The following is a 60,948-nucleotide window of genomic DNA, read 5'->3' as shown; positions in this document are numbered from 1 at the left end:
AAGGGAACGGCTATCTCCTCTGTCTTTCCTTCGCTCTCTTTAGCTCTCTCCGACTTCCTCTGCCTCCTTCTCCCTTTCTCCCTGTCCTCTATACATGTATGTGAAATATAGGTTGATATCGCGATAAATAATGAGGTGGCCTTCGTGGTGATGCCCGGGGCTGCCGCTACTGTGCTTCCACGATGTGCTCCCCCTCGCCTTGTCGAGCAAAACGCTCGCCTTGCGCTTGGTACGCCTCGATATAGCCGGCTCGGTTTTCCTCCGAACATCCCACGTAGAGCTGGTGCGCCTACACGCCGAAGATACATTTAGGCTCCAACGACGGGATAATCTCGCGAGTCGAGTGGCACCAAGTCGTTCCGTTTAGCGAGTATATTTCTTCTGACATCGCACATGTCGAAGATCAAGTTTTTTTATGAAATTGCAAAGCAATCGATTTTCTATTCGCTTCTCGCGATGGAATATCTTGCGGGACCCAAGTTCCTGCGCGCCCAGTCGGAGCCGCCGACTTATACACGCGATTACGCGCTCGACTTTATACCACCATCCTGGCTCGCTGTCGGACCGGAGGTCGAGGCGCGTGAGTTATATCATCGAATCGCATGTCGTTACACGCGCGCGTACCACAGCCGGTCTCACGCGGACCGTGCCTAATTATCGGCGGGCGGTCGAGTGTGAGCGCGCACCGCACACGACGCGGCCGTAATGGAACGGGACGATCTATTTGTTGAAGAGGCGCGCACCGGTGTCCGGGGAGATCCGTGATCCACGTCCCTCTCGGGGATGTTCTTTCTCCTCTATACGGGGGATCTCCCCCATTTCTCGACCCGGGGCCCGGCCACGAGAGCGGTGATGCGAGTCGTCGCGACTCGCGTATACGAACGACGTTTTTCTGGAGGCGAACGGTTTCGCCGTTTGCGACTTGATTAGTGGTGCCCGACTTTGATGTCCGTCGGCCGGTTCCGTCCGGATTCCGGTTAATAATGCACGAGATTCGCCGTCGGGTTATTTCCCGGAAATCAATTATGCGGGGCAAGTTTATACGGCGCGGCGGAGAGCGATCCTCGGGAGATGCGTCCGTCCTCGATTTCTTAACACCGAAATTTTTTTTACTCAAGACGCAATTAGTAAATCAGAGTCCCCGTTTATTAACAAGAATGAAATGCCTGGGAGAACATAAGTCCTCCAAATAAAATAATATGCCCCCGAATGAATTAAGCGTCATGAAACCTTTAGAAGAATGGTAGGTATAGCGAATTTACAATACGCATTCCTAATTGATTTAATTGTCATCAGTAATGTTTCGTCACTCTCAATTTAAATAACACGCTTAATTTCCTGACGCCCAATTAGGGCATAATTGCGCGTAGCGCCGCGCGATTTTGCTGATTGCTACCCACGATCGTCGGTAGATTAATGTGACTGGCGTTTAGCGGTGGGAAACCGTGGCACTTGCGTGCCGCACCGCGCGCGATCTCAACGTCCGTCTCCGTTCTGAAAATGACAATTTTTCACTCGGTAGGTGCGATCGGATCATTACCTCGAACTAATAGAACATTTTAATAACAAGTGCGAGAGAAAGAGAGAAAAAGAGGGGAAAGTACTCGGATTACGTATTGCGCGTACAATCGCTACACTCGTATCACCGCGCACGCAAGTACATACATACGCGCACCACCAAGAGAATAATGCACAATATCTAATTATGGGCGACGGTATAGAAGGATCGCACGCGCTTTTACGACTAATGGAGCGAAACGACCTATTCGCTGCAGCCACAGCGAGGCAAGTACGTAACTCGTATCCGCGCGCAGTTAATCAAGACGTGGGACGTGTGTCTTTCTCTCTCTCGTCCCGATCTTTCCTCTCTTCTTATTATTTTCACCTACCGATGTGTCCCGCGAGAACGGCACGGCGGTATCCGACAACGCGGCGATAACAAAAATGAGACGCCACTAATTTATTCAGCCGGACAGGCTCTCCGAAAGTATTCGACCGGCAACGTTATCCGTCTCATTACGGATGCTCGCTTATTCACGCGTTGAAATCTATCGATAGTCGGTGCGACGCAACGCGACGCGGCGCATTGGAGATTAATTTCGATATATCACTCCGGAATCCCGCTTGCGAATTCTGTGTACGAGCGTGTCTAATGGAGCGAAACGATCTATTGTTAGACATCGGACTGTTACGTTACCAGATACTTGTCTACGTCACCTTTCACCGGTAATGTCTGAGGTACTCGAGATCCGCATCACGTTGCGTCTCTCTCTCTCTCTCTCTCTCTCTCTTTCTCTCTCTTCGTTCAACAAGCAGTTTATATGTGTATACGATAACTACATGTTGAAATAATCATCGCTCATTGTCAAGAATGATGCAGTATCGCGCGTGACGATTGTTTCTCAGCAGGAATTTCTTCACGATATCGAAATAACAAATTCATCGAGCAAAATATTCCGCATTATGATCCAATCGTCGAGTATACGGAGCCTACATCTTACATCTTGACTTGTATGAAGATGCCACAGTACATTACATTTCATTCCGATATCCCGTCCTTTTCTTCCTCAATTAAAATTACTTCGTATTCATGTGAGCATCAATCTTTTTTAAAACGGAGTATTTCAAGTTTTCCCACGTTTTAAACAACCGCATTACAAACGCGCTTCGTGGATTCTTCGGTGATTAAACGCCGTCCGTAAAGTGATTAACATCATTTTAGTCGGTCATTACTCGCTACACGACGACAGCATCTTTTTTTCTTTGCCCATGGCAAATATCCGCGAATGATTAAATCTACGCTTCTGCGGCAGGTATACACGGTAACGAAGTCGGCGGTCGGAGAGGTGTCGCGGACACTGTTAGATTTATAGCGCTTTTGGATTCCAACCGCGCATTCAAATGTAATTATACCGACAGCAGCCGAGCGGGGTAACACGCGCGACGCGATGCGACGCGCCGCGCTGCGCCGCGCGTTCATAAATTGACAGGGCGGTCGCACGTTCCTGTTCCGAACCTGTTCCGCGCTTATTTTACGCGCGAACGAGAGGAACACACCGCGCGTGTCCTCCGAGGAAGCGGTATCGCGGGAGAAGCGCGGCTTTGATTTCTTCGTCGCATGAGAAGTCAGAAGCACGCCGGACACTTAGATGGCTTCGCGGGAAACGCGCGAAACGTTGTTGCAGCGAGTTTCTTTTAATAAACTTGCCTTATAGTGTGTGATATACATTTACACATCAATTTAAATCAATGTTGCGCCAATAAAACGGAAACCGCAGCAGGCTGATCCGATTCATTTATATGAGGACCAAGGATCGCTATCGTCCAGCTGGTCTAGCACTATCGGCGATTTTATATCAAATGACATTCCGGTCACCGTAACTTTGCGACTTCGATTCAATCTATAACTTTTACATTCAGGATTAAACGGTTCGGTTTCCTCCTCGATATCTTGATCTCTCGTTCTGGATAATCTCAACTTGTATACATTATTCGCCAATGGAATTAGAATACTATCGAGGAATCTATCACACATATATAGATTTAATCTGCGATATGCAATAATAAACCGCATTTGCAACTTGTTTAATATTAATTAATACGCCCCTTAAATAACTAAATTTCTGTAGCATCGAGTTTTAAATACAGTTTAAATACTGGGTATTTTAATTCAAGCGTCGATTTGAAATCGACGTTGTTTATTTCGAGCGTGGTCTGCGACCTGCGTAGGTAGACAGACGATGCGCATCCAGCTTGAGTAAAACGACACCGCGGACACGCTAATGCGTCCGATTTGAATTTATGGTTTCTTCCCGTCCGCCCCTGTATATCGCGTCTGCACTCCACCGGCGCGAGAGTGATTAGATTCATGCGTTTCCAATTAACACGTAGCGTCCCGGGATCATCGACACCTCGGCGAAGACGCCGGGAACGCGGCGCAGCTCTCGTTGCTTCTTTTCTTTTCGTTCCCTTCGTGCCTTTTCACTCGCAATTCCAGAAACGAGACAGTTGCGGAAACAGAATTACGACTTGCGACACTTGACACTCAACATTTCCATAACAAAAAAAAATCTTGACTCCGCGACTTAAATACTTATTATGAAAACTTAATGCAATGAAAGTAAAGTATGTAGTTATTAATAAAAAAAAAGTATAGAGCTTTCTTGTGAATATATGTCGTTACTAAATTGCGCGTGATCGTTCTTAGCAAGGTGGTTAGTCTATTGTCATCAACGAAACGCGTTTTTTCCGCGTGCATATGGAAATAGAAAGCTATTCCATAAGGATATTCAAACACGATGAGATGCACCACTCATGTACACAAGTACGTGAGCGGCATGGAAGTCGATCGGAGCAGCACTCAAAACAACACTCGCGATTTTCACTTGGCAAGCGAGAATCACTCTTCGTGCTACAGCAATACTTCTTCCTAAAAAAAAATCTAAGCGCGTGGAAAAATTCAAGAGGCAATGCATCATACATAATGCTCGGGTTATATAGCGCGGCGAACTTTTACAAGCGGTTCTTCGTAATAGATGCGTCATAATCGGTCGTAAGCTCCGCAACGCGCATACAGACGCGCAGTCGATGAAAAACGGGAGTCTATTGACTCCCATGGCATTAATCACCGAGAAGAAGAGCGCCCGTCGAGCCTAAGGAGGGCACTTAAAGCGCACTTTGGATCTCCGGCCGTGCGCGCGCCTTTATCCGCGCGGGACATTAAAAAATTAGCGGTTAAGACACGAGCGAGGGTTTTATAAGCCGATAGCAAAGAACAGAGACAACTCGTGCGGGCTTTCGCGTAATTAAATGCAAAATTAACGGAGTCGAATCGGTGATTGGACGTAATGACGATCTTTTGAGACAGAGAGAGATCGCGCGTGTTCCTTCTCTTCTCCCCTGTGCTCGCCGATGCATACGCGCCATAATTTGATTGCGATTTATGAGTAATTAATTCGCGATCTCTCCGTCCGTTATATCGCCGTTTCAACCTTTCTCTTCCGTTCGTTATTTCGCTCTCTCTTTCTTTCAATATCGACCCCCATTTCTTTCGGGTTTACGAGGTACGATCGTTGCATTTGAGCGTAATCCTCGAGAGGATCCGAAGATAACAGTTGTACTAACAAGTTATCGCAATTATCATGCGCTCACGTACACAGCCGAAAGTTTAAGAGTAGGCACTCGTAACTTTAATATTTTTTAATTGCAGAGTCGTGGATATGTACACCGATCATCGCGTTTTTTACTTTCTCCGTGCCACTTAACACCATTGCATGTACCAACATCCACCGTCATCGACGTTCCAGACTTAACGATCCGATTTCAAGATGCAAGATTGCGAAAATCAACAATTTCACTTTATATCGCAGTATTTCCTCATATCAATGATTTAAAATTCGCGTTGAATTAATCGCAAGAACGGAATAAATATCGAAAGTGCGTGTGCAATAATTTCAATATCCTAAAAATATCAACAATTTCAGCATCGAATTTATCATCGAGGATTTATGGACGTTCCATTGATCGATCAGTGATACGCACACACATTTAAACTAATCAATGAGCCGTTTAGGCGCTTTTATCTGTCGAGAAGATAGATAAAGTCGAAATTCTTTTCTGCTGAGTGTGATTTGCGATAGATACGAGAAACCAAATTCTTATTTCGGTGCTCATTTATCTTGCGGCTTCTCAATTGCGCAATACCACCGAGTATCCTTCGATCGTGAGGAAGTAATGTGCAGAAAGGCGGACGAGTAAAAACAAACGCACGTTGGAATTTCAATCCTAATCTCGCGCATTATCCCGCATTCTTCTAAACGCTAAAATGTTTCTACTCGAAGTCGGGAATCGCTGAAGGCCGGTGCATTGACCGATTTATATATTTCACGAGCGCTCGATTCCTCTCGCTCGCCCTCGTCCAACCTTGCCATAAGAATTTTTCTTTATCTCGCTCGCACCCGGGCTGTTATTGATGCCTCCATTTATGTATCAGAGACGTCGAGCGAAATGAGTAATGTCGCTATTAACCCCGGCCGGAAATCTTACATCTCAATGTATCCCGAATCTCGTTATACATTGCCGCCTCTTCGATTTCGTCCACCGTGACCGATACTACGATCGATCGCGCTGTGACACGCTTCGATATCTTTTTTCTTTTTTTTTACCGGAGATATTTTCCTCAGTAAAAACCATGCGCAAGAGAATCTCATAATCTCCTTAATGTTAAAACTTGCAATTGTAATCTAAAATATTGCTAACTAATCTCCCTTTGATTTACTTAATCTAAATATGTTACTATTTTAAGACACTATTACTTCGTGCGTTAAGGAATTCTATTTTTATTGAATACTTCAGTGCCAATAAAACAAAATCGTTTACAACATGAAAAGTAAGAAAAGCATCTGAAAGATCCCTAAAAGCACTTTTTATATTTTATATGTTTTACATTTTGTGATAATCTATTATTTTTCTCCTGACTTTAGAGGCATTAGAGATAATGTTCAGCGTGGTTTTTGAAGTTGAGATACACTGTAGAAATTAGTTCAATGATGATAATTCCTTTGTGATTAGTGAACGCCCATTTCTCTCGATATTCGTTATGACAAGCGATATGTCGCTCGAGGTGGAGCTAATGCTTCGTGACATTAATCTAACGCGTCTCGACAGATCGTGATATCTAGGATGGTGATGTATCTTGTTAGGAGAAGAAGTGTGTTGCTATATATCTACTTTATTCATAAATAACATTATAGTTACAAAAACGCGATCCAATTCTTAGCCCTTTGTCGAATCTCATCGCAAAAAAAAACAAAATTTCTTTAATATGCATAGCAAATAAATGAAGACTAATTAGATCGTTTAAAAAACTTCGAAATTTCTCTAATAATATTTCTAGCAATATAACACAGTTATACCATCTTTCCGATGAAGAATATATACAGTATATTCTGAAAAATCCTGTGTATATACTGGATAATTGCGAATTTCGTGCTGCGAAGAGAAAAGATGGTGAAAAAGATAACCTTGTATCAAAATTCATAAGAAAAAACAAACTTGATGAGGTAGACGAGGGAAAAGGGGTATAGAGTAAAAAAGATAGAGAATAGAGACAGAGAACGGCATCAGGATATTGCCAGGAGTTACGAACGCATTACCGCGAGCTGGCGAAGTGTCGAGCATGTTTATGCCCCGGATCGCCGGACTCCCGATAGTCTCTAATGGGCCACGACCATGCGCTGCGGTAAACTCCGTCCCTCTTCTCCGCCAGCTTCGCACGGAAAAGCTTCCCGTCAAGCCTACCCTTTGTCGTTTCTACACCCATCCACGGCTGCGATCTACGTACATATTTCGTTCCCCCGGGAGAGGTAGGACCGGAACCTTAATTGGTAATGGTACACAGGGCGGACGTCGAGCGGGGCCTTAATTGGGGATAATATAAGGCAAATGCAGAGATACGATTGCAGATGAAATTACGGAGGCCCCCGCGCGCGGAAAGGACGCGCTCGGGGGCCGCCTCTTTTTTTATAATTCGTATAAAGGGTTTCAATTACGGCGTTAATTGCCGCCGACTGTTCTCGGTTTTGTGTGCGCGAGAAACGAGGCGTAAAACGAAAGAGGGAACGCAAAAACGATAAAAACGACAAAAACAAAACAGATCGAGCAACAAATCCAGAATCAATTTCAAGAATCAAAGACAAAAATATGGAAGAACAGATTGCTTTCTTGTCCGGCGGAGGAAGGACGCGCGTGCCTGAGGATTCCCGAGAAGAGAGTTCAATGTTACCTAAAAATTCCAGCAACGATCGAACATGGTAAGAGAGTCATGCGTGTAGAGAGCCCGGTGTTGCGTGCACATCGCAGCCTATTTGAATTAAAAAGGGTAGAGAGCGCCCCCGATAATGCCAGCGACTGTCGGCGGGGCCCCGAATTGCCGGGGCCCACGAAGTGAGATGAGTTTAGCGCTACGGAATAATCATTCCATGCCGATCCCGGCATAATTCCCGGAGCGATTGCTACCGGACGTGATTCGTGGTTGCATTTGCATAAACAGCATCCACCGCGCTGCAGCAGCGGCGAAGGAGGGGAAGGGGCGGGGGGATAAACTCTCCTCGTCTCATTACCCGCCAGGAGTGTTAGTGCGCGGCTAGGGACCTTCTATTTTTATTTTCCCCTCTTCGTCTGCCTCTCCGCGGCTCTCGTCAATTTCGCTTCTCGTCCTCTTTCAGACTTCGCTCGGAGATATCTCGCTCGGACTTGGCTGGCCAGTCGCGCTGAATACAGGAAAGCGATCGGCTTAAGACAGGGGGGCAATATTACGTCGTGCGGGAGATCGGATGAAAATGAATGAGGCGATGCATTTCTGCGGTGAATATATTACGCGGCGCGCGAAGAGTGCACTTAATAATGAAGCTGATAAATACATACGGGGAAGCGCTTTCGAGTTATCGATTAAGCCTCTTAATTTTTGCATACGTACTAATAAACAATCCGCTTTTGAAGAGAGAGAGAAATTCGCGGGGGGAACTGAAATAATGCTAAAGGCTAAATGAAACGTACATATACCGCGTTGAGTGAAACGTCTCGACGTATATGCGAATTAATAACGATTCCGTTTCGAGACACCCCCGGGGATAAGACGACGCGACGCGGGATCGTCGCGTCGCGTCGCGAGAGCTAATTACGAATGCACGCGGGTTCCACTCGTGCCATCGTACAAATTAGGGTAAAGGTAAAAATCGAGTGCGCGGTGAACGGGCTCGTGGAGGCGGAGGGGGGTAGGGGTTCCAGGCGAAATTCGCGGTGAGCGAATACCGCGGAACGAAAGAACGAGAGGGAATGATAAAGAGACGCGCGACGGAAGGTCCTCCTTCGCGGGAAAAGAGGGAGGAGGGGGAGGAGAGAGAAGAAAACAACGAGGCGAGTAGATGCATGCGTATATGTGAGCGAGAAGGAAGGAGCGAGGGGCGCGGTTATCGGCAGGTAAGTGCCCTCCCGTGTCGAGATAACACCGACACCATGGGCGACAACATCATCCACGCCGGCGAATCGTACAAACGTAATCCCCGGCGCGTCACTAGATAACAACCGGTAGATAGATCCGTCCCGCTTCCACTCAACGCGGCTTCCTCTCTTTCGCTCTCTTTCCGCGCGTCCGCGTTCTCTCTCTCTCTCTCTCTCTCTCTCTCTCTCTCTCTCTCTCTCTCGTTCTCGCCGTCTGTGTATTGGCGCCGAGAGGGGAGATTCACCGAAAGCGATGGGAGTAAAGAGGGAGAACGAAGAGCAAATTGACACGTCATCTCTCTTGAGTAGCAAGCGCCCGATTGCCGACAAAAGAAAGCGGGGCTCGATCCGTGGCGATACGGGCGATACACCCTCGGTAATACCTCTACGCGGTAGGAAGGGAAAAAAGGGAGGGGTAAGACCGAGGGCGATGTTAAGCCAAAAGTCAAATATTTCACGATTTCTGATATTACATGCACATCCGGGAAAGAGAGTTAACTCCATTTATTTCGCTGCTCCAGCTTCGTTAGCGCGTATAAGTGTAGATTCTTAAATAAACCCACATATTTGGCAAACATTTCTGAATGAATAATACAGTACGCAGTCGGAAAGTCGTTTAAACTCGGATAATGCGATCACACCTCGTTATCGCAATCAAACAGCTACATGCACGTTCTCTAACGAACCAGGTATGAGGGTATCGCGCGGTATACCGCAGATATCTCCGTTAGAAAGAGATCCATCATCATTCAGACAGATCCCGTCCCGATAACTACCGGATAATATATTAATTTACTCTCGGAGCAACACTTCACGGCTGAAAAAGCGCCGAAGAGGGAGAAGCCCTCGAGCGATTCCGATCCGAAGCGGCGGCGACACGCGCTGTCCCGATTCGAAAGAGAAGAAGAGTATCGGACTCGGAGGCGCGCAGAGTTCTCTTCCTTTATCCGTCGAAGTTTCTTTCTAATCGTCAAATCACCGACACGCGTGCGTGTGACACGCATGTGCGTAGATCCGCCGTGTCGGGGCGTCAACGACGCGCGGGCGACGCGCGTGTGAGTGCATCGGATTCGAGAGAGTCAGGACTCTCTCGAGTGCATCCTCTCTCCTTGGACTCCTATCGTACGGACCCATCGCTTTCCGTTCGCGCCGGGCCTTGTCCCGTGTCGGTCATTATCGGCACTCATTATATTGGAACCGATCAATCACCTCACGTCCGAACCTCCGCCGGCAACCACCTCTCTCTTTTTCTCTCTTTCGCTCGCGGAGAGAGTCGCCAAGGTATCCGGATCCACGTGAAGGCACCGGGGCACACCCGCGTGCATCGTCGGGACGAGACCTATCGTCTCTCGGAGATACGCCATCGAAAAAAGCCCGGGGAGTTGCGGGCTAATTACAATGTTTCGTAATAATGTTCTGTGCCACGCGGTAGATTGCAAATTATTTGGATACAAAAAAGGCGTACACCTCCGATCCCCGCCCGGCGTAATGGTCCGCTCGCCGAGCTTATGGCAGTAAAAAACGCTTTGCGAATACGCTTTCTCAGTCGGCCGAGTCCGAGCACGATGATTCCCCCGATGATCTTCATGCCGATCTCCGTTCAAACTTAATAACGCGGCACGGCGACAGTGATCGGTAGATTGTCGTATTTATTAACCTTCTTATTGTCAAGTTTTTTTTCTCCTAGCATAATATTACGCAGCTCTCGTTTAATATAGAAAGTTGAAATAAAGTTCTGTTGTACAGATTTGGTAACCTCTTCCTGCGCTCTTAAAAGAGCCGCTGTACACATGCCACAATTTATAGTCAACAAATAGCCGCATAACACTTCAGTTCAAGTATTTCTAGCAAGTAATGCTATACGCGCTGGAAGTAGAAGTATTATGTACGTATCATAATATCCGCCAACTATTAATTTCAAATCAAGTACTGTTTCGCTCGTTTAGTGCTACTTAATGCAAGTGGATAACGTCCGGTTTGCGTCGTGGAACTCGCTAACGTGAACTTCATTCGAGGCAAGGCAAGAAGCGCATCGTACGGGTTTTGCCACGCTACGGCACTGTCGGCGAGCGCACAACCGACGGTATAATGACCGCGGTATAAATTCATAACGGTGTATCGCACACAGCGGCAACATAATTAGAAATTTTTCAATTCTCCCGCTCGCAGCAGCGGCTTGCGGCAGAATCGCGCTGGCGAACAACGATAAATCGAACGTTTCGTAATTGCCGTCTCTATTAATGCCGTTGTCGTACATGAGAAGTACAGAAGAGACTTCTGTGTTCTCTTTCGCGTAAATGTACGTGGTAACGTATAACAGAATATGACAATCCCGATCAGCAACGATCGGCTAACGCCGTTTTATGTTAACCAGGCGAAACAGCGAGGGAACATTCGTGACGCATTCACCTGTGAAAATTTATAGCTGACATTTCAGCAACGCTCGCGACGAGAAAAAGAAAACGAGAGAGAGAGGGAGAGGGAGATCGATGAAGCCTTCCACATAGGATCTCGCAACGGAATAGTTCGCGGAATCGCGGAGATTTCTTTCGCAGATTCGAGAAATAAGGAAAATGACGTTTCGAAAGGTGCCGAGGGTGCGGCGAGTGTGTGCATAGATCTTATCCGATTATCGTACCAATACTTGGAGAAGACGATCACGCGCGTGAAGGCGAAACGAAGAACGCCGCCTTATCTCGTAAGAGCGATCAATGGCAGTTTAAACCGAAGTAATTCGAATGGGATATTAAATCAAACAAGGATTAATAAATCAAGCGCGTCCATATTAAACGGCTCGGTCGACGAGCGCGTGTTGCATGGCGAATGCAGAAATAAAGGAATGTCGAATATCTATTCAGCATGGGCGTATATAGGTGTCGGCGAGGAAATGGGGCGTCGGGGGAGGGGGAGGGAGGAGGGAGGATGGGGCACCGCGGCATAACGAGTCCGGGACTGCCCCCGATGGCCGAGCGGTTGATTAGCAATTTTAAAAGCAATAAAAACGATTCATAATTCGTTGGCAGAAAAAGCGGCCGCGCTAATGAGAAACTGCCGCACTCGTATAGTGTGTATATATATACATATACATATACATATACATATACATATATATATATATATATATATATATATATATACAATATACACATATATCTATACATGTATATATACCTAACATAGATATATAATATATATATGTGTATAACATGTAGCCGTAGCTGATTACCTGCGCGTTATGGGGTGCACCACGCTTCGAAGAAATCTGGACGATTCCTTCCTTTCCTCCGCGCGTTATGAGAGAAGAGAGAGGCTCCTGCCGAAAACCTTCAAAACGTTCCACCGGAACTTGACGATGAGATTTCAGTATAATGGATATAACGCATGGGGTAAACCACGGGGCGGTGATTCCGGGGCGAGCCGCTAAATTGCGAGGAAATACTTTGTTACTAGACAGTGATGTACCGCGGACGTTTAATTAACTCTCGGCTTAATAACGATGTTACGATGCGATCGCGCACCGCGAGAAACGATCACCTGCGTGTGATCGCACGCGTATACTCGAGCGTATACTTGTGTGGGGCGCGCGCAAGCCCCCTTTTGCATTCGGGTAAATTGATATTTTTAATAAACGCAAGATGCTAATTAGCTTAATTACGCGTTACTACCGTTGTGCACTCTATCCCGACGCGCGGTACGCGTATACATGTGTGTACGCACGGGATTTGAAGACGAGATGATCGGACTTGGCCACTTACCGACGCACTCAGGGAGTGCTTCGGTGCCGCGATCGATCCCATTTCACGCCTACTCTCTCTTTCTCTTTTTCTCTCTTTTCTCTCATATACGTATCTCGAAAAAATATAATAACCATACCCCATACCCCAACGTTATCACGGGACATTAGAGTGTACTCAGGAAAGGGGAGTGGCGGGACCGAAACCGAAGTATCCGTGGCGGAGTATCGAAAAATAAAAATAAAAAAAGGTTGAAAACGGCGCGAAAGGCGGACAGAGCGCGACCGGGGCCCCTCTCGTATCTCGAGTGCTCCCCCTTTTCTGCGCTGCCGCAGCGTTATCTGCATAATTAGTTACTCCGAGTGTATATACACGCCGGAGAAACAGAAGCGACTCAATCCGTATTCTCTGCTCTTTTCAGGCCACGGAAGTTCGCCGAAGAGCCGAGAAAAAATAGGAGGAAAGGAAAAGAATCATCGGAGAACGAGGGGTCGCCCCCCGCAGGTCCGCCGTGTTGCCGCTCTAAACGTGCCCCGCCAGATATTGCGTCTCGATCAGGCAATATTTTTTCGCGGTAGATAGCCGGGAGATAGCAGCGAAAAAGAGCGAGATTGAGATGAGGAGAAACTGGAAGATGCAGGGAAAATGGCGAGAGCGATACGTACACATTACGCAGCTATGTAAATGTAGGTATGTGTATATTTTACACTATCGTCCGTCTCTCGGTACGTTTTTTAATTCAGAAGTTGTCTGCTTGTTCGCTAAAACGTGCCGCAATTTCTGATGCCACTGATCCCGTGTACCTGACTCCAAAATGAACGTAAACTACGCTCGCGTTCTTTCCGACCGACATGGAAATGCGCGAAAGTGGGAAAACCCCGGCGAGTGAACGCCGTTTACATAATTTAACATTCGTATTGAAATCTCTCGAGAATCTCAAAACTTGGCCTCTGCCGATTTTATCACGCCTCCGGCTGCACAATCGGTCACAACTAATTTGGCACGGACGCGTAAAACCCGTAAAATCAGATTTTTTAGAAATTTTTCTAAAAAATATTGAAAGAGGAAGAAATGTATTTTCTTTCCCCTTTTTGCTGTCAATCACCGGAGAGTCTTGAAAAAAGAAATCTGGGCGCGTCACAATGTGTCACAAGGCAGACTTGCGCTGGTCGAGGAGCATACGCCGAGCTAATTATTCAAGGTTGTCATCGATCTTCTCATCAGGTGGGCCGATAAGCGTTTCCACTGTGAAACGTCGGCAAAAGTCACCCGGTCGCGACCGTTACGTGAAACGATTTGCATCGCGCCAGATTTAATTGGACTCAGTCGGCTTCTCTCTCCGTCGGGTATACAGAAGGTTAATTATTTATATATAATTGAAGGTATACGACACGTGCGCGCGCGCGCGCGTAGCATGGTGGTAGATCGCGCCGATTGCGTATTTCGTCATCAATAAAGTTTTGCAAAGGTAGGGTCCTCGTGCGGTATCGCCTCTCATCTACGAAAACATCCCGAGGCCCCGGGTCCCTTCTTTTTTCTTTTTCCTCTTTCTTCTTTATACGTATCCACACACATGCACGCGTCATCTTTTCCGCTCTCTCTCTATCTTCCGTTGTCTCCCTTTCACCACGGACGAGCCCTATACAAACTTGAGCCGTACGTATAAGCGCGTGCACCGATTCTGGCAAAAGTGACCTGCAGTCGCATTAATATCACCCGAGATGATAAATTACACTCGAAACGCGGTTTTGGCTTATTTTTATTTCCGTGGCAGCGTCTATCGCGCGTCTCCATTACACACGGATATACGTACACATATACATATGTGTAACTCTGTCGCCCTTATCGCGTACACGCATTGAATCGACCGTGCAACGTATGCGGACGAATCGTAGCACCCTTGCAATTACAGAAATGAACGATGTACTAAAGAGATGGTATCGCTCCATCAAAAGCCGATATACTCTGCCGTTCCTTCCGTTCGATATTCCGGCAACGCGCTCGATCCGTCGAAAATATTCTAATTAATACAATCGATCGTTCGCGTTGATAAAGCGTCATCGAAAAGTGTCGCGCGAGTGCCTTTAAATTATTAAAAAGAAGTTAATGATACCTCGGGAAGAAATTAATATTCCATCAAATTTTTTCTCGTGGCATCTGTCCTCCTCGCGCTTTTATCGCGTCTCGCGCGTCTCCGCGTGCCTGAGACGCGCGGATTCAATTAATTCGCGAATTTGCACTCCTTTCGCGCGAGGGTCCGCGTCAACGCTTGCGACGTGTGATTTATCGCGCCGCGACTATATTATATAATATAATACACGTACAGCTGACATACACGGCCGTGTGTCTCGACGTATCGCGGAAATGTTTTACCATATGACTCCCGCGTCGAATACCTAGGCTACAGCAGATTCCAGATTTCCGACATACGTATGTCGACAGACGCGCACGAATCCATGCGAGGGAGAGATTTATATTCCCTCGCGAGATCTTCGCGAGTAGTTCGCCCGGCGCTGACATTTACGGCGTACGTGTGCATATGCACACATACGTTTAGGACGTTTAACATTTCGCCGGCGTGTTCGATTTCCCTTATTTATGTTGCGCGGGCTCTCGCCTACCTCCTCGGCCGATTTGTTAGGTAAGTTGCCCGGTGCCATATACGCGAGATTAGTAGATGCTAGATACACCCGGTGGAATTGGTCAATCCCGCGGCGCGGCGGCTGGATCTCCTCTCTTCTGCATTGCCCGCGGCGAACGCTGGCCGTCTCTCACGTTCCGATTGCTGTACACTCTTTTATCGCGACGACGTCTCTCGCAAAGTTCATCATCTCGCGCGTTGCGTTGAAGACAGTATTATATCTATCGCGTGGTATTATATGCGGGCGTTGTTAAACAATTCTTTGTCGATTATCCATTGCGAAATCACATGCCGGTGTAGCCGGACGATCGCCGATGGAGTGCCAGGTGAAGCGCACAACTTAAATCAAACGGATAATAATTATCATCTAAACCGAACGACATAGTAATAACGTACTTAGAATCTCTTCTGATTTTTCTTTTCAAATATAAATGCATGAATATGAATACGTGGAACAATATTTTTAAGTACCGTTCTGCGGCACGAAGGATTAAAATACAACAGTCGGATTAAAGTAAGCTTGCAGTAATCTATCGCTTGTTATTTTACTCTAATCGTTCTTGAGACAGAAAGTTCCCCTTTCATTTTAGAAAAACGCGAGGATGAAAAACAGAGAAAACAAATATATTTCTCAAATAAACTTATTATAAGTAGGATTTCGCTAGAACGGCAGAAGAAGACGAGAACGTGACGCAAAAGGGAGAAGCGGAATCGATCGAATGGATTACGGAAAGGTTTACGAGGACGACCTAATCAGTATCGCTAATGCACCGATCCATCATGCGCGGGACGACCGCGCCGAGATAAAGCCCGTGTGAGACGCGTACACACGTCCCCGGCTCCCGCGACCAAAGGTGGACCGGGTCCTCGGTAGACGAGGGATCGCCGATACGGGTGGTGGCCGATCCTTTTGGCGACAGGTGCTCGACGGGAGAGCGCCTCCTCCCCGTGCGACCTTACGGAGGTGCCCAGCCGCATACCTGCCGGCACGGCATGGCACGCACGTGGGGTCCCGGCACGACGCACACGCGTAAACACTCCGCGTCGCGCCGCGGCCGGTCGGTCTCGCTCGCGGCGAGAATGTACGCGTGTGAAAACGAATCCCGGGTGGCGCGCCGTGCCGCGTTGCGCATCGCGAGCCATCGAAAGTACAAGCGGCGAGAGTCGATTTTATTCCGAGGTGCCAGCTCCGATGCAATCGAAAGCTTCTCGTCACTCTCTCATCGGGAAGTGATATTATCATTTTTATCCGCGTGATGGTTCTCGAATCTACAGTTTAGGGATATGTGGAACGTTCGCCAAAAAGAGATTGGACCATAATTCATTCTTACGCGACACGTAATTTATCCATTGATTTACGCGTGAGTCTTGAGAGTTGAGAGCAAAATAAAATTATGGAAACGCCATCTCCTGATGCAATCCGAGACGACGTAAAGCGATGTAATTATATCGAATAACGAGTAATAATGATTTATAACTCAATCCCGAAGTTCTAAGGATCCACAGCCTCTGACATAATCACAATCGTGGAACCTCCCGGCGACAGGTGCTGGATGGGGAGTGTATATTTCCCTTGGATACACGCGTATATACACGCGTATGCGCGTACGACGCATATACTAATACACAAATAAAGCGTGCCTTAAGACCTAATTAAAATTCATTATCTGACGCTTTTCAGTTCACAATGCCGACCTAGGTTTGAATTTCAGGTGGAAATCGCGGGGCATAATAACGGAAGATTAATCAACGGTGTTGGCGCAAAAGCCGGCGCAGGCCCGTTTTGCAAGGTGGAATCCAAAGAACTGACGAGGGGCACCGACGAGGGTTCTCTCTCTCTCGCGATATACTGCGCCTGCAGCGGCATTGCGCAGTGCCTTCCAAGAAGAAATCGTTAATGAGCCAGCGCACGCGCGCTTTTAAACGGCGCGACGCTTCCACCTGACGTCCTCGCGATAAATAAGCGACGCGATTATAATCGCGGCGTGTCCGCAATTATGCAAAAATCCGCGATGAGCGCGCGTTATAACATCAAATCATCAAGCGACGCGACAGTCCCCGGCGGACTAATTAACCCCGTCTTAAAATATTGCCGGTCAGATCGGCGCGCCGTAACTTCACGGCGACTACGTCCGGCTCCGTGACATTTCGCGAAAGAGGAGAGATGTCGACTCCGCTCCGAGTCATCGTATCTATATTAGTCCGCAATTAAGACTCGGAGACTCGCGCGTCTTTAAAAGGGTGTTATCGCCGCCCGCGCGGACACGACTCTCTTTAATAACATTATTTCGCCGTCAAGAATTTCGACGACTCTGCACCGGTGCACTCGAGGACGCACCGAGGACGAAATCTCCAAATTGGTATATATGCCGACCGGTTTTCCACGAAGCGCGATAACGCCGTAAACCCGACAGATGTTTCTCGACACCGGGACAGATTACGACTTGTTCCCCGCGATCTCGTAACTAAGGGGGAAAATGAGAATGACGGAACAAAGAAGATGAAGAAACGAAGCCGGAAAATGATGAGAAAACTCGCTCTCAGTCTTCTTTTCCTTCTTATTGTTTTCCTTTCACTTTCACGTGCTTCCAGATTTCAAAAAATTGCGTTGCTACAACGATTTGAGAACATCCGGTTCCGACGTTAATGACGCAATTACCGATGCGGCTGCGAGATAATTTCCTTTTCGTTCGTACGACTGATCCGAATTAACGATACGACGCGACTCTGGCGGGAATCGAAGTGCACGATTGCGAGAGAAAAAGAAGAAAAGAAAGGACGACTTTGCGGTCCAGTGGCACGGAATGCGTCAGGCCCCGGACTAGGATAAGACCAGCTTAGAGATTGCTGCGTTTACGGCCAATAAAGTCGGCTTCTTGTCAGCCGTTAACATGTCAGCCCCAGTTTTTCATCGACGCAATCTCTTTATCTCGCGTTTACCCTCTCCTTCGCCCTTTATCCTCTCAGCGTCTTCACCATCGCATCTCACCCTGTCACTTCTTATTCCTCCATTTCTGATTGTCTGCACACACGCGTGCCACATTTCAGACACGATTCACGATTTCTAAAAGACGCAAGAAGAATCAAGGAGGTTGCAACGCGAGAGAGAAAGAGACGTAGAGAAGTAATCTGACATCGATCTACTTAATATATCGCATCTCTAGACATCTATTTATATACTCGTCGTATTTTCTGCCCGGCCTATTTCAATTTTATTTTATCGCGACGTTAACATTTGAATAACAGTGATCAAGAAGCGTATAAACGTTGCAATAAAGAGATCCCGACAAATCACACGGTTGTACGCAAACTGTCAGTTTAATTAAGCATATGGTCGAAGAATCATTACGAGTTAATCGCGAAATGAAAAATGCCACATTGTCGTTAGAGATTGTAAGAAAATTGCATGAATCCCGTTAGATAGGGGAAGGTGTAGTGTCTTAGCGCAGCGGAAGGAGACGCGAGAAATGCAATCTCGCGCCCACGTTCGGGATCCTCTTCCGGTACGTCCCTCTCTCACGATCCCTTCGATCCGCGCCGATCTGTTTTCGCGGATACGCCAGATCGGCCAATCGGTCGATCGCGCGCGGCTATTCCGGCGTAAACGGCGCCCGGCGCCAATTCCATCGCTAGAAATCGCCGATTATTGCGGACGATCGGCCGATCTACGATCTTGACCTCGCTACGTGCCGGCAATTCCGCTCGCTCTCTCCACGGCGCGGCGCCGACGTGGCGAAAAATCTTGACCGCGACTGTATCTTAACGGAGAGTAAACTGCGCGAAATCATTCTGCCCATCCCGTTAAGATTATGATAATAATATTCCCCCGCGGAGACGAAATATCGTCGTGATAGACATTCGATATTTCTCGCTCGGGACTTGCTTAATCCCACCGGATTTTTTCTCCCGCCATATGAAACTCAGCAAGACGAATAATTAGCCGGGCGAGGAGAACGAAAAGTATCCTCTCCTCTCTTCTCCTCTCCCGCGCGCGCGCGGTTTCTCTTCTTCCCGTCGAAGCAGCGGCGAGGACAGGTTTAAACGATCGTCATAAACGATAAACTCGCTAAATTATTGGACGAGGGGCTCCGGCGCGATCGGCCCCCTCAGCAGAATCGCTCGCCGCGCGCGAGTCTGCGTGTCCCTCGCAAATCCACCGGCATGCCGTGTAGCATCGTCGTCGCGTGAATCCCGGTCTACGACGCTCTCGAATTAATCGGGCTATGAGAATCGGAGAAAGACGTACGCTCTTGTGTATCCTCGCGCCGTGTCCGTTTTGTACGCGCGAATACCGCAACTGCATGGCGGCCAGGAGAAAGAAAGTGAGTGAGAAGCTTTCGCCTCTCAAACGCGGAGAGGACAGGTTTAAACGATCGTGGCGGGCGATAAAGTCATTAAATTATGGACAATGTCGAGGCGCTAACGCAGTCGCGTGCGCGCACATGCGTTCGAGCGTACGGCCGCGTACGCGGTATTGCCGCGACGCGTACGACAACTACGACACGACGCGTCGCGTTAATGCAAACATTTCTCCCACTTCCGCGACACTGAACGGATGGATGGACCGCAAAGCCCCTTTCGCTCCGCTTTTACGCGTCAATCTTCGCGCCTCGCGCACATACATTCCTTCCTCTCGCATTCCTTCCGCGTCGTGTCGCCGTACGTCTGCAATTTCGACACGCTATTGCACGCGTTTAAATCTCACATTATTGACGCGTCTCATTTCCGTGTGTACTCAGCCTAGTGTGTTCTTGGAAAAAAAGTTGAGGCATACAGGAAACGCGTTTCTATATATATATGTATATATATATATACATATATATTATGTACATATAATTTCTTTTCTTTTAGTTTTCATTCGCGTCGAGGATCGTCACGAGCGACTGCCGCCGCAGGCGTACACGCGTGCAGTGCGAGAGGGGACGTACGTGGGTGGGCACACGAGTGGTCCGAGCCGGTGTGCGGTTTTGACGTTTCGACTTTACAATCCACTTCGGCCGGGACCGGACAACCCGCGGAATTAAGGATGTAGATTGCTATCGCCGCACGGACGCGAGCAGCACGTATGCCCGGACCCTCGTGAATCCCGCGAGGTTGGTATCCCCGAAAATCTCCAAGCAGCGCGCGAGTTCGTGAGAGACCCCGGAGACGCGGGATTTCGGGGCGGATCGAGCCGGCCGATAAGCGACGCGGCTGTCAATTTGAATTTGAAATTATTGTCCTTAATCCGTGGGGGATCCGCGCCGCCCGGCGCGGGCCGTTCTAGCCGGCAAGCTCCAAAGAGCGTTAACGTTCGCTTTAATGTTCCACGCCCGGGGTTTACAATCTCGACAACGTTTACATCGTTTTAATATCGTGAATCATTTTGTTTGCGCGGAGAATCGCGCCACGCAGCGTCACGCTGTGTACATCGCCGCGCCGATCGGAAAGAAGCACGAAATAATTCGTACCGCGCTATCTGCGCGAACAATCTCCTCGATGGCCTCTGAATAAATAAAAGTAATCATCGCGAAAATCATCAGCAAACACACCGGATCGGCGAAAATAATTTCCTATTAACGTGTCACATCACTGAGTTATCGTCGACTTTGCGAAAAATAATCGTAATATTTATTTTTATATTTAATTGGTGCCATCAGGTCAAATACTAATATGCGACTAATATTAAACGGTGTTTATATTTTTCTCTCATCATCGCTTCGCGCGTTATTGGCATCATTCCGTATCTGCGCTCGTTGACAGGCGTTTGATAAGCTTGAATGAACTATCCGTTTTCGATAGGAGCGAACCGATCGCAAAATCGATCTTGCTTCGTGGACAATTCTCCTCTTATTGCCTTCTCACGGCTGACCGATAGAACGATCTGAAAATTGCGATTCTTCGGGGTCGACCGGCCGGTCTGTGGTAGCCGACTCGACGAGCGCGGCGCGACTTACGATCACTAAATTCCAATTAACCGTACGGGCTGTGGCACATAACCGCCGGTGGATTCTAACTCATCTTAGACGCGTCCGCCTTGCGTCGTGACCGCGCTTCCTCCTTCGTATTTAATCATACCGCGTGTCTGGGGAGGGGAGGGAGAGATGAGGGAGGGTCGGGAGGAAGGACCGACCGAGCGTACTTCTCGCGTATATCTTCCCCGTGTTTTCTTCTGCGTTCCTCCTCGGCGGGGTTAACCACGAAGAGAAGATAACGCGCTCGGGCTATGTCCGAGCCGGATGAGCTAACCGTAACGTCAGAACCGGCGCGTTAGATCTTCGCTATGCTTTATATAGCGGCGTCATTCCTCTCGCCCGAAGAATACCGGACGCAAAGAAGTCTCGTCATGGATTTCGAACAACGATGTCCGTCTTACCGCAAGACTTGCATAAAGCTTCTAATTATATTACTTATAGCGACACGTATCTATATGTGTGAAGAAATATTTGATTACAGTTGGGTGATAAATGTTCTAGTAGCTGGACACGAGCGCGATATATGTATGTTCTTATTAAAACGGCACGCAGACTCCAGTTACTCGGTCGAAAAAAGAAATTCCAGGCGGAACCAAGGATCGTCTAGCGCGTTCGTGCATGGACGACACGGTTATGCGGGTTTAATTAATGCCCCCAAAGCGTACGGGCGCGAACGCAATCTCTTCGAGAATTTACAGCGCGTTTGCGGAATATCCCGCGGCTTTCTTTCTTTTTTCATCCCTCCCTCCCTCCCTTTCGGCGAGAGAAAGAGTGAAAGAGGTCCCGGAGGGATAGAGCGCACTATGCGGCCTTAGCGTTATATCGAGGCCCGCTACGCGCGAGGCGGGCCCCATCAGGGCGGCTTAGGTTAGTTTCGAAGTCTCATCTTACTCTCACGTGGGGCGGCGTAATGAACCAACATGACTTGCGGTTTGCCGGGCCCGTGTTCTTGCCTTATTGAAACCAGTGTCGCTCATCCGCTCGGTCCCCACGACTTCCTCTCGCATCCCGGCTCTATTTTAGTCTCTAGGAGACTCTTAGTAATTATTTTCATCAATGTTCTCTCGCGTATCTACAGGTGCAATCAATTAGCTAATTATTTCCTTTGCTGTGCAGCACGATATGATAGCTTCAATCCTGACGTTTCATCAATGTTCCTATAATTCTATTTAAAAAAGTAGACCGCTAGTCTAGTCTTCAATGATACTAATCTTTCTATTGCGTTTATGTTCTAAGTATAAATTACCTACACACATATTGCTTCCTTAAACGTTCTTCTCCTATTATATCTTCTATCCAAGTATTCGTTAAAATATATCCATTGACCTATACCGTATCGATCGACCAATCTGTAAAGATATGGCGTTATTACCCTTCATCTTTGAAAGCATCGTCACTTATATCGATGACTATTACGCCATCACGTAACGCGTATTCCGACATCACGATATCTCGTTGCGATAACTGCAACTTGGCGCGACTTTCGGTGACCTGATCCTCCTCTTTATGCACGGCGTTCGTAGAGAGGTAATGGACCTCGGCACCCCCTCGACAGTCGGAGACGTGAAATACGCGCGGCGTAAATTTCGGTGCGAGTCACCTCGGCGAATTTTCTCCGGCGTTTAAATCGCTTAAACCGATGCGCTCCGATCGCGAGATGATGTATCGCGAGATGGAGGATGCTGAACTCTCTCTCTCTCTCTCTCTCTCTCTCTCTCTCTCTTTCTCTCTCCCCCCCTTCGAGTTTAGAGGCCTGAGAACCTGAAAACACACTCGCGTTGCCATTTACACGACGCGAGAAAATTGCACGTCTCGCAGATTATCGAGTACCCGATGTGTAAGGTGTTCCCGATGCGAGATTATTCGACGGTTCATCTCGAACGCTTCATGATCCGCAACGCCGCTTAATTGGATCGCACAGCCGACCGTTTTGCGGCAATCTATGCCACGCAGCTTTGCGCTTACCCACACATTTTTGCGGGTAATCGCGCGAAAGACGCGTTTCTTCGCGACGCGGGCAAAGACAATGCGCAAAGAAACGAATGGGCTGCAAAATTCCAGAACGAACACGCGCGCGCGTGCGCGCGTCGTTCCACCGGTTCTGAATTCCAGGGTGTCCGAGTGTCCTTGAGCTCGTACGCAGTGGAACGTCGTCCGACAAGAGGGACCGCCGTCGTTTCCTTCGACGGTCAATCACAATCTCGACTCGTTACAGATTGATATCTTCCTCGATCTTTCCTTACGAGGATATATTTCGATTATAAGTCACACTTTTAATTCCGCGTGAATCGAATCCGTGGTATAACTGGCTGATAATATTATGTCTTTTATCAGCCGTTTCTCATATTTGATTGCCACGATATGCAAGACTAATTAATACTTCTTAATTAACGCTACGGAGCTCGATACAATTGAAAGATAACGCGGATCAACGTTACGTATTTGAGGGAACAAATATTCCCAGAGTACGCGAGGCGTGCGTTCACTTCACTTTTATGCCAGTTTTGAAGAATAATAGGCGTGACACGTGCGACCGACTTTCTTTTTCCGAATTGTGGGATTATTAGCCGTACGTTATACCAAACGAGATACTTGTTTTTTTTTACACGTCGCGCCGTACCTGTGCAGATTGATCAATATAGCTTTAAAATTAATTTGCTATTTGTTACTTTTTATTTTGTGTTGCTTCTTTACAAACTGCAAGAGTTGAGTCAATTGTAACAATATCCTATTAACATCGATACTAACGCTTTCCATAAAAGAGATAAATCGGTTTTATTTCGTTTTTTGATATTTAAACGTTTTCATTAATAATCAATTAAATAATTGAATCTGCCCTTTTTGATGAAAGTACAATTTATTTTAAAAATAAGCAAATTCTTTATACCTTATAAAATCGATCGATACTAATAAAAAATCTTTTAAAAAATCTTACTCTAGAAACAGATATAGATTATAATATAGAACAATTATAATGTTACTGCAGCTATAATGTCACATAATGTCACGGCTGTATGCGACGTGTGCATATTTTTCGGTGCACCCACGTTAGCTTGATCGTGATACAGGTGCAAAGACCGATTCGACTCGCTCGTCATTGGTACGGATGACTATTACGGCCATTAAGGGCCGAATTTGAATCGGAAAGGCATTAAAGATATTTTATGGCCTCCCGTGGTGCGGGACCGTCGACGTACGCGCGTGTACGCGTGTTCGTACATACGCATATACACGCGGCTACGGCCATGACTCTGCACTCAATTATCGATATAAATAATATTAACGCCCATTTCGTCGCTTTGCTCAGCACGCGACCGGATGGTGTCGCGTTGTATTTCTGTCAGTTATTCTCTCTCCCTCTCTCTCCCCCTCTCTCTCTCTCTCTCCCTCTCCCTCTCTCTATCAACATCTGTCCTCGAAATTTAGGATATACCAGGCAAAGATATCCGAATACATCGTTTCGTTATTCGTCGTCATTGACTAACAATTTATAAAACATTTATTCGACGCCAATAGTTGAAAAACGCTAATGTCCTATATTTGAAAATCCAAATATAACGAGATCCAAAAGGCCAATAAAAACGGTCATTGTCACTTCCTATATAATGGAGTATGTATTGTTATCGAAATCCGCACGACCTACGATGTAATAATGCATCCCTAAGTAAAATTAATTCCACGCCTCGTTACACTTGGCCATCTCGCTGCCCCGCGAGAGAGCGACGCGCGTGTAAAGCGCACGCGATGGTGCGGTACCGACTTGTCCCTATACGTCTCCACTCATCCACTCGCTCTTCCTCCCTCTTTTTCCCCGCCGCGCTGTTTCTATTAGTGCGCGGCCCGGCGCTCCGAGAGAAGAGTCTGTATAAATTAATTAGTAGATATGTCCTGAGATACGCGGCCTCCCACCGTACGACGTGCCGCTATCTCGTTCTCCATCGAACGTCCGACCGCCGTGGGTAACGCATTACGATCCGAGCATAGCGCGCGGTGCGTGTGCGTATCGTATGTGCGCGCGCGCGCACGCTTGTACGCGGTGATGTACATACACGTGCACGTACATATAGGTACACGTGCGCGACACCGCGATCGCGCTCGCACGCGTACTCGTACTCGTGTGCAGAGGTGTCGGCTGAAGGAAAACCTCCGCGCGAGGGGGCTACCAGAGAAGGGCGGCGGGGAGGGGATACTAACGGATCACTGAACAGTACAACAAGGTCCGCACAAGAGCTGACCGGAGCATTGCGATCCTCCTCGGGGATCATCTCGCAATTTCAACTTGAGCTTCGACGTAATCGCTTGACGCACGCATTACGAACATTACGCGTGCGGTACGTCGCACTCGGGCTCGAACGATCGCACGTGAACAACAATGTTGCTGTGTGTAAGTATCGTGATCGGAATATCGAGACGAGATGTAAAAGAAATATGGAATTAAAAGCTGCACGAAATTATTTCGACAGAGGAGAACATGATTTAGACGGACTGTAAACCACCAATAACGGCAAAGCAATTTGAAAGATTAGTTTCTAAAATCATATATGAACTACAGATATACAGCCTTGGCCAAAATTATTAGACACCTCCTATTAAAATAAAGTTTTTTTCAAAATAACATTTATTTTTGAGAGAAATAAAAAATAAACGTATAAACGCGTTTATAATAATGAATACTCTAGTAAATAACTTTCAAACGATAGAAGTCTTTCCTGGTATTAGATTCGGTACAGCATAATGATTACGAGGGTGTTTAATAATTTTGACATCAAGGCTATATAATTTTCATATCGCGTAATTTAAGAAGGAAATGAATCACACCGCTAAAGCATTCATTGTCCAACTTCGCTCGACGGCAACGACAACCGGATTTCAATCGAACTTCAAGGAACGATCTCGTGAAGGCATCGAAGTTCAACTTCAACTTCTGGTTTCGCCTCGTGAGTTATCAGTTATAAAATTGTTATAGAGCCTAATTAAACTTAAGGAAGAACTTTCACATGCGGTAATAGGCCTCGACGGTGGCCGTTGTAGATTACCGGGCCGCTAATTAATTCCAAGAGAGATCGTAAACGTATCTCGCGTAGTTCCCAGGAGAGTTTTGTCGAGCGAGATAGACCGCAATTTATCTTATTTATTACAACTTGTGGAATTGTTGCATGCATTTTATCTCTATGTGCACACAGGATTGAATTCCATGGATTCTGGGAGGATCGTATGTGGCTGTGTCGGCGTGAATTGTAGTCGGAGTAATGAAACCGGTTGTATTTTATATAGAAATTTCCGTAATACGCGTAAAGCTACATCTCCACATTGAAAACTAACAAAATTGAGAGAGATTGTCGCAAGAGATAAATCTAGACGTAGGATTTACTTCGCTAACCAAACGTGAAAGTTTTATAGTCAATATTGTACAGTCAAGATGTGTGAATATGTCACTCAACAATAAACAAATGTGCTGCGATATCAATAAGCGTATATCACTTATGCCCGTTCTAGACTGGAGGATGAGCCGACTCTCGGCTCATCCGAGTGAGTGGTGTAGACGGATAAAAGTCATACTAAAGACTTCTGAAGTTAGCTTTCAATCGTACCAATTGAAAGTGTTTGAAGTAATATTTACAAATGGAATCCAAAAATAAGAAACTGTCAACGAGAGAAATGGTAAAAGCAAGGAAAAAAAAGATTTTGGTATGTAAAAAAACTACTTTTTTTTCTTGTTCTACAGAGTCAGCATTATCAATAAAATGTGTACATTTTTTATGTGTTTAGTAGGAAGTAAAAACAAGATGTGTTTCATTTGACGAAGAAGAAATTTTTAATTTAATATCAATATATTATCTGCCAGCAATACAAAATGAGTTTAAAAAAAGTAAAAGGCATTCATTGATATACGAAAAAATCGCTACTCTCCATAACATGTCAGAAGAGTATTGCAGAAATGCAAAAGATATTCAAACTAAAATAAAAAATTTAAGATCTGAATATATAAAAAAAAAACCCAAATCAGGTAATAAATCAGCTGTACTACTTATTAAACAACTCATTTATAATATTTATATAATAATTTATATAATATTTATAATATTTATTTACTATAACTGTTTAATGTTATTATGTATAGGAGGTACACCACCTGATGATTTTCCATTTTATGATGTTTTACATAAGCTGTGGAGTGAAAAAGATATATTTAATGATGAACTTCTTGATGATTCAATGGTTGATGATAATTCTAAATAATAAATTCATTAAATATTTAGAAAAAATTATTTTAGTTGTGAGATGTTATAAATAAAATTTAAAAAGGCAAAAGTAGTCTACAAAACTTATAATAGTAATAAAAAATTTAATGTATAGTTTAAACATACATTACAACAATTATTAATAAAATTGAGAATTTTTTTAGTTTTGATATCATGTTACATTATTTATAAAAATTTTTTAATAAACATTTAAAGAAACTTACATTCTTTTTACTTTGAGTTGACGAATTTTTTCATTACTTTTTGTAGGATTTTGATTTTGATTTGTGTCTCCTCTTTAAGCACATAGAACATGAAAAGAATGTATGAAATTAAAATCAATATAAATTTCAGTCAATGTATTTGTCATACAGGGTACATTTGTTTACGCATTGGCTGCCACAGATGTCGTTCATTTATTGTTGTTTAACATTTGGTGTCACCGAATGTTAAACAAGGATAAATGAACGACATCTGCGGCAGCCAATGCGTAAACGAATGTACTCACAATTTCAAAAAAGATCATTATACCTAGAATGTCCGCTATTATTTTCAGGCGAGTAATCAAATTCTACATCTTTTAATAATTCTTCACCTTCGGGATCTTCATTGCTGCTGTTATCTAAAATATTGTATTTTATTAGAAATAATGTCATCCTTATTTATTGTAATACAGAAAAATTATTACACAAGGTAAAAATCCTTAAAAAATTATTATTAATATACCATCAGAATTATCATCAACCATTGAATCATCAAGAAGTTCATCATTAAATATATCTTTTTCACTCCACAGCTTATGTAAAACATCATAAAATGGAAAATCATCAGGTGGTGTACCTCCTATACATAATAACATTAAACAGTTATAGTAAATAAATATTATAAATATTATATAAATTATTATATAAATATTATAAATGAGTTGTTTAATAAGTAGTACAGCTGATTTATTACCCGATTTGGGTTTCTTTTTTATATATTCAGATCTTAAATTTCTTATTTTAGTTTGAATATCTTTTGCATTTTTGCAATACTCTTCTGACATGTTATGGAGAGTAGCGATTTTTTCGTATATCAATGAATGCCTTTTACTTTTTTTAAACTCATTTTGTATTGCTGGCAGAGAATATATTGATATTAAATTAAAAATTTCTTCTTCGTCAAATGAAACACATCTTGTTTTTACTTCCTAAACACATAAAAAATGTACACATTTTATTGATAATGCTGACTCTGTAGAACAAGAAAAAAAAGTAGTTTTTTTACATACCAAAATCTTTTTTTTCCTTGCTTTTACCATTTCTCTCGTTGACAGTTTCTTATTTTTGGATTCCATTTGTAAATATTACATCAAACACTTTCAATTGGTACGATTGAAAGCTAACTTCAGAAGTCTTTAGTATGACTTTTATCCGTCTACACCACTCACTCGGATGAGCCGAGAGTCGGCTCATCCTCCAGTCTAGAACGGGCATTACGTTAACTTTCTAATTTATATAAGCATCGCCTTCTTATGGCATTTATACACGCAATGAATAATTATTCCTTTTTTTGTCAAATGAAGAAGTTACAGCGCAAATTATCATGTTGCTCAGAGAGAATCGCAATTTGACGTTTATAGGTAGTAAATTATCAGGAAGGCATGAGACAATTGAATTTTACCTCGAATCTTGATAACGTATGGATCGCTTATCGTCGAACGCTGGGATTACGTCATTGCCGTAACTTGGTTAACGGCTGGCTAGCGCCTTCGCGCACCGACGTGTGAGGTCTATTAACGGGCCATTCAATCGTAAAACCTCGACTACATAAAAGCCCTCGTTGTGTCGGCTTGTTTGCAGGCGTCTTTTTTCAGTCGAATCGATTTTCCGGCACCGCGTCGCACCCAAATACACGAAGAAGGATTCCTGTGATTGTTCCGACTGGTGGGGGGAAGAAACGTATGACCGTACCGTTATGTCGTATTAAATTTTTACGTTACACGTGTGCCCTCCTCGTAAGAAGTTTAAGCGTGAACCGTATTCTACTCAGCAGTTACTATCTATATTTAGCGTCTATAAAGAAGAATTTTTTCTTGCATGACAATGATCCAGATTGGCTAAAGACAATCACGCGAGAATCAGCCTGCGATACTTCCGGTACGCGGTACCGTCTGGAAGCGCAAAGCCGAGTAGAAGGAAGTGAGCGATGAGCCGAAGTTTACGCGCGGGGAGGCGCGCGACGGGCCTGAAGAGAAGAGAGCTGGACTGAAGAGCGGGTAGAAGAAGAGAAAGGTGGTCCAGGGCGGTCGAAACATTCTCGGCTCAGGGCGTGCATTAAATATGATATATGCTTATTGAATTTGTAAGTAAAACGGCCGACGGTAGGGCTGCAGCGGCTCGTGGTAATCGGGGATGCGCGTACCGGGAAGGCGAACGAGCCTTGAAGAAGAAAAGGAGGAGAGGCGGGTGACGTGTACTACCTTCCTCTCACTTGGCCCTTTCCGTGTCTCCGTCCTTCCTCCCTCTCGGCATTTCTTTCTCCCTGTCCTGCAGCTCGCCGATTTCTCTCGTTCTATCTTTCGCTCTCGCCACGTCTCTTATATGCTTTCTACTAACCGCTCTTATCTCTCTCTCGTTCTCTCCTCTCGGCTTGGTAGCCGTGGTGGTAAAGCGTGCATAATTAGGAGGAATTCAACAGGGATTAACCCTCGTACGGATCCCATGCAGTCATCCCGCTTCTGCCCCTCTTTGTCGAGCAACTAATTTATTTAATCATTCCACTGTCGAGCGGCAAGCGGCGCCTTTGCTCGTCTGCGATCCCTAAGTTGTTTAATCGTCCAAAGAGTCTGTCTCTCTTCTTCCCGCGCCACCGTCTTGCCCGCCGTAGTCTTGTCCGCACGCTACCACTTCTCTTCATTGCGAATCTCGCACGACGTCTCCGTTTCCTCGCGCCCGTCCTCGAGGTCGTCGTTGTCGTCGCCGCCGTTTAAATCCTCGAGGACTGAAGACCGGTAACCACTTATTCACACAATTATCGCGACTAATTTTTTTTATTAGGGGAACTATACCTAATATCGCACTCCATTTTTGAAAAATCAAAATTTTGACTGAAATAAGAATATAACTAAACTGCATTACTTTAGTCTGGGATTATAATCTTTGTGATATGATCTTTGTGGCATGAATGTGTTCAAAGTTTATTTTAACTATCTTTTTTGAAGAAAAACAAAAAAAGTAGCATTTGATGACATCGAAAAAAAGTGTTCCTAATATCGCACCCTAAAATATTTTTATTAAAAATACAATTATGATACGCAATATATGCTGAAAATAGAAACAACTTAAAATAGGACACGTAAATAGAATAAAGTAAGAAAGTCGATTTTGATATCCAAGAATTTTTACATCGAAAGGAGGATTTGTTTTGCTGAAGTATTTAAAAATTTAGCTAGATACACAAATCTGAAAATAATTATGTTGGACTATCGGAATAATTATGTAAGACGCTCAAAGTGGTAGAATGTCGAAACTTTTTGCATCATTATCATTATGCTTGAGCATCCTACTTCCTTGAGCATTCTTTTTTTTATATGTATACAATATATATATATATATATATATATATATATATATATACACATATATATTGTATACATGTATATATACAGCTGATTGATAAATGTGAGAATAGAAAAATATCTAGTCAATGCTACATCTTCGAAGCAAATACAAATATCATTTATTGCTGATTCTGAACTAAATATTCATAATTTTCATATTATCTCACGCTATCCCTCAATTTGATTTAAAGTAATCGATCTCTTCGATCTCTACGGTTATAGATTGTGAATCCGATCGTGCGATAATCCGATATAGCAAGATATCATGTGGACCAATTCGGTACCAGCAAGAAGAGTCAATGAGAGCGAGAGGCAGAGAGCAGACACCGAGAAAAAGATGAAGAGGGAGTGCGAAGGAAAAAAGGTAGACTAAGCTCACGTGGACTTGAGGCCAATAATCGGGCGAGCGTGCCAAGGCGGGTGTCTGCTCGAGCAGTGTTTTGCCCGGTCGCGCGTACATCGAAATGGAATCCGGTCCATGGAACAAAACCACGCATCCTCGTTGACAAATTGAGTCTCGGAGAGAACGGAATACGCGTTCGCGCGCGCGTATGTCACCGCCTCCGTGCTGCTGTCCTGCGATCCGTATATCACTTTTTCGTTTCTTCACCATGCATCACCGGCTGCCTGACGAAGTCGCAAGGTCAAGTCGCGAATTGGTGAATCGAGGTTAACCTATTTCCGCCGATTACCTAATAAACTGAATTACATTAAACAAGAATTGACAAGCGAATATTATTGCTCTTGCGTACAACGACGACACGAAACACGAAACAATGACTGACAACGAGTGGGTACAACGATTGAGAAACGTCTTACCAAAAGATAACTAATAAATTATCGGACACGTGGAGTGCCCGAGCAACCTCGTATTCACGGAAGATATCTATCGCCTTCGTTCAGCGGGACTTTCACTCTGCCTGTTCCTTTTCTTCTCACGGTATTCTTCCTCTCCGTCCGAGGATTAATCAAAACGCATCTCACGGTAATTTAGAATCCATCACTCCGAACAGGTCATCGATCCTGCGTGGTGAACGACGTCCTCTCAATCGCCGCGGATGAAGAACAACGAACGAAAGCGAGAGGGACGCGAAAGAGGCAGCCTAAGTATCCGCACGAAAAGATGAAGACGGAAAAGAAAAAGAGGAAAAAAGAGGCGAAAGGCGCGAGAGAACTGTGCGCTCAAATCGAACGCGTATAATTTTATATATAAGCGCAAGTTCTTTCGACTCGAAAGTTAATCGGCCTGGTATTTGCCTGCCTAAATTATCGTTGACCTCCAACACGGTCTTACAAGACGCTCTTCTCTCGGCTACGGGATTTCTCTCGGCGCTCCTATCCTCGGGTACCTTCCTCCCGACATCGGGATGAGGAAGGCGCGCGTTCCGACAATGTTGCACCGCATAAATTGATACCTGCGGCTCCGGAGTTCCTGTGTTGCCGTCGAGCATCGACATGGGGCCGTACACCGTCGCAACGAACGAATGCACGAAGACACGAGACCAACACGCATCGCACGCTTATACTTCTTCTTCGTCTTCTTCTTTCTTCTTGCCGCGAGAACCCATCGAATTCGAGGATTGCCCGATGAACTCCGGGACCTTTATATATTTTTGCGCGCTGACGTTAACGCGTTGTCTTCGATCTCTTCCCCGCAATTTCCACATTTCTTAATAGTACGTACGACATCAAATACGATACACAAAGATATTTATTATGCGAAATATATTTACTCCGTACTGCTGCAAATTTGATTAATTATGGAAAATGATGTGTAAAGTAACAAATTGTACAGAATAAACCCCGTTTTCCAAAACATTTCTGCTTTCCAATTTATGCAGCCCTTTAGACAAGAAGAGGCTTGAAAATCAAAATCACGCCTGGGGCTTCTATCTCGAGGCGCCTTATATTTCGTGAGTCGGGCAATCGAGGTAACCATCTATCACCGTGCCGATCCTATCATCAAAAGCACAATGTAAAACTGCGAGCTTTCGGCGAACACGATCGCCTCGCGATTGCAGGGGCTGCCACGGAAAAAAGGAGACGAACACGTGTACGTACATCGCAATGAGATTCAGATCTCAAGGTCCGCGCGTTCGTGGTCCGGGATCCGGGTAAGAATCGAAACCACACATCGTCGAGTCGGAGTGAAATCGCGCGATCATGAGGCGGGGGCGGTGCGCGGTTAAATGCTGCATCGGCGGTGTCTCCCAATCAACGAGCGAAATCGAGTACCGCGGACCGTGTGCCAGATCACACAGAAGTGTACCGGGATCGGTATGCGCTTTCCGTACATGGTTTCCGCGGTACGGTCGATTTGCATAAGCGTATCGGTGTGTCGCCGCTTGCGACGAGCTGTGCAGCGCTGCGCCGCGGTGTGCTCGTCGTGTCCCATGCCGTTAATCGATTTTACCGAGCGAAAGCGTGCCTCCGCACTACGTCTAATTGGTAATTAAGGTTACGTTTACGGCTCTCGAAAGGAGTAGGCTACCGTCGAACCGGAGAGCGAACGGAAGAAAAAGAATGTGGAAGAGCGAAGTCGGGAGCGAGCGAAAGAAAGAAAGACTTCGGGTGAAGAGAAGGTGCGGAGAGAGAAAGATGGAGAGAATGGAGAAAGATGAGGACCAGAGAGAAAAGTACCGAAGAAGAGAACAGTGGACCAGTCAATATCTGTAAAAAAGAGATGTTTCCTATGAGATAAGTGGCAGATAATATCATTTAATTGTATAAAATGCTGCGGCATTCTGTCCGCAAAAATGGTCAATAATGCTCTATGGTCCATGGTCAACGATGAAAGAAATAATGTAATAAATAATGAAGGAAATAAAAGTTACTGAGCGGAAAAAAACTAGAGATTTTTGCAATGCTATTATCTAAAATGGGACAAATAATACAATACGTAATAATACACTACAATTAATACGTAATAACAATACAATACAATACAATACAATGCGTCTTTCTGGATAATAACAATGGAAAACTTGGGAGAAAAATTGAGAAGAAAATCTGTCGATACATTTAAATGATTATACTAGGTAACATATTTCAATCTTCTGGAGAAATAATACAAATAGTAATTCTAAACTCCTATGTAGGTATCCCATTTTATTTAAAGATGATAATTATAAAAAGAAACTATAGATGTAGGCAATTCGCATAATAATTTTTAAAATCTGAATATGAAAAAACGAGAATCTGCATTGTTATAATTCTTACAAAATTTGTGTTGGATATTGATATTGATAGTGATGTTAGTTTTCGTTCATTCACGAACAACTATCAACTATCATCTTCAACATCGAGATATTGAAACACGATTAAAAGAACGGTTGCGTTTATCGATCGAGATACGCGCAGGTATAATTATCTCTTTACGCTCGTACGATGCTGCTCGCGCTCTTCGTGGCATATTGATAGTCATTGATGTCAGTTCATTGAAGAAACCTCGAGCGGCGAGCTTTGCGCTCGGCTCGAGGCGCAAGTGCAAACAGGGCCGTTTTGTTAGTTCAGCCCAAGAGAGTGCTTTTCTTGCCTTCCCTCTACCGGCTCCATTGTCCGCGTGGACGTGGCTACAGTGTTTGTGTTTACGTTAATTTGCCGAGGATAATTCATCGGGGATACTCGGCCGTCCTGTTCTCGTTGTTGTTCTCTCTTCAGGTTCTTCGTCCGGCCGGTTCTTCTCTTTTCTTCCCGAGCGAGATACTTGTATATTAGCTCTATAAACGGGGATCTCTTCACGGCATCGCGGCTTCTGCTTTAATAGAAGAGGCCGCATTACATAAGCAATCGTGGATGATATTCGAAACGCCGATCACTCGTCATCGGTTTCATAATGCGATCGTTATCCGGAAACACCGCACACATTCGCCTAATCCCCGATAAACAACGTTCCCTAATCGGATTGGCTCTCTCTCAGCTCGTTTTCACTCTCGATTCATCCCGTCAAAACAGACACCACCTGTCGTGGCCGTGCCATGCCGCAGGGAAGTCATCTTTCGATCAACACTCGTTCCCGGCATCCTAATCCCCATCGTTTTTACCATCGGCCGGTTTTTAAATCCCGACCCGTATTACGCAACGAAAACGGAGCTAAGTGGATAACGGAAGTGATAAAATCTCGCGACATATATTATATCAGACGCTTCACAGCGCCTACACATTTTTGGAAACAGTAGCGCGGAAATGAGATCTCTCTCTACGAGCACAATCAGGAAGTCTTTTGAATTCACACGTATCATCGATGCAAGGGAAGTCATTACGCGGTTTTGCACGGCAACAAAATACGAGATGTTTTTGTCGGAGTCTTCGTCGCTTTGAGATTGGATTGTCTTCGTGTCACGCGCGCGCTCGCGATGCAATGACGCACGGATAAAAGGCTCGCGTTATAGGAAATCGCAATTGTCGGATGCAATTCAAGAAGGGACGCGAGGCGTAACGAGAGGAGCCACGGTAAAAAGATCGCCGCCTCGTAGGCATCGTCTGGCGCATAGGCCGATGCAAACCGAGACTATATCGTGGACGATCCACGTCGACCTCTACGAGGCACAAGTCATCTCGATTCCAGAGCTGGCCTCACTGGTTCTACCTTTCCCTTTTTCCTCCGACCAACCTTTCCGCCGCGCGTCCGCGTCCGTTTCGTTCCCTTCCCGTATCCATCTTCTTGCGTTTCGAGATGGAAGGAAAGGAGCGGCGCGTATACTTCTTCTCTACTGACTATCGTCAGGATCGCGGCCACAGAGAATTCCCCGAAATAATACGAAAAATCTTCCCCGGTTCCTACGTACGTGCGTGCGTTTCTTCATGGTGCTTCACTTCTTCACTATCACCACGCATGTGTAATATAACGCACGCGCGTATACAGAATGTAGAATACATCTGTATACGTCTCTTCGCGGGCTGGAAGGATTCACCATCGGCGCGGTCGCGTCCTCTCTCTCTCTCTCTCTCTCTCTCTCTCTCTCTCTCTCTCTTCCTGACCGCCTTCTCTTCTGATATATAGCGCGCACAAGAGATGTAGTCAGATCACGGTTTTCTTCATGACGCTGTTGCTACACCCCGGTGAACACATTCTTTCCTACGATAAATCCTCGTGGAATGTGAAACCGCAGAATAGCCGCGTGTCTCTCTCTCCCTCGCGCTACTTCTCCGTTGTCTCTTCCGCGTCTTCTCGTGTGTCTCTGAAGAGATTTCGTTCTTTCTAACAGACTTCGTGAGAAATCGTCCGGTCGTACGGGGCTGTATCGCTTTCCGTTAGCGTTAGAGTACCGCTCGAAATCTCACCAGAAAATTACGCCTCCTGCGCGTCAGAATATCTCGAAAGTTTTGGGCGAATGTGTTATAGGAACATAAGATTTATACAAAACTATAAATTGTTAATAATCGCATAATAATGCTTCAATCGCGCGCATACCCTTCGGATATTCTAAAAAGAAAGTCGATTCTAAATATATTAAAAGATTTGATTTTCAAATAAAATAATAATTGTGGGAGGTAATTTATCGTGAACATTATTTAACCAAAGCAAAAGTAGGTTAATAATTACATTGGTTCAGAAATTGTAATTCATTCGCTTTCATCACGTGCTCTGTGTGAATAATTAGGTAAATCACATGCATTTAACAGTTTAATTTTAAAAGGGGATCAGTGGAGCAGCACACTGCCGTATGTTCGAATAAATAACTCGCTCGTAAAACCAGTGCAGTTTAAAGTTTAATAAAACCAGTTTGTGGAAAAACGTAATAGACGCAAGTCGCGGTGATTCAGTTTGAAAGACAATACATCGAGAAAGAGAGAGATATAAAATCAAACACAATTCGTCATTTTTCATTAAAAACATTAACGTATTTTTGGTCAAAAAAACACTTTTTCAATTGGGAAATAGATGTAAAATATCAAATAAGTCATAACAGAGCCATCTAAAAAATAGCTGGTTTCTTATGTTTCGGAAGAATTTAGTATTGTTAAATTGATTGAAAGTCTCTGTTAGGAATCGGTATTTCCAGAAAGCAGCTAAAAATCTATTTTTCTCTTGCGGTGTCGACGACATCGAGTTTGAATTCGTGGGTCACGTTTCTCCGAAAATAAACCGTCTCTCTCTCTCTCTCTCTCTCTCTCTCTCTCTCTCTGTCTCGCTTTCTCTGCCTCTTCTCTCCCCTCACCTCACAAGGATGCGGAACGTTGGAAATCGCACCTTTCCCCTCGTTGCTGTATGCAAATCTCAGGCAGTGATAATTCACAGGGACCGACCGATCGTGCATCTCGTGCATCTTGCATCGCCGTGGCGAAAAAAAAGGCGAAGGTAGAAATGGGACAACGAAGTTCCCGAGCGATTGCCTCGTTTTACACCGCGTTCTCTTTTCACGTTTCGGATTTCCGTGGGAATCTTTTGTTCCGCGTCGCGATATGTCTTCTGCTCAGCACGACGCCGTTCGCGTTCGCTAATTAGGAAGTGCGTCCATTCCGGCGTCGCGTTCCGGTGAATTCGGTATGCGCACGAGAACGGTTCTGCCTTACGTAAATTCGCGTAATTAACGTATATGGGATTGTGGATGGATGCATGATCACGCGCCGTGATCGGCGAAATCGATATCGCGATCCGCGGATAGGACAGTCCTCTCATTTTTGTCCTCCTTCCGAGTCCGGTCGCGACGTAACGAATTAACGGCCCACCGAGTTAATTACGAGCGAAAGCGGCACGCGAAACCGCATCGCGACAGATTGAGATGGTCTCTCGCTGCAATTGCGACACGTGCGATCATGTTTTTTCTTTTAAAATGCTCATTTTTTCGAAATTAAAAAAAAAACAAGAAACGTTATAGCGTTCTCAACGTTTTCAAATTTAAATGCTATCTTAAAAAGCCACTAAAATGATTAAATTAAGATTTCGAAAAATTATATTTGTTCATTTTAATACAATCATAGAATTTGCATGTTTTCGATGAGATAAGCTTCAATAAAAAGATGACAATGGCGCCGTGAAGACTTTACAGTCTTCGTCCGTGCAAACGCAATACACACTTTATGACTGCTGATTGTTATACCTCAAGCGCAGCGATCAGTCGCATTAGCCAATTGGCAGTCCACGCATACATCGAGAGGCGACTGCGGTTGCATGAAGAAACGCGCTCAGATATTTCGATACCTCTCATCGGAATACACCCGCGGAATTATGATTAACGCCGGCAGTTCGTACGCAGGGTGAAACGCACGCGAGTCACCTACTCGCAATCAGATGAAGAAACGAGAATCCACTTCGGAAAATGGATATAAATATAAAATTATATAACGTAGCAATTCGTAGAAATTCACGTCATGCGTCGCATGACTTGTCCGGAGCATTAATGAATCCGCGAACAGCGCGCATATTTCATTGCAACATTATGCAACGGAATTAATTCGATGCTGGGAACTGCCGTGATAACTCGCACCGACAGCCTCGGATGGAAATTAATTGTACGGCCATTATTTCGGTGGAATTTATTACGCGCGCTTTTATGGCGCAACCCAATTTATCAGAAAATCTCTAATCGCGCACCGATTATTCGATGTATTCCATATAAAGTGACTAAACCTGTCTGTGACCCCCTTGTCCGCATTTGGTAGCAGTTCTGTGCTCTTTCTAAAGACACCAAGTTTCCCTTTGACTTCGAACATTGTGCAAACCTTCAATCGCGAATTAAACCTCAGACCCAAGTATTTAGATTAGAAGACACTTTTCACACATTCTTTCCCTTTTTAAGTCACAAATATAGTCTGCTTTCGTAGCTAAATGACATCCATCGCTTTATATAAGACAGCCCAAAAATATAAATAAAATAAAAATATAAATAAGAAAAAATTAAAATTTTAAAAGAAAAAGTGTATCCTTCAATAAATTATCTTTTTCTCCACGCGGGAGAATTTATAATATTGAATTACAAATATATTGAATGTTGAAAATTAAAAGTGTCAAGCTTCAAAGTTCTGTTAGCTCAGATAAGACCTTGTCTTATTAATTACAAATTAATTTTAATAGAAATTAAATTTCAAGTCTGTGCTCAACGTCGTACATAAAGATCTGCTAATTGCGATCGACGAGGACGGTCGATTCAAATTCCTCGCTTAGCGAGGATCGACTTCGTATTTCAAGTATCCGCATAACTGATTTTCCCATTTGCAAGCTCATCCAACGTGTCGAATAGACGCTTTATTTCACCATAACGGCATGCAATTAAATTCGGATAGCGAACGGAGCGTTACGTGCGAGGTCAACCGCGCACATAAATCCGTTTCACCGGAAACGCCCTCCCGCTCGTCCACCTAACGACCTGAGGAACCCCTTCGAACGATCTCGCGCGCGAATTTGCCTCTCTCGATCTTTTGCCATCGAAACACGCAACAGGCATCGCGGAGAAGGGAACGTATTACTTGGGGAAGTCGATCGGGAGAACTCGATCCCCGTCGTTTCAGCGGTATCGTTCCATAATCCGGCACCGTAGGCGGTATACGCATTCACGCACGCACGTACGCACGCACGCACGCACGCACGCATGCTCGCATGCACACGCGTGAACGCGAGGCAACGAGGTATATTGCACCTGTTCGCACATTCGAGCAATTCGGCCGCGCTTTCGCAGATGCGTCTAGCACTAACATAAGAAGTCTGTGTGTTATTCTTGCACGTGGTTCGCACAATCACGACGCGACGGGGATAAATCTATCAACGCCACGCCGGAATGTTGCTGTAAAAGGCTTCCTTTTTTCACGCTACTTCATGCTCGCGATATACTTAACGAAGTATGTCGGTTTCTAGAACGCCAATCTCTTAACAAAAATCCAATAATAGTAAATGGAGATCTATTTGCGAAAACGAAAAACTCGGCATTAATTAAAGACAGAAAGAAAGCATGGACATACTAATTATAATTTTTTCTTAATTATTAAAACTTAAGTAGATTACTACTCGTCAACGAACAATTGCTTGTTTAACTGGAAAAACAAGTTCCATACGTATTTCGACATCGCTGCATCGCGGCAACGATGTATCTTCTGCAAGAGAAACGTGCATGTGTTAAAATGAATTTCAGATGAATATTATCCGCTTGTTCGATTTGTTCCACAGTTTTGATAGGATCGACAGACAACTGGATATTTTCCTTCTTGAATTAACCATTACGCGAAGCGACGACGTTACTACGAGCGAGCGGGCAAGTTTCGCGCGGAACACGGGAGATGTATATTGTCAGATGTTCCCGCGCGACGTATCGCTCTTTTAAAAGTTCTCCCAACTTTTGCAATTTTCCCATGTTTGGCGACGGCAAAAAAAACATGGGATCGTAAAAAGGCATCGCTTACGTCACCTTTGTTATGCGAAACCTGTAAACGCCTCTGCATACCGGCAATGCAATTTCGCACAGGAGCGAACTGAAAGCCGCGCGGGACTAATCTCTTATCCGCCGGTGATTGGTGCGGCGCGGCGTCCCGATGCATTATATCGTCATGGCGTTATTTATTGCCGGCGTAATGCCACCGGCTGGGTTAAGATATCGCTCTCAAATTGGACGGCGTGTCGTCGTCCGCGCGGCGATACGACGCCCGAGAGACTTTTCCGTCCGTTTTACGCGACCTTTTTCCCCGTTGCTGCTGTCGCGCGAGGGGAGATAGAGTGAACGAAAGAGAGTAAGAGAGAGAGAGAGAGAGAGAGAGAGAGAGAGAGAGGGGCAGCGGAGTGGAGAAGCTGAGATTAATTGCCTATCGGCCGTTTGTCTCGAAAGTCGGGCTCGCAAGGCCCGAGTTTCTACGAGGCCGGTTTGTCCGTCGCCGGACAGGAATATCGTGAACGCGGATCGCCGCTCTCTCGAAGGACCTGCGCGTAATTATTGCGGCGCGGCGCGGCGCGGCGCGGCGCGGCGTGGCGTGGCGCGACGCGCTGCCAGGCTCTGAGGAATGACGGTAAAAATATCTACTTCATTTCGCGATTTTTCAGAGATACTGTCGCGGGAATGGTGGCCAATCGACAGACGAGTGCCGCGCACTATAATTACCGTTGATTAGATATGTAACTTGGACGACTAGATATTTCTTTATTTTATTCCCAAGTCTACGTGATGAGCTATGAATAAGTAAGTATCTCTAGGAAAAGGAGCAAAAAGGTAGTAAGATATGTAATTACGCAGTATCGGGCACTGTGTTGAGGCGAAACCAGCTCGCGTTATGATTGTTGTCGCCCAATTAAACGTACAAGGGCCCCGGGCACAAAGCGAGCGGGGGAATCGCGGGACTGACATTAATGCAAACGTAATTATCGCCTCGCATGAAGGAGAGAAGGAAGAAGAGAAAGAAACGGCGGAGGAACAGCGAGGATGAGTGCAATAAAAAAAGAAAGGTTTTTCTACTCTTTCCTTTCCTCGAGGTGTGAGGTGGATAAGGTTGCGATGTGACCGGTGCGGCCAAAGTATTACCGCTCCTCGTGTTACTCGCCGCGTTGTATTATCGCCGTCTCGCGACTCGCGAGCAAATCGCAAACGAGCATATGCCAAGCCGTGAATCGCTTCGCATACATACGCACACGCTAGAAAATAATTAAGGAAACGCGCTGGCCAGTGCTTCTCTTTCTCTCTCTCTCTCTCTCTCTCTCTCGTCTTTCTCTGTCTTTCGACTTCTCATTCGCGTCTTGTTCCACATAGTCATTATTTTTGTGAGGCAACAACCGCGACACATGTCAAGATTCTTTATAGCTTCACAAAATTATTTATTACAAAACATTTGAAACGAGATGATTGCGGGATCTATCTCGTTTGACGAACGGCTGTTCGGACCCAGAAAGTTTTGTAACTTGTTTCGTAATAATTTCTAATTTAAATGTTACAAGATCATTTATCGTACTAACGCGTAACGTTAATGTACCCATAACACGCGTTATTGTCAAAAGTCTGTGATTAACGGATCGATCGACGTTTACGCGATCGCTGAAGCCCGCGCGCGATTTCGTGCAGCTAATAGCAGGACTCGTGTACTCCGTGTACCAATTTATGCGCTTTGAATTTAATCAACGCACGCGACTTACTGGCGGCACCTGCAAATTTTGGGATATTAGATGCAAGAATTTTTGCAGGAGGCAAGTCGTCTATATGTATAATGTGCATCCCGTTATGCATCCCGAGAGCCTACGGCCAGCCATGTTCGTAGCAGGTGCAGATTGCAGCTATTAGAATTAGGAGCGGGATCATGTGTGATTCGGTTCAGGCGGCACTCGTTCGGCAAGTCGCCCGCGGGTACGAAAGTGCATCCTTGAAAAGGATCCATTAGCGCGCAAAATCCACGGTAAACGTTAACTACGGTAGAACGTTCGATCGAAAATCCAAAATTGTCTATAATCGCAGAGATTGCTTTTATGCGACTCTTTCTCTAAAACGACATAATTATCAAGATAACGAAACAACTTATTTTTTTGGCAGAGAAAAAGAAAGAGAAAGCGCGCGCAGAATTCTTTGAAGGATCCAAATGAAAAATTACAATGTTATTATGGGACAATTGTTATTTTTCGAAGAAATATCCGAAATTTATATTTCACACTAATAATAAATCAGCCTTGAAAATTTATAAACCGGTACTCTGTTTAATTTACTTCGTCTTTGTACGTTTTGAGGATTACGAGATTTATATCGAATTAACAATTTTGTGTTAGTAGTTTCCTCTTCCACCCTCAAGCAGCGGATTTTACCGGGGGGGGGGAGGTGGCGCGCGATCACCCCAAACTGCTGTGTGTTTAATGGTCAAACGCTATTATTCGGGGATCCGAGACTAACGAGGGACGACCCCGTGAGATTTTTTTCTGCCCTCCACGCTTGTCTCTTCCCTTCCCCCCCTACTCCGACGTAGAATCACTCCTCTTCTCTTCGTCTTATTGTTGCCCCTTCTTCACTTAAGTCCTCTCCATTTTTTCCTCTTTTTCTTGCTTCCCTTGTCCCTTTCCCTTCTCTCGTCACCGTACTTCCTCCGTGTCTTAACGGAATCCACCGCACACGCACACGTCGTCATACTCGGCTTTTCTCGAGCGTCTCGATCTTAATCTTCCGCGCGAGGAATTTGAGAACGTTGCGCTCGCTTGGGGTTCTTAAAGGGAATGCCGGTACCTCTCGAGTGTTCGCCGCGCATCCGACACGGCCGTTGCCCGCCTTGGAAACCGGTAGCGTGGCCGACTCATGCGGCTTTTATTTCCGCCGCAATGAAGCAAACGCGTCTTCGTCACTTTTAAAGAACTATACTCGATTTACTGTGAAATTGATAAAATGGTATCAACATATAGGATCAGAAATTTTTCGATATTGTTACTATAGTTTACAATCACGCATGATAACTCGTGTAATATGCATTTGCATAAAACTCTATATGTGTATTAAAATATACAGTGACTCACGAAATCGATCAAATCATAGCATTGTTATGAATTTCTTTGGAACAGTTCGTAGTTGAATAAAGATATTTTTAATGTTTCTTATAATTAGTATATATATATTATAGTTGCTGCTAGTACGTCTCGAGATATAATAACGTACAAAGTGCTGGTGGTAAATAAAACCAGCGCGCATTTACAATAATAGATTGTACGCGTCGTGAAGAAGAAATCACCGATTCGTTATCAGGAAATATTTAATCCTCCGTCTGTATACGTGGGTCCACGGCGTCCGAGCCAAAATAATATCTGCTCGTAACTGTAAAACTAGCAAGCCTGCCAGAAAATATTAAATAAACGATGTTTATCAAAATGACTATAGAATCAACTACAATGTAGACAGATATTTCATAAATTTTTTCACATTTTTTAAAATACTTTAAAGTAGAGAAAAATAGCGTCAAACGTGACAAACCTACATATACATTCCGAGAGTGCAAAACAAAACGTATACAGATGGAGGGTATAAAATCTTCCGTTCCCAGCATTATCAATTCTTGATCGATGTATTACGGTTTTCCGTCGCTTGAATAATATTAGATTGAATAAATCTCTTTAATTAAACAAATATTCAAATTTTCATTAAAATTAAAATTAAATAATGTTTAATAATTTAAATTTGCTATAAACAATCTAATTGTCAATATCAGCTGTATATAACATGTATGATGTTATAATATCTATATGTAATAAATTAGAAGATAAAATCAGTTGAGCAATAAAAATCAATATTGCCTGAGCTATATAAAAATGATTAATAAATCGACTCTAATTAATTTCTAGAATATATTATTAAAATATTACATGGTAAATACATACACTTATACAAGATGAAAACGTGACATAAAGAGTAATTCACATAAAGTGATGTAGCTATGATTTTACTCGATTGTACTGCTGTACAAGTACTCATCGCAGCTTGTGCAAAGTTGAGTGCAAAGATAAAGTGATGTAGAAATTTCTATGATTTTACTTGATTTACTGTTGTACAAGTACTCATCGCAACTTGTCCAAACATAGAATATACTGTAATCTTTAAAATATTTAGAAAAGAAATGCATTAAGCTTGGTCATCATTGAAAAATCTTTCTAACATGTACACTGCAAAAAAATTCCGATGCACCGTTATTATCACTCACAAGAAAACGGTTTTGACGTTTTTGCACTGGCCCTCCTATCTTCGATCATTACCCATGTGCCGTCGTTCCAATTATATAATTTATTTCCATTCATTCATTAAAAGGGGTTACTTAAAGTATCTTTAGAGTCCTCGAAAAATTTACGGAGAAAGCAAAAAAGATATTAAGATACCCCACAGCATAACTTACCGAGAGAATCCACCTGGCGTAAAACAATATCAATCTGCGCGCATATAAATTGTTTTGCTATAAACCGACCGAATCGTAACGTAATAACAGCAAGGGTTAGGTTAAGAGAGCAAGCAAAATGTACGTGTGTAATCGCAGATAAAGACGAGCTTCTCGTACTTTCTCGGAAGGTCCACAGCAAATTATTTCCCCCCGCGTGTCCTCCACGACGGCGGTAATCGTTCGCGCTCGTTACGGGCAAACGCGCGCATAACGCCGCGAAAATCGGGCATAGGGGGGAACGTGGGACACGCTCGGTCACGCAAGACGATCCGCGAAGAGGGCAACGCGCAACGAGGGGATGGGTACGGTAGACCGAGCGAGCGAGCAAGTCCTCTCCGCGGAACGCGAGCGCGGATGGCGAGAGCGTGTGCACACGAAGGCCATGAGTAATAGTAATAGCTTTTAAATTGTCCCTCGCTTTAATGGCAAATAATATCCGTGCTGTTTCGCCAACCCTTTTTTCTTTCTCCCGAGAATCCCTCTCACTCTCTCTCTCTCTCTCTCTCGGGTCCACTCGCTACCATCTTTTTGCCCGAGCTCTTCCCGCCGCTCTTCTCTCCTCTTCGGTCTCTTCTCTCCCGTCGGCTTCGGCATCCTTCCGCGAGCGAGTGCCGGGCCTCACGGGTCCGGGTCCCAAGCTGGTTCACGGACGCCGTTCTGGATACCGTCGCGACACATCCAGGAGCGAGCGCGACACATCCGGCGCTCCTCGCCTCCTCCTCCTACTCGCCGTACGCGCGTACGAGGTCGTGTGTACGCGGCACGAAAGTGCGCGTTTTTGTGTGCGAGAGACGGGGTACATACGACGGTGGCGGCTTTTGTCCGATGATGCTGGCAAAAAGGGCGTAATACGCGGCCTTCCGAATGCGCTCCTTGTACGTTATAAATAACCGCGGCTGCAAAAAACGCGTGCGCGATACGAAATTGCGGTCTGCTAGAGATTGTGGCTTAAACCACGGCCCCGATTTACTAATAGCCGAGCCTGACTGACGCCCGGCCGTAATTTACGACAGCCTCGCTGTCGATGACAAAGACACGCCACATATCGAGCCACTCGCGCATCGACGCGTTTTTTGTAAATGAAGAGTTTATCGCGGTAAAGTATTATCTGCTCGCAAATGTCGTAAATAAATTAAAATTTATACCTGAACTTTCTTAGTTCAGCTCTTCTTTCCGGATTAATCTGTTTTTAATATTCTACATCCTTAACCCTTAAAGGCTACACCTCAAGTCTCAACCACTTGAGACTCTTCAAAAATGTATGTTTTTGGAATTTCATATATAATTCTTTAAGATTTGGTTGATTAGACTCAGCTTTATACGCGATCAAAGGTCCATATGTGGACCATGTAGTTTAAGGGTTAATCGTCTCTAAACACTTAAACGCTACGTAAGCATTTGAAAATTTCTCAGATCTTATAAAGGGATGAGAAAGCACAGAGAGAGGAAGAGGGAGAGAAGCAAATCTAATTTAATAAATATCCGATTAAATAAATACTCTTCCGCGAACATTGTCGCGAGAGACCGAACTCTCTCATGCGAGCCGAGCATTAGGCAACGTCCTCGCCGCCGCGTCCGCGACGCGACATTACGGTCGCGCGCGTTTCTTGCGTAGATCTGCGCGAATGCGCCCGCGTGTCGACGTGTAATACGCGCGAACGGTTTCTTGCGCGCATCACGATGCACTCGCAACGGCACGGTCGCATCCGCGCGACGCTAAGACCGAAGCGAATCGTCGATCGAGTGGCACTGGGAAACGCGGCTCCTTTGAACTTCTCGCACGTATATGCTCGCGCCCCGTGCATGCGAGTTCACGTGTTACGAGAAATTTTCTATCTGTAATAAAACGCGGATTATCGCGGATTTTATCTCTAAGAAATATCCATTCGATTCTTCTCGTTAAGTTTGGTATTCTCACGCGCGCTTCAACGTTGCCCCACATTTTACTCCTTGCAGTTGCGTTGAATTCCTAGTCGGGAAAGATATGCTCAAGATCGTGAAGGTATGTTCGGTAAGAGCAGAAGACGGGGGAAGAGGGTGGCGCGAGTCGTGGGATGCGCGTGTGGGCAGCCCCTCTCCCCCTTCGGTACTCATTGTCTGTAACTTCGAATGCCACGTATAAATATTCAGCAATTGCCACAGCGCGACTGACTAAAACGGGGTGGTGGCAAGGGGGCGTATGGAAATCCCTATCTGCACTTGCCCCGCGGCCCAGATGCGTTTCCCGACATGTCGATACCACCGCGGCACCGACTCGATATCTCGCACTCGTTGCACGTAACAGATCGTGCACGGGCTAGCTTAATTGAAACAATCGATTCCGCCTGCTTATCGGTCTATATTTATTCACGGCGATTCGCGAAAAGACAAGCGAAGAGGAAGACGAACTTAGAAATGGAACTTCTTGCATGCTTCTTCCTATTGAGAAAGTCATTAGGTATTTTAATAAAAATAAAGAAATAAATAATTTTAACATCCAATGGTATTTGACAAAAGAAGAAATAGTGAAACAGCGAAAATAACACTAATTAGTCGCGGGAGTATGAGAAATTTCTGTGGCGAGGCGCGCTTAAATGATGTCACGCGATACACAGAGGCGGAAGCGAAGAATGAAACGGCGTGCCAAGTACGTACGTCGTAACGAAGAAGTGTGAGGACGCGATAGAGCTTCCGATCTCGATTTGACGGGCATGCGCGTGGTGTGTTAATAAAAACCTTGGACAGGTGCGGAAACCACCTCCGCGTTCCCCTGTCGCAGGTGGGAAAAGAAGGGAAAAAGATGCGAGTTTCGAGAGCGAACGATGCGGTGAGGAGCCGCGACGAAGAAAGAGAAAATGAAGGAAAGAGAGAGAGGGAGATACGAACTCCCGCGGCGCGAGCAAAGCTAAAAAATGGCCCGGGCCCCGGGTGAACCCGTGGGCCCCGGTTGAATGGTCAGCCTGAAAGTTAAGCCACGAGAGAAGTTCCACGTGCGTGCGTACGTTGCGTCACGTACGTTGGCACGTTAAAGCTCAACCACGCGCGCGTTCCTCGCGCGCGCAATACGTGTGAGAGGAGAGCACCGTCTCATATACGTACACACTCGCGGGGGTATGCACAAAGGGTATGCTCTTAGCGACCGGTTCGCGGCCCCCTTAATGACTCGTAATCACGGAACGGTGATGTCCCTGAGTTATGACGCGCTTTGCCCAGGGGGGAGAGGATGCACGCGGGCGAAAAAGAGGGTCCGATGTGAGGATGAAAAAAGCGAGAGAGATACACTTGAAGGAGGAAGAACGGAAAGTCTCTCTCTTATGTAACACCCACGGGGGTTACCGCTGCATCGTCACTCTCCTCTCACCTCGTCCTCCTCCCTGCGCGGGATTTACGAGCTTATTCGAAATCCAGATTCCCCGCGAGACGTGGTCGTTATGACCCTCACTGTGCTCTTTCTCTCTCTACCATGCATATGTGAGCTTAATTTCTTTCTCTCTGTTACATTCTCTGTTACATTCCTTTATACAGGTTCTCGTTCCTTCGCACTTATTCCCTAACGTAGCTTTTCCTCTCTCTCTCTCTCTCCCTCCTCCCCCCTTCTCCATTTCCGTGTCCTTACGGATTACAGCGATGCATTTAAAATATCACGAATAACGTTAATAAACTCATCGTATGTCTGTTTTATTATCGCTAATGCTTTCATCTTAAATGAGTCATGTTATGCACATTTTCGTCGCTTTGGGAATAACTCGATCTCGGGACGCACGTAGATATTGTGAATTAATCACCCGGGGGTTGATTTATTACCCTTAATCCACTTAAACAAATTCGTTCTTTAATCGCGTCTTTATCTATCGCATCTGATCTCCGCGCTCCCCACTCATCCTCTTCGTCATCCTCATGCGGTACCATCGTTCGATTATTTCGCGTAGTGCCAAAAATGCCTTGTCAGACGTTACTGCCGAAGACGTGCGTGACAGTATCACGACTTACATCGAGGTAACCAGTTCAACATATTATTCTTAGCTAATTATTGTGACAGTAATAACTAATAACGGTTAATGCAAAGGTCTCGTTTGTTACGGGGCATTTACGTTTCGCGACGCGACACGCGCACGACGTCGAGGCCGCGAGCCCAACAGGTCGATGATACAAAACGATCGTCCCCGACACCGATAGATCGCGCGGAATCCCGCGATCCGGACGGCTACACGACATAAATCCCGTAAAGGTGGTGCCCCGAGCTTCACCTTTTGCCTCAATGATTTTTTCTAACAGCTGATCCTCATTCCTCTCGTTTTCTGCCTTTACCATTCCATTGCCGGATATCGCACACTGCCCGTCGGTTTTACTCTCGTCCTCCATCTCGCCTCCTTTTCGACCATTCACCACCACCTCCGGCAATTCACCGATTACCGGTCCCCACCCACGCGCGCCATACGGCGGAATCACTAATGACTCCACCGTTTATGAATACGGATTATTCGGGCGAGATCGGTACGGTAAAAGATTATCGCGGATGCGAACGGCCCTTTCGAGGTAAGGACGGTGAAGAAAGAGAAAGAGTTGGGGCACAAAAACGTCAGAGTTATTTTCCATCTCCACGCTTGTAGGAATCTCAATCTTTTCTTTCTTCTACTTCTTCAACTATACGTTCTGGCTTTCTTTTTTCTATTATACGCTCGACCCTTTTGCTTCCAGGACCGATGACTAACGCGGATCAAGGACCTCGATTCAACGGACAACTCGTTCCAAACACTGTCTTTCACCGTCCATCACCGTCAGATACTTTCTTAAATAAACTCCAACTCTCTGTGTGCGCGATGTCCCCATAATAAATATTAATGTGTGGTTGCTTTTGTAAATTATTTCAAATCAAATTTATTTTTATGTTAAGAAAATTCTGTAAAACAAATTCCCGCAATGCTGGAGTCTCTCATAGCTTTTAGTTCTGATAGAAGTGCCGGTATACAATAACAGCATTTCGTATTGAGAGATCTTCAGCTTTCAACATTGTCGAGGTATGTAAAATTTCCGACTCGCGTTACCGAGAAAATACATTAAATATGACTTTCAAATAGAGCCATTATGGACGCCAATACTTTGATGACGCGGCCCGGGACCCGGGACGCGACCACAAGGGTCTTCGCCTAGAACGAGTGGAACGGAAGTCGTGCTCGCGAGCGGAATTGTCGTAGCCTTGGTCGCTTGGTCGCAGTGTCCGAGCGAATCGGCGCGACCGGTTCATCGACTTTCATGAGTTCGTAGCGGTACCGTGACTTTCGTGTAGCGGACATTTTTCTCACTGCCGAGCGAGCACCGCGCGGCTCGAAGATGAACGAAGAAATTGCGAAAGTGGACCGTGAACCGCTTCATTACATTTCGGTACAGATGGAACTCAACTTCACTTTTTCTTCAACGACGGAAAAAGAGATTAATCGCATGCATGGCGCGCGTAGGTAAATAGCAATTAGACCATAAGTTGAATCAAAATACATGCGAATTGTGAGCTTCTGCGAATAGATACAATAAACGAAAAAATTTGATTAATACATGTTTCGCCAGTAATGTTTCAACATTTTACATTACAAAATCGCGCACGTGATGAATCAATGTAATATACTGTCTAAGAATCGATACAGTTGATGGAATAGTTCGTAACATTGCAAGGTGTAAATATCTCGATATATCGATAATGCATGTGTCTCAACAAACGGTGAAAAATAATTTCAAATCCCATCGAGATGTTAATGACATCGACGCGTTAAAGTCCACCGTCGTGTTTCGAAAGATGCATTACGAAAGCTTAGCGCTAGATTAGATTCCACGGCATGACGAATGGCGCGAAGCGGATAGAGGAGTACTATTGGCCGGATGGTTTCCCACAAATCTCTCGCCGTGCCAGTTGATTAAGAGAGTCGCGGCCATCGGATGATCTAGCAGGAAATCGCCTAGACACACGGCATGGCGAACGAGCCAGGTTTACACGGTGCAGGCTCGATAAGGGGAACCAGTTTCCACATGAGCTGTGACACGATCGAATAACTTCCTCGGATAATCGCGTGTCTCTCAATGCTTTCGAACCGGTCAAAGAATAAGCTGATAATGCTATCAATAACCGGACACCCTAACTACGCCCACTAACGGTCTAAACGAACGGTACATAAAGCGAGCTTATTTACGAAGTAAAAAAATTGCGGCGCGAAACCGAAGCGTCAGATTTTACCTTTTCGTTAACGCGTGCACGCCGTATGTTGTTTCTCCGTACAAAAATTGACGTTCGGCGCGCTGCCAGGTATACTTCCGTATTAATTTTATGCAAATTTCCAAGCTATCGAAAATAACAGCGATCGATACAAACGAGGCGTGCGCGCGCAACAGTGTCGTGCTGTTTACACGTTAATTGCTTCGAAAGATTACTTGGGAAGCACGGGTCAATCTTAATCACCATATTTCCGACATCTCGAAGAAAGGAGAGGCGGCGAGGGGAGCCGAGCGTTTTGCATAAATATTGACCGAAAATATTTCGACGTGGATCGCCGGGACGATCATGCCACGCCGCCGGCTGATGCGCTGACACAACGTTAATTGAAAGCGCGATGCTTGGCCCATCTGCGGCAGCAGACGAGTCGGGAAAGGCCACGAAGAAAACAATAAACGTTACACTGATCCGTCGTCGCCTGTATATTCACATACATATACACGCATCCGTCTTTTCTTTTAATAACAAACTATAATAATTGCAAACCAACATAAAAATCTGCGCATTAATTATATCAATGTATCCGCACTGACACCGCGGAAAAGTAAAATTATTAGATATTATTTCTTCATGAACGGGACGATTGTTAATAAATATAAGCAGTATTTTTTGTGATAATAGAAGGATTTACTCTCGTGCGCCGATAGCGGTGCCATCGCAGTCGCCGTCCTTTGGTACACGCCGGCAGCGGGATCGTCGCCTGCACCGCTAGAATGCCCGTAGGATGCTTGTCCTATTTTCCCTTGAAAATACACGCCAAAAACAGCGACGACTCCGCTGCTGGCGTATACCAACCAAGGAACGGCGGCAGCGACGGAAGTGCTACCGGCGTACGAGAGGACGGTGATAGCGACAAGACTGCCAAACCTTGAGCGTCGTCTACAATACACGGAGTAAGCGTGGAGTAAGGAGTAAGAGTAGGCGTAAGAGGTAAGAGGGCTATTTTCGGTTTAAGAAAGCTGGCGTAAGAGCGTAAGCGAAATAAATTAATTTTATTTCTTACTCCTAATACTCTTACTTTAATACCCGATCTACAATAGCTGTAGTAAGCTGTAGTAAGCTTCAAGATGTAAGAAATTGACCAATCACAGTCGATTATTCTCCTCACATTCGCCAGTAATTGGTCAATTTCTTACGGTTTGAGGCTTACTACAGCTTACTATAGCTATTGTAGATCGGGCATTATGCCCGATCTACAATAGCTGTAGTAAGCTGTAGTAAGCCTCAAGATGTAAGAAATTGACCAATCACAGTCGATTATTCTCCTCACATTCGCCTGTAATTGGTCAATTTCTTACGGCTTGAGGCTTACTACAGCTTACTACAGCTATTGTAGATCGGGCATTATGCTTACTCCTGCCTACTCTTACTCCTTACTCCACGCTTACTCCGTGTATTGTAGACGACGCACGACGCTTTGGCCGCTTTGGGTGCCTCTATTTATGCAGACCTCTGTTGTTTTCTGAATACGAGCAAGAAGATACCAGTGGCGCGCCCCATAGCGGGAGTCCGCCGTACTACTCTGGCGCGCGAGCTCTATGCGGTATGCCGGCCGCGCGCCGCACCGCGAGTTCCTTCTTCCTTCGCGCGTCCCGTCGCGCGTACGTGGCGGACGGCTTGTTTGGCCGCCACAATGAAGATTCCAATGATTTAATTTTCGAATTTTATATATTCAGAATATTGATTTCTCCTATTAAGACGCATTTTCCATGAGGAAGGAGAAAGACTAGGTGAAAGAATGACGAGAGGATAAGTGTAACCTCCGAGGTTAGTAATCGACACTTCCTCTTCTCGGGTGGTTAAGATGAGCCAAAGCAAACACGACACTTGGTCGCTAACTGGCCACCTAGCTACCGGTGACCAGGCCTCTCCTGAATCTAACCAAGTGCATACTTAAAATTGAAAAAAAAATTCGACTCTCTTCCGGATCGACATTCGTAAAGTGCGACAAGTATTATAAACTTTTCTGAAGAGCATGAAATCCCGTTCTCTAAACACAGCAATAACCGAGATATATTTCTACAAGAAATTCATTTCAAAAGCGTTATGCGTGTCGAGATTTGCAGCAACAGCATGCTACAATCAGCGCAGTCGCGTATGCTTATCAGTCTACAGCGCCGTTTCTACAGCAGAGTCCTCGAGGTGCGGTCGAACGTGATGTACCTACAGAATATGACATATCTGCTATAGGAAGCCATGGTCGGTCGACTCCTTGCGCGGGTCAGTGTCCGATATCTCGTTTTCGCTGCGAGTGTGTACGCCGTGTGTACACGCCAAGTGCCTTCATCTCCCGCGCGCGAACGACGACTGACGGGAACGCGAGACGTATGTATCGCAGAGATAGTATCGAGCGGAATCGTTTCGAAGATGAAGAGTAGCTCGGTAGGTATAAGGAGAGATATTGTTTAGCGAACGACGTTGGAAAATCATGAGTCGATGACTGGCATGCCGTTGCCGACGGTCAGGGTTCCGGATACGATCGCACGTCGCGATCGTTGCCACGTTGCAAAAGGGATAGGGAACGATGATTAGCGGCGCGCGGAACAGCCGCTAAAAATAGACCCCCTCGTCCGTGTCCGTTAATTGCATGCGTCGTACTGTCCGTATGCGTACGCCCGCGATTAACGAACGATCCGCAAACAAAGCCGAGGTAATTTAATACGGATCGCGATGTAAGAAGGAACTCGGATGGCTCATTGTTATTTCGAGTAGAGTCTATCAATAAGCGCGCGCGTTTTTCCCCCGCGCAACATTGATCTCATCGCGGCGGACCGCGAGGCACCGTAATGAAAAGTCAGAGATACGATCGATTGTGCGCTGAGAGTCAACGAACGATCGGTGAACAAGGGGCAACACAGTTAATAGTCCAGCCGTTCTTATTGTGGAACTATCGATAGACTTGCGGGAGTTTTGCAGACCCGATCGTACCAATTGACCGCGCCGCATCAAAAGTTCAGGTCGCTATTAATTGTGCAATAAGTTAACGAAGAAAGGAGTCACTCGATTGGTCAAAGTATCGGTTGTTACAATTTCAAAAATGATATCGCGATCTCGCAAGTGCGTCAAATAATGCCAATTTTGATTGGCCTGCGTAATGAATCACCAGTCCTTACACAATTGGTTGCGACGAACTTTTTCTTTCTCATTCTTTTTGAATTTCTGCAAGTCCTTTCGCGACACGATTACATTATGGCTGCGTTCGGGGAGCGTGCTATTAGCGCTATTGCATTATTCTATCTTTATCGCTCATCAGGTGTAAAACAAGGATAGAATAAGCAAATAGCGCTAATAGCGCGCTCCCCAAATCCAGCCTATATCGTCACCTTATATATTTCGTACCGAAAAAGAATCATCTACGGCCATACCGTCCTTATATTCTTCGAGTCCGCGGGATTTACCTTGAAACGGGACGATCGAGTTCGCATACATAGCAATGGGAGGTGGTCCATCTCTTACCTGGAACAGAAAGAGAAACGCTGGTTAAGCTCGGATATCACACCGCACGAACGTTTCAATTACGATAAATATCGCGTAAAACGAGCCGCGCACTTCTGTCCTCGCAGATACGGATAAAATAAACGTGACTGTGGATTATTTCTAAAATCGACTGATATGACTATTTACGATGAATACTTTTTTCCGAGAAATAAAGCTGTTAATCGTGTCGTAACTGTTCACGGAACAGCAGTTGTCCATTAAGAGATAAAACGATAGTAAAATTATTTATTGCTGTATAAAAACGCAAGAGAAAGGCTGGGTTGTAGATGTTTCTGTACTTTGCGAGACGAATCCAATTTTTATTTTCGCGATAACGCGATAGTGAAGTTATTTATTACACTCCAGCCGTATAAAAAAAATCGAATGGAAGATCAAGCTAGGTATTTCTGCAATTTCCGACGACGAATCCAGCCTTTTTTTTCGACATCGACCAATTAAGACAACCCGTGATTAACCGATATTGGTTTACTCTGGAGGCACGATTTCTGATCCCGATCGTAATTACTGATAATGGCAGTACCACCGTATTTTGTAATTAATTTCTCTATTGCCGTATGAGACCATGCGATTTCTGTAACATCGTGATAATCGAAGCCTAGTAGATCGACGCACCGTAATTAATTACGACTGATTTGTAATTATTGCTTTCGTAAATAGCTTTTTTTGAGCATCGCTCATAAGTGTTACTTGCCGACGTATATCTCTTCGTTATTAATAGGCTTAAAACGTGGTTTGTGTAAAAGAATCCTACATAGGAGGAGAACGTGACGAGAAACCAGCAGGAAGCACTCACTTTGTTATGTGATTATGCAGATTAAACTGATAAGGATGTCATTTAAATTGCCGTAAAAAGGTATCTTTAATTTCTTTTTCGCAGGCGCGCCGTATAATTTCAGTTGACGGATTCCAATCGTAAAATCCGGAATGTAGAAACTCACCTCGGTCGTCATACTCGTAAAATTCGCGAGATTTTTAACGGCTATCTTGCGTGCCCTTTACGACGTGACATCGGTGATATTAAATGCGACAAAAAAAGCCAGAAGAAGAAAGAAACCTGCACGCGTACATATGCGCACATGTACGGCTGACTATTACACGTCGTATCTACTTAATCATCGCGCAGCGATAGCCGAGATTTTGAGATAAAGGACTCGGCCGAGAGGAGAAGTGTGACAATCTGTTCGCGTGGGGGCTCCGCGGTACGCTCGGGTTTACATTGTTATCAACCTTCAACGAGCTACCTAAACGATTCCCGACTTTAGTGTCCCGACCGTGCGTTAAAAGAAACAGCTTAACTCGCCACGTGTGGTCGACCAAAGACGACAGTGGGGTGGCTTTGGGTATCGCGCCACGTGAGAGCGGGAGGCAGCGGGAATAAGACAGCGGGAAGGAGAGGAATACGACGAATCCAGACGGGAAAGAAAAAAAAGGGAAGACGAGACGGAGCCAGTAGACGAAGGGACACATGAGTATTGCCGAAGCGACGGGTATACGAACGGAGGAGGAAGGAGTTTCGAGTGCCCGAACGCCCCCCCGTCGAGCATTATTACACATTTAACTAATTTCCTTGTCTCGTAAAGTACGGGAAGACACCGCGACTGGACGCTCGCATGCGCCCGCTCACAGAACCGACACCGACTGTGATACGGCGTCTCTATATAGCCGGGGCCCGGGACTCTCTCTCTCTCTCTCTCTCACCCACTAAAGAACGCCGTTTCGCGTGCTCGTTTTTGCGACTCCGGCGAGTAATCGATGCGATTATTAAAGCCCGAGCCAAATCTCTTTCTCTCCTTCCCTCTCTTTCTCTACGGCGATTATAATCGAGCTGCGAGCAACGCGTCCGGTTATATCGCGACTTGCGCGATTTTTTTGCACGACCGTCCATAGTTAGACCATCTGAGCGCGTTAACCCTGCCGGGATTAAAGTACGCGCTATTCTGGAAAAAAGGACACTCGCGGCGATCAAATGCGACCTGATTTATAGCCCGATGTTAATCCCGTCGACGTCGCCGCGAGTGTCAACGGCTTAAACGGCCGCGGCGCGGCGGCGCGTTATATCCCGCCGCTTTCACGCCATATAGCTACGAAGAAGCTAACGAGTACGTAACCGAGTGACCCATAGATCCTCCGAAAGAATTCGAGAGGATTCGAACGTTTTACGATCCGAGCGGAGAGAAACATCGGGCGCGACACATATCGTGAGCTTATAAACGTTACGATAGTTAAATGTACGTCGAATCGCCATTAACACATCGTATCTGCGTTAAGACGGTCGTAAAACTTATAAAATTATACATCTTACGCGCTATATTGGGCAATATTTGCGATTCGGTATTTAATAAGCTAACAACACACGGTACATCGCGCAACATTGTGCATTTCCCCCGTTCTCCTCCGTGTAAAATTCCCTGGAAGTACCTAAGAGTTACGCGTGAGAATGGTGCCGGACTATCACTCGACGCGTTACAAAACTATAATTCAAGCGTGTAGAAATTGGAGGCTATCTCTCCGATCGACGCTAATTTCTCGCCTGCACAGCTCGATCGCGCACCGTATATCCATCGATAGTATGAGAGAAACGCAACGTTCGGCGCAACATTGGGAGAATATTCTTTGGCGGATATGAAGAATTAAGCATCTCGACGGAACGAATGTGCGGGACTGTCCCGCGATAATCTCATTGTCGGCCCTCAACCGTTACATCGTCATTAGTGGGATAACGGGGAGAAGCAGATACGAAACGACGTTTCATGTTTCACGCAACTTTGTCCAACAGCGGTATTCTCTTTTATTTTCCTCCCCGGCAGAGAGTTACTTCGTACCGTGGTTTTGCAACTTGATGCTTTTATTTGTGCGGAGATTCATTCTGGTAACGCTACTAAAATAATTACGCCACAATTCTGAATAAAAAATTGAATTATTGAATTATTTTGTTCTCTATTACAACAGTCATACTGATATTAACCATCTCAGTGGGCGCGTGGGGTGTGTTTTATATCCCAAGTTTCTTTTTTCCTAATGAGTATATTCTGAAGTCATTTCAATACAGAACCGATTATTATCGAAAAAAAAGCATTAAAATTAAAGTTTCAATCTATTAATATACTTTAAGATATGTTCAATAATGAATAATATTAAACAGAAAACAAAAAATATTAATTGGTTTAATATTTATAACATAAATAATGTATGGGATGTAATTTACACCACACGCGCGCCCTCTTACGTTTCAAATTTTCACGCGCCCACCGGAGGATTAAGAATCGCGCGATAATGTTTTCTGTGCGTCATGTAATTTTACTGAAATTTTTGCGCAGCGGCCGAAAAAATGGTCCACAAATATGCGTTCGCCGCAATGAGCACGAAAGAGATGCACTTCGTGCACTGTCCGTAGGCTCCTTCCGCCGCTGCTGTCGGTGAAGGAGATAAATGTTCCGCGCAGCAAAACCTGTGAGTGAAGAGATGCTGCCGAAACGACGTTCCTCATTTGCGCGTATTGCAAAGATTAAGAAACGTTACTCACGTCCCTGCCGGCCAGACAGCTGCAAAATATTTTCAACAAATTATGCGCATACATTTCTTTACACAAAGTATTTTAATGTAAACGCTTGATCGATGCGTTTTATAACTTGCAAAATAAACAGCTCAATTAATGGCTGGCGACGAGCGACAGATTTTTACGTCGTGCGGATACCAAAGAAACGAAAGACATTTTTATTTTGCCGGATGTAGGTGAATATCCAGGAACATGCGCATGTAAGTAACGTAGTTGTTTTTACGCGATTTCTCCCTGTCTCGAGAGGCAGAACCTTGTGAGAATCTATGAAAATCAGTTTTAGACATTGGCTCTATACATCCTCCAAGTATTTACCGCTTGAAGTCTTGATTTCCAGAGTACTGTCGACGGCGCCGATCCTCCCTCGATGGCTCACGATTGCCCTCGCCGATTCACACCGTCGTATAACGATCGCGCCATGGAAACAATGGCTGCTTACAGCCCGACCTACGGAACGCGAAGGTACCGTGGTGGCCGGCGCTGCGATTACGGAAATGCCCTGTGTTTTATATCTTTGCATTGGAACGCGCCGTGGAATCCAGGAATCGAGTTCTAGAGAACCAATTACTCGTAACGGTTCGCGGAAGTGAGAGAGAGAGAGAGAGAGAGAGAGAGAGAGAGAGAGAGATACTCGAACGAGCGGTCCTATATTTTTCCCTTCTCAAACGTCCGCGTCATTCCTTTGTCCGTTCGCTGTTGGGAGGTTCTCTATCTAGCTACGGAGCCGTTTGCGTTCTCGTTTGCGTCTCGAAAAGGGACACGCGGAGTCCTTATAAACGGCGACAGGACGCGCTACGTAACGGCGATAAGGTGTGTAATGATGATTACTTCGAGGAAACGGTTTGCACAGAACGCACACACGTCACAGAACTCGGACTACGAAAGACACACGCGTGTGCAATGTGCATGCGTGCATAAAGGGAGACTCCGAGAATGCTCGAAATCATAATTTCAGTCGATTCCGATCGGCGCCCTTTCTTCCCACAGTGTTTAGTTTACGCGTCGTCAGGCAAATTACGGGGTTCCGGTGTGCCCGCGCGAGAGGGACACTCTTTTGAAGAAGCGAGTAGCGAGAAAGGCCCGAGAAAGCGAGTACGGAAAGATACGGAATGCATGAAAGAGGGCGAGAGAAGAAATAAGACGGATAGAGAGAGAGAGAAGCTGAGAAAAAGATCGGCCGGGAGTATCCCGAGAGCTTATGTAAGACCTGGCGGCACTCCCCAGTCGCTTTTTGCGCGCTCCTCGATCGCAACTCGGGAAGTCGCACACGCTGGCAGAACCGATGCCATTATCAACAAACAAACAAATCGAAGCTCGAGACTGTAATAATCCGAGATTATCAATTGTAACTTGATGATCCAACATTGACACGTACATCGCTTATCCGTCAGTCAGGTTCGCTAAACGCTCTCGGATTTAGCTCCAAGTATGTCTCGCGTGTAGCAATCATCTGTGCGGATAGGGCAACCCTCGCGAGAAATCACCGCACCTCCTCCAGGCACCTGCTTCTTAATTGATATCGGCGCGCGTGGTCAGTTTTTGCAAAAATTTCACATTGCTCAATGTAAATTGGCGTGAACGCGCCATGAGGATCAAAGCTCAGCGGCGTATCGAAGAATACAATTCTTTTTCTTCCGGCCCGGTGCGGCGTCCGGCGCCGCTGCACGGCTGGGCTCTTATGACCGAGCATTCGACGGTTGTATTTGAAGCGACCTTTTTATTACGCCGACGGGCAACATCGATACTCCACCTCGTACGGAACGTTGCAGCATTATAAGTTTTCCGCGACTACAGTCCGGACCGGTAATTTGAGACGAATAATTGCGGGGCACAAAAAAATATGGCCGTACCACGAGAGAGGGACGGCGACGGGGTGGAGGTGGACAGGGGGCGGGCGAGAGAGAAACAACCGGCGGAGTTACGTATGTTGGGTTTGTGAGTATGTCATTGGTGGTAACCACCTCGGGCTACGAGAATCCGAGCCGGAATATCCTCTCGTCCTCTCCATCTGCCTCTTTCGTTTTCACCTCTCCTCTCTCGTGCTATCCTCGCTCTGGCGCGGCGTGCGCAGGAGTATCGCGGACCTGGGCGCCAACGCAGAGGATCGAAATTGTTCGTGCGAGCATCTGAGAAGGTCGGCGAATTTTTCGCGCGGTCCATCCGTCATCGAATTTATCGTGCGGTGGACTCAACCATCAAACTTAATGGAAATGATTTATTTCTAGGGCAAGATTTCGAGGAATATCAAGTTTCGATCGTGTTATACATTTTTTACGGCGCGCGCTCCTGCGCGATTTATATTTTGAGCCGAGTTATTCGTATCAAGAATCTTGTTGAGCGATGGCCGTCGACCGCAAGGCCATTCGGCGAGAGATGCATACCATGCGCACCCGTTGATATTGCATCTGATATTTATCGCCTTTAAACTGGACGGCGAGCTTTTTGCTGCTGTCACTTTCGCGACCAGCCTGGATCCAACGTTGAAAAAGAGTAATAAAACTCCTTTTCCCATCAGCACCTTTACCATCCAGCCTCAACGGGCGCTATCAAGATGTACGAGCCAGATTGAAATAGCTCGATATATAATAGTTATCGCAGATTTTACACGAAAATGTAAATTTCTTCAGAATCTTGCAACACATTCTTGAAAGAAAAAATGTAAATAATAAATTTAT

At 45.4% G+C, this 60,948-nt stretch overlaps 3 long non-coding RNA genes across 4 annotated transcripts; 2 read left to right on the top strand and 1 right to left on the bottom strand.

Moving 5' to 3' along the window:
• The first annotated feature begins 9,918 nt into the window (after positions 1-9,918).
• Positions 9,919-50,475, top strand: LOC139820693 (uncharacterized). Of its 2 annotated transcripts, none has more exons than XR_011734087.1 (4): positions 9,919-10,055; positions 13,156-13,420; positions 20,227-20,468; positions 49,659-50,475. It is a non-coding gene; the product is annotated as an uncharacterized lncRNA (long non-coding RNA). The 2 variants fall into 2 exon arrangements; XR_011734086.1 differs by having other exon boundaries at positions 9,919-11,698.
• LOC139821091 (uncharacterized) lies at positions 26,186-27,547 on the top strand. The gene is made up of 3 exons (XR_011734176.1): positions 26,186-27,017; positions 27,102-27,336; positions 27,451-27,547. It is a non-coding gene; the product is annotated as an uncharacterized lncRNA (long non-coding RNA).
• On the bottom strand, positions 27,795-29,013 carry LOC139821113 (uncharacterized). The gene is made up of 4 exons (XR_011734186.1): positions 28,845-29,013; positions 28,298-28,763; positions 28,103-28,193; positions 27,795-27,867 (listed from the first exon to the last, which is right to left on the bottom strand). It is a non-coding gene; the product is annotated as an uncharacterized lncRNA (long non-coding RNA).
• Positions 50,476-60,948: the final 10,473 nt, after the last annotated feature.

Source organism: Temnothorax longispinosus, chromosome 10 (assembly GCF_030848805.1).
Source record: "Temnothorax longispinosus isolate EJ_2023e chromosome 10, Tlon_JGU_v1, whole genome shotgun sequence".
NCBI classification, from domain to species: Eukaryota; Metazoa; Arthropoda; class Insecta; order Hymenoptera; family Formicidae; genus Temnothorax; species Temnothorax longispinosus.
Note: the sequence above shows the minus strand (reverse complement) of the source record. Positions and strands in the feature narration are given on the sequence as shown.